Here is a 71808-nt window from a genome sequence, read left to right as displayed (position 1 = left end):
AATAGCCCATGTTGGGTGTTCGGCCGCGCAGCCCATGCTCGCTTCTTTCCTTGTCCCCTCTTGGCCACTTCTCCATCTTCTTGCCCAGATCGATCCAAGCGTAGGTGACGAGAGAGCGCTGCTAAGAACTAGTGAGCTCGAAGCCCACGACGAGCTCCTCTCCAGCGAGCTTGTCCGGGCGACCAGGTCAGATCTTCGCACCGCCTCGATCGCCGTTCGTCTGTATCCCCTGCCCACCCACGGTCCGTCGTCTCTCTGTTAGATGGATCTCCCTCTCATTGATCCCAACGACTCAAGGGGGCCTTGACCCGCGCCCTGATCGGGGGCGCCCAGCCCAATGGCTGGTGGGCCCCCATCACACTGCGCCATATAAAAGGGGGTGGAGGCCGGGGTGGCACACAATACGAGATTCATCGTCGCCGCCACTCCACCCCACAAACCCTAGCCGATCGAGAGGGGGTGCAGCTAGTGACGGGAAATGCCACCGCCGCGCCACGACCTCCCCGGAACCGTCTATGATCGCCACTACCGCAAGCACCGTCGTCGCCGTCCACGTCAACCCCGCAGCGACAACGACGATGTCCAGCGCCTCTTCCTCCACAAACACCTCAACCGGTCGGTCTCTCTAAACCCTCTCCCTCATCCATTGTTGTTCAAACATCAACCCAATAGAGCCTACTCGACTAGATCTAACCTAGGTGATCCTAGAGAGTTCTAACAATGGTATCAGAGCGTTCCTAGTGCTTAGATTGGTTCGGGGATAGAAATCCAAAGAAAGAAAAGCAAAAGATCTGCACGGATCAAAAGAACCAAAAAAAATCCTAACCCTAAATCTTACCTCGTCGCCAGCCGTCGTCAACGCCGGCAACGGAGGGGGGAGGGCCTAGGAGCCCCTCGATGGCCATGCGCGCACCCGCGGGTGCACGCGCGCGCTGCGGAGGGGGCCCACGGCGGCGCCGCCATCTCCGTCGACGCTGGTCTCTCTCTCACTTCACACGGTTGGAGGGCGAGAGACGGTGTAGGGGAGAATAGAAGAGAGAGAGGGCGCGGCGGCGTGAGGGCCACCGGCGTCGGCGACGCTGCTCGGCGCGGCCGCGCGCTCGCGAGAGAGAGAAAGAAGAGTAGCTAGGGTTTGGCGCGGCGGCTGGGGGGTCGGTGGTTTTGTTCGCCCGATCTCCCCGCGCGGCCGTCTGATCGAAATCCTAGCGATCGGACGGCCGGCGGCGGCCAGGCCGAAAGTGGCCCAAGTGGGGAGCGCGCGGCGGCGGCTTTCCCGGCCTAGGCCCAGCTTGCGGCCTGGGGAGGGGAGGGGGCGCCCGCCCGCGCGCAAGGTGGTCGTGGACCGATCGGCAAAGGCAGGAAAAGTTTATTTTAGGTCCATCAGGGGGCCGAAAATAAGGAAAGAGAACAGTAGCAATTTTCCTTTTAAATTTTGTCATTTTTTTCATGCAAATTTCAATAGAATTTGAATTTATCTCTGTTAAATTTTAAACCATAGGGGTAATTTTTACAGAGAATAAAGACAAAGTTTTCTACTGTTCATATGATTTTTATATAGATCTTCCGCTGCAAATATATAAAATTGATGAAAATTAGTGTTTCTAAAATTAAATTTCGAACCAACGGGAGAATTTAATTTTAGGAACATTAATTATGTGCTATGATGTTGTAATTTTCTGACCAATGTTGATAATTGCAATGTTATAGTTATGGTTCTATGTGTTATGTCTAATTCTGCCCAACGGTGATGTAGGCTTAATGCATAATATTTTAATGTTAATTTTTGTTCTCACCGTACATGATTATTTCAGGTGGCTACTCCTTGATGGGTTGCATTAAAGATATTCTAACCCTGAAAGGAGATAACTACGCAGAATGGAAAAGAAAACTCGACCTTGCTTTTATCTTGGGAGAGGTGGACTGGGTGTTGACTACCCCATGTCCTATAGAACCTGCTGCACTTGTCAGAGGTGAAAATGAGTCAGATGCTTACTGGCAAAAGAGACAGAGGGACAATGCTCCCACCATAATGTCGTATGACTTCGAGCATGCGAAATGGTCCTTAGCCAACAAGAAATGTTTGGCTGTGGTAAAGAACACGATTGAGCCATCGATATTGGGCTCAATCCCAGAGTGTGACGCTGTCTCAGAGTACCTCGAAATAATAAAGCGCCAGTTTACTGGTTCTTCAAAGACTTATGCTACACAGCTGATCAAGCAACTTGTGACAGAGAGGTACCATAGAGGTGGTGTTAGAAACCACATTCTTAGGATGAGCAACATGGCTTCCAAGTTGAAGCCAATGGATTTGGGCATAACAGATGACTTTCTGGTCCATCTAGTTATGGCCTCATTGCCAAAGCATTTTGGCAATTTTATTGTCAACTACAACATAAGTCCAGAGAAATGGAACTTTGAAAAGCTCATCGCTAATTGTGTGCAAGAGGAGAGAATCAAAGAGTCAAATGGTGGTTCAATTAACTATGTTAAAGATAACAAGAAAAAGAACAACAAGTCTCCTTCCTCAAAAGCAAAACAGTCTCAGCATCTGCCTCAGCAACAACAGTTCGCTGTTGAAAAGGATCAGTGTCTTCACTGCAAGAAGACAGGACATTACAAGAAAGATTGTCCTGACTTCCTGAAAATGATCATGGTAGGGAAAGGTGAGAACATTATTACATTTGTAAATGAATCTCATTATGTTGGTTATTCCAGATCCTCATGGTGGATTGATTCTGGAGCAACTATTCATACATGTAATTGTTTAAAGGCATTCCGTTCGACGAGGACTACGCAAAGAAGTGAAAGCTCCATTAGAGTTGCCAATGGAGTTGAAGAAAAAGTTGAAGCTGTTGGAGATCTTCCTCTAGAGCTCGCGAATGGCTTCACACTTTTACTTCGAGATGTCTTTTATGTTCCTTCTTTGCAAAGAAATTTAATAAGTGTATCAAAATTGGATTTTGATGGATATGATTGCCGCTTTGGAAGTGGCAAATGTGAACTATGGTATAATAATGCATGTATTAGTCTTGCTGTGTTGCGAGACGAGCTTTATTTGTTTTCTCTTTCTGAGAATGTGAATGTTGTGTCCTCGTTGACAAAAGAAAACAAGAAAAGAAAGCGAATTCCCGATGTCTCATCGAAATTATGGCACTGCCGTTTTGGCCATATTTCGAGGGGGAGAATTGAGAGACTCGTTAAGAATGAAATTCTTCCTTCATTGGAGTTCTCAGACTTAGAACAATGCATAGAATGCATTAAAGGAAAATTTGTAAAGAGCATCAAAAAGGGTGCAAAACAAAGCGCAGGAATTTTAGAGATCATTCACACACAGATATTTGTGGTCTATTTCCTGTGAAAAGTGTGGATGGCTATGACTCGTTCATAACATTCACAGACGATTACTCCCGCTATGGTTATATTTATCCAATTAAAGAGCGATCAGAAGCATTGGATAAATTTAAGATATTCAAAGCTGGAGTTGAAAATCAGCACGATATAAAGATTAAAGTAGTAAGATCTGACCGTGGGGGGGAGTACTATGGTCGACATACGCCTTATGGGCAAGTCCCTGGACCTTTTGCAACATTCTTGCTAGAGAATGGAATAGTAGCCCAGTATTCAACACCGGGCGAACCTCAACAGAATGGGGTAACTGAAAGGCGTAATTGTACCCTTATGGATATGGTGCACAGCATGATGAGCTACTCCACACTACCACTGGGTTTATGGATGGAGGCGTTAAAAACCGCCATTCATATTCTCAACAGAGTTCCAAGCAAATCGGTGCCCAAAACACCGTATGAGCTATGGACAGGAAGAGTACCCTCGCTAGCTCACCTCCGTGTGTGGGGGAGTCATGCAGAGGCTAAAGTATTTAACCCAAATATTGGGAAGTTGGATCTTAAAACAGTCAGCTGCCATTTTATTGGCTATCCTGAAAGATCAAAGGGTTATCATTTCTACTGTCCAAACAGTTATACAAAGTTTGTAGAAACGAGACACGCCGTCTTCTTGGAAGACGAAATGATTAGGGGGAGCTTGGTGGTTCGAGAAATTGGAAATTGATCTTGAGGAGAGGCGGGTGTCTGTACCCGCTCCGTCGACTCAAGAACCTTTCTTCTCTCTACCTGCTGATGTTGTGCCTGCAATGCCTGACGTTGCGATACCAGCACCTGTTGTTACCCCTCCTGTAGCAACAATAAATGAAAATGAGGAACCTGTTCTACAGAATTCAACAGAAATTGTTGCCACGCCAGAGGAGGAGCTGCAACAGCCTCAAATAGATAATGTGCCAGCATAGGAGACTCAACAAGAGCCACAGGTACAGAATGTGCCAAATGAGCAGGCCCCTAGAAGGTCTGAAAGAGTCAGAAGATCGGCTATCCATGATGGCTATCAAGTTTATAATATAGAAGAGTCGCATATGGAGGATGATCCCACCTTATATGAAGAGGCCATGAGAAGCGCTCGCTCATCTGAATGGTTGGAAGCCATGAAAGATGAAATGAAATCAATGAAACTAAACGATGTCCGGGATTTAGAAGAAATTCCTAAAGGAGCCAAAACAGTAGGCTATAAATGGGTCTATAAAACCAAATATGACTCCAGAGGGAATATAGAAAAGTTTAAAGCGCGACTTATGGCAAAAGGCTTCACGCAACGAGAAGGGATTGATTACAATGAGACATTTTCTCCAGTCTCTTGTAAAGATTCCTTCAGGATAATAATGGCACTGGTGGCACATTATGATTTGGAATTACATCAGATGAATGTAAAAACGGCATTTCTAAATGGAGATTTGGAGGAAAAAGTATACATTGCACAACCGAAAGGTTTTGTCGTGAAAGGAAATGAAAATATGGGATGTCGTCTAAAGAGATCCATTTATGGATTAAAGCAAGCTTCGAGACAGTGGTACTTGAAGTTTGATGGAACAATAAAGAAATTTGGGTTTCAAGAGAATGTCGAGGACAACTGTATTTATTCAAAGTTTAAGAATGGGAGATTTATTTTCCTAATTTTGTATGTGGATGACATTCTACTGGCTAGTAGTGATGTCAGTCTACTACAGGAAACAAAGAAATTCTTGTCCTCAAATTTTGACATGAAAGACCTCTGTGAGGCTTCATATGTTTTGGGCATAGAGATTCACCGAGATAGAACAAAGTATGCATTGGGACTTTCTCAAAAGGCATATATAGAAAAAGTGTTGAAGAAATTCAACATGTACAGATGCAGTGTTACACCTGCTCCTATAGTTAAAGGGGAAAAATATGGGGCATCGCAATGGCCCAGAAATCAGTATGAGCTCAATGAAATGAAAACAAAGCCATATGCGTTAGCTGTAGGAAGCCTACAGTACGTGCAAGTGTGCACATGACCTGACTTGGTATTTGTTACCGAGTTACTTGGCAGATTTCAGAGTAATCCAGGCCCAGAGCACTGGAAATTAGTAAAGAAAGTCTTGTGTTATTTGCAAGGAACAAAAGGCTTCATGCTGTCTTACAGAATATCAGAATCGCTCCAGATAGTGGGGTATTCAGATTCTGACTTTGCAAAAGATAAAACAAAGTCAACATCAGGATATGTGTTCACCCTAGCAGAAGGAGCTATTTCATGGAAAAGCTCAAAACAGATTATCACTGCTGGGTCTACTATGTATGCCGAGTTTATAGCATGCTATGAGGCAACGGGGCAGGTGAACTGGCTAAAGAAGTTCATAACCAGTTTAAAGGTGGTTGACAGTATTGAGAAACCACTAAAGTTATACTGCGACAATGAACCCGCAGTAATGTACGCTCACAACAATCAGTCAAGTGGTGCTGCCAAACACATTGACATAAAGTACTATGTTGTGAAGGACAAAGTCCGGGATCAAACAATTAGTCTCAAGCACATTAGAACAGAAAGGATGCTCGCAGATCCGCTCACGAAAGGCCTACCACCCAACATGTTCAAGGAACATATAGCCGGCATGGGTTTAAGGGAAGCCTTATGATTCCTGGACTACAGGGCCCAAAAGTTAAAGTATCTGTCACTAAATAGAGATGTGTATAGTGGCTGTCGAATCCATCGGTTATTAACCGTGACGATGAAACATGCTCTATGTGCAAATCTATGTTGGAATAGAAAAAGGCTAAAATAAATAGTGAGATCAAGGAGGAGAATGTTAGATGGATCTCCCTCCCCTTGAGCCGACTCAAGGGGGCCTTGACCCGCGCCCTGATCGGGGGCGCCCAGCCCAATGGCTAGTGGGCCCCGTCACACTGCGCCATGTAAAAGGGGGTGAGGCCGGGGCGGCACACGATACGAGATTCGTCGCCGCCGCCACTCCACCCCCACAAACCCTAGCCGATCGAGAGGGGGCGCAGCCAGTGACGGGAAACGCCACCGCCGCGCCACGACCTTGCCGGAACCGTCTACGACCGCCACTGCCGCAAGCACCATCGCCGTCACGACCACCGTCGCCGCCGTCCACGTCAACCCTGGAGCAACGACGACGATGTCCGGCGCCTCTTCCTCCACGAACACCTCAACCAGTCGGTCTCTCTAAACCCTCTCCCTCATCCATTGTTGTTCAAACATCAACTCAATAGAACCTAGCCGACTAGATCTAACCTAGGTGATTCTAGAGAGTTCTAACACTCTCTAGTCATCATCGATCTAAGTCTGAAAAAAAAAAACTAGAGCCCCCTGATCCATGCATGTACTTCCACTCCCAGCCGGCAGCGTCCCCCGATCGGCCAATCCCACCCCGGCCGGCAACCCAAATCGGTGCCGCCTCACGCGCGATACTTGCAAAACCCGTTCACGCAACCATTGTGGCAATTGATGTGTGTTCACGAATTATAAGGTTTCCTGAAGAGAGGGCTGGAGAAACGCGTGGCAAGGCGCGCGGAGCCAGGGCGCGCCAACAACTGCGTGTGTATATGTCGTGTTTGTTGTTTAGTACCGTATTGCCCGCGCAAGCCGGAGAATCGTCGCATAAAAGGCCGGTATACTGCTCTTGTCTCGCACCGTGCGGCACGTACGGTCAGCACGAAGATTATATTGTACAATCCCACTCAGGCGCCAGCTTGCAAGCGGGTACGTTCGACCTTACACCTGTAATCTGTGTATATCAGGATTTATCCAGAGCAACAAAAGCTAACTGTGATGTAACAGGTCTTTGCAGGTGGCAGCCCTTTTCATCTCTCTCTTTTATTTTTCAGCAAAATGACCTAGAGTTTTGTTTTGTTTTGCAACTAAATGAATTGTAAGGGAGACCTAGAGTTTTGTTTTGTTTTGCAACTAAATGAATTGTAAGGGAGGTGCATTTTTATCTCGAGAGGACGTCACTTCATTTTATATATATTACCCAAAAATTTATAAAAAAATATTAGAGAAAAATTAACAATATACATCAATATATACCGTCATAGCTCAGTGGAAAAAGTACGATTTACCCCCCAAACTATCGCGGTCGACCGAATTATACCCTTGAACACGAAAACCAAATATTCTACACCCTCAACTATTGAAACCGGACAAATAAGCCCCCTAAATACTCTTTTGAGTGGTTTTAACTTGATCTTGCACATGTGGCACCAACGTGACAATCCAATCAGAAAAATAATAAAAAAAATCCTAGGCCCACCTATCATACCTCTCCCTCAACCCAATCTCTCATCCCATTCCATCTCTCTCATGCACGTGCTCGGGCCAGGCAGCGTGCGACCGGCGGCGGAGGCGGAGCTCCCCTGGCAGCGGGCGGCTGAGGCGGAGGCAGAGCGGGCGGCCGGTGGCTGACGGCGGAGGTGGAGCTCCCCAGGCGGCGGGCAGCTGAGGTGGAGGTGGAGGCTTTAGGAGGAGCAGGCGGCTGAGGTGGAGGCGGAGGCGTAGGAGGAGCGGGCAGCCGGCGGTGGAGGGGGAGCTCCCTAGGCGGCAAACGGCTAAGGAGGAGGCGGAACAGGCGGCCGGCGGCGGAGGAGCAGCTTCCCGGGTGGCGGGCGGCTAAGGCTAACGCGGAGGTGGAGCGGGCGACCGACGACGCCGTGGAGCAGGGCAGCGGCGGCGGTGACGCGGGAGCAGGCGTGTATGGCCGGTGGCGGCGAGGTGACGATGGTCCAGCTCCGGCCCTCTCCATGCTCCCAATCGCTCTCCTCTCATGCTCCCCTACCTCGGCTCTCCTGCAGTGCTGCAAGGAGAGGAAGAAGGCTGGGCCGGCGAGCTTGTTCGCGCGGGACCGGTGTCCATCGCGCGTCTCCTTTCCATCCTCCCGGAGACCCGGTTGTCATCGCGCGTCTCGTCCCTAACTTCCGCCGCTTTTCCCCATCCTCCTTGACCTCGATGACCTTCGGTGGCCAGTGTCAGCGAGAGATAGAAAGAGAGGATAGGGAGAGGTAGAGAGAGAGAATGGGAGAGATCTGATAGTGGATCCCACTGATTTTTTTTAGAAAATTGCTGACTGGACTGCTATGCGTATGCTACGTAGGATCAAAACCACTCCGGATTGAGTCGGGGGGGTTATTCGTCTGGTTTCAATAGTTAGGGTGTAGAATGTCTGGTTTTCGAGTTCAGGGGTTTAATTCAGTCGACCTCGATAGTTCAGGGAACGGTGTAATTCGTACTTTTTCCTATCTCAATACACAAGCATACAAACATATAAGATCAAATTTGAAATATACAGGTCAAAACAAAATTAATAAATTTAAATGTAAACAGTGTGTCATATTCATAGACAAATTTCATGATTTCCCTTCTATCTATATAGGTTGAATTTATACACTCAATTGATATAGAGGTCGGATTTCTATCATTATGGAAAAGTTCGAACTTATACATGCATGTCTACCGAGTAAACACTACAACAAAACCCCTCATAGGCATTAGCTCATAGACACCAGTTCATTTTAAACTGATACCTATGGACCTTTTCTCACTTCCGTATGATGAAAAAAATATAGAATCAACACCTTACTATAGGTGTCGGTCTAGAGAAAAACCAGCACCAATACTATAGATATCGTTTCTTTAAAGAACCGACACCTATAACATATTATAAGTGCCGCTTAATTAAAAACTTGACATAGTTAACCAGTACCTAGGTACTGGTTTAAAAAAAAGTCATCCATAAAACCCGACTGAGTAGAGCCGTCTTCCCACATCCTTATCCACCGCACTGCTCGCACAACCGCGTCCGCTCGCACATATTATCCTCTCCCCACCACCCCCCCCCCCCCGGCCCTCCCTCTCTCTCTCTCTCTCTCCCCCTCTTTGTGCGAGGACGTGAGGGCGAGGGCTCGAGAGGTGTGTACAGCGAGCCGCCACTAGCCGGCGGCTAAGGCCGCGATGGCCTCGGCGCAGAGTTGCTAGGGTAGGGGAAGCAGATGAGTTCCAAACGGCCGCGAGCGGCGTGCTCACACACCGAGAGCTCGTGGTTGCAGTGTTGTGTTGATAGTCGTTAAGTGCAAATTTTAACCGTCAACTCCTACATAAAAAATACAAAATATAATATCAAACTTAGTGGTAAGTGTCTATTACTGACTATGTCCACTAGAAATGATAAATATTGGTATGTAGGTGATTTCTAGATGAAAACACACACGTCATGTGACAAAATGTGCCTCCGACCAATCATATGCGAGTACAAAGATTGAAGGGATGCGATTAGAAGGATTGAAGGGTCCACATGGTAGTCAAAACCGACATAAAATGGGCCTAACCATGGTGCACCGGCATAAGGGCCCATCAATCGGCCTACCAGCCACAGGAGCAGCTGGGAGGGGGGCCATAGGTCGACTGAACCAACGGTTGACCGAACCCACCTTGCTTCTATTCATCGCCACCGTCCACGTGTACGCTCTGGATCACCTCCCAATGACGGTTGTGAGTGCTCCGACCTCCACATCCGCCATTCCAACCGTCATATGAAACTATAAAAGGAGGAGAAGCTCTCACTTCCATCTTGCACAACAAAGTGGAGTACAACTCACTTTTATATTGTAAGCATCACTTTAGTATGTGGAATTTGAGTGAGGGGAAGCTCCGGAAGGAGTGCCCCAAATATCGAGTTCCTCTCCGGAATGTTCCGAACTAGTGTAGTGTTGGGTTTATCCACATTCTTCCATTGGAGTTCCAAAGAAGCACCGGAGTTGTTGGCTTCCTTCTCTCGCTTGTACCTCGGTGTCTAGTCCTTCCTCTCGAAAGCTTTGCTCCAATGCCCCCTGCTGCCCCTCCGTGACCACCGGACAGCGAGACCAACGACTACGAGCGCCATCAAGCGGCACGACTGCACGAGCCCCTGCCCTCCCTCCCCCGGCGCAGCCCCTGCCTAGTGCAAAGGTGATTTACATTTACTCATTTCTTGCTCACTGTGAGTAGTCTTTAACATTACTTTGAATAGATCGATCATCAATGAATGAAAAATGTGGATGAAAAAATGTGAATGAAAACTAAAACTTAGTTTTTTTTAGCAACATCTTAATGAGTAATCAATACAGTAGTACTAGTGGAAAAATTTTGTTTGTCTCAGTAGTCTGTAATGCAAGTTGCAGTGAGACATGAAATGGAATGGAGACATTGCATCACTTTTTCGGAAACATGAAGCAAAGGCGAAGAAGAGGGCATATCTTGTTGATGAGGAAGTTCAAATTGAAGAAGAGGAGCCACCACTAGTTGAGCCACAGCCTGAGCCAACTCCAGTTGTTGGGGCAACAAATGAAGAACAAGGTTCACCTCCAGAGTACGTATGATGCTGATCATCTTCAATATGATCCAGGATTGAGGTCCCCTATTGCAAGCTATGATGTCAATGAACAAGACGCAGTTCAGCGTGCATACATTCCAAAAGGTCCAAACCAATGCAATCCACATGATTTCCCAGTCAGGGAAATTTATGGTAAGAAGCGTCACTTCAATTTTGTTTGGTTTCATAAGTACCATTGGCTTGAATATAGTGTTGCAAAGGATGCTGGGTTTTGCATGGTATGTTACTTGTTTGGTAGTGGAACTAGTAATTTTGTTAAAGATGGTTGGAGAAATTGGAACAAAGCCGAAGCACTTGACGAACATGTGGGGGGTATAACAAGTGCTCACAATAAAACTCAAGAGAAATACAACCTATTTGTGAGTGGTGGTCCTTCAATAGATAATGTCATTGTGAAGGTGTCAAATGAGAGTGAAATTTGGTATAAGGCTAGGTTGACTTATTCACTTAGATGTCAAAGATATCTTTTAAATAAAGGATTGACATTTCATGGACATGATGAAAGCAAAGAATCTAGTAATAGAGGGAATTTCATTGAACTTTTGAAGTGGCTTGCTGAAAATAATAAAGAAGTTGATCGGTTGGTATTGAAAAATGCTCCTGGAAATTGCATCTTGATTTGTTCTAGTATACAAAGGGAAATTATTCATTGTTGTGCTGATGAGACTACTAAGCGCATCATTGAAGAACTTGGTGATGATTATTATGCAATTCTTGCTGATGAGTGTAGTGACCTTTCACATAAGGAACAACTTGCTCTTTGTGTGCGATATATTGACAAACCTGGAAGGGTATGTGAATGGTTCCTTGGAGTAGTCCATGTAGCTAGTACCACTTCTGCTGCACTTAAGAAGGCAATTCTAACTTTGCTTAGTGATCGTCACTTGACACTCCTTCTCAAATTCATGGTCAAGGATATGATGGGGCTAGTAACATGAAAGTGAAGATTAATGGGCTGAAAACATTGATCATGAAAGAGTCTCCTTCTGCTTATTACATCCACTGTTTTGCACATCAACTCTAACTAGTTCTTGTTTCCGTTGCCAAGGGAAATGATGATAGTGTATGGGTTTTTACTCAAGTTTCTCACTTGCTGAATATTGTTGGTACTTCTTGTAAGCGTCATGACATGCTTAGAAATGTTATAGCTCAAAAGATTATGGAAGCACTTGAAATGGGTGAAATAGAAAGTGGTGTTGGATTAAATCAAGAGATGGGATTGGCTAGGCCGGGTGATACTAGATGGGGTTCTCATTGCCTAACAATATTGTATATTATTGGTACGTACAACACAATTCATGAGCTACTCATAACTCTTGGAAAAGATCCCACACAAAGAGATGATTGGCCAAGAATACATGCTGTGGTTGGAGCTTTCGAATCATTTAATTTTGTTTTCAGTGCATATTTGATGCTTGTCATTCTTGGATATACAAATAAGTTGTGTTTGTGTTTGCAAAAGAGAGACCAAGATATTGTTAATGCAATATCAATTGTAACTTTGGCCAAGGAAAGAATGCAAAAAATTAAGATCTGAAGATTGGGAAGATTTTTTTTCAAGGAACTATTGTTTCATTTTGCAATAAACATAGTATCCAAGTTCCAACCTTTGATGGTAAATATGTGCCTCATGAAATATCTCCAAGGTTTTATCCGGACCAAACAAATAATGATCATTTTAGAAGAGAAGTGTACATTAGTATGATTGACAAAATTAGCCAAGAGCTGAACAATAGGTTTGATGAGGTTAATATGGAATTGCTCATTTGCATGTCAGCATTAAATCCATTTAATTCATTTGCCTCTTATGATGCACAGCAAGTACTTAAGCTTGCCAAGTTTTATCCAAAAGACTTTTCAGACATGGATTTGATCATACTTAAATTGCAACTTGGGACTTTTATTGATGATATGAGAAAAGATGAAAGGTTCAAAGGCCTAGAAACTCTTGCTGAGCTCTCTATCAAACTTGTTGAAACAAACAAGCATGTTCTTTATGATTGTGTCTATTTACTTCTCAAGTTGGTATTGATATTACCTGTAGCAACAACAAGTGTTGAGAGGGTGTTTTCTACATTGAGTGTAGTGAAGACCAAGCTGAGAAATATTATATGTGACAAATTATTGAATGACTGTTTAATCACATTTATTGAGCGGGATATCTTCTCTCAAGTTAGCGAAGAAGATATTATAAATAATTTCATGTCTATGAAGACCCGGAGAGTAGAAAAGAAGTAGTGTATCTAATCTTCTATCTATCTATTGTAATATATTTGAATTATTTATGTTGTAACTTTCGTAACTTCGAACATAAAATGTTGGTTTTAATCATTTTGTGATGTTCTGATATATATTGCTATATTTGAGTTATATTTCCACTGTATTTGACATATTTAACTTGATTTTGTAACATCGTGAAAATTGTGAACGCAAAGTACGACCACCCGTTGAATCGTTCCTGGAGCCGCCACTGCAGGCCTAAGGCCTGGCCCAGCACGGAAGGCCGAAGGTGAACAGATACGCCATGCGCAGAAGCCGGAAGCTGAAGGCGAATAGAACGAGACTCACGGCGTCGAAATCGCGCGCAAGGCCACGCATCGGCGTGCAGGTTGACGGCTTTACGTTTTCCGCTGCTCCACATGACGGTCGACGGCAGTAGGGCACGAGGTGCAGCCGTGAGCGCCTGGCACCGCAGCCGCTGTCGCCTGCCGGCTGCTGCCTGCTTGCTTGCTAGACGGTAGTGCTTGGTTGATTACTTATTTACTTGCTTGCCACCGGCTGCCCCACTGCTTGGTTGATTACTTGCTTGCCGTCATCAGCCCCCTCGAGTATTGGACAAGCATGATTCTATTCAGGTGAGTGCAACACCAATACATTAATATATCATTGCTAATTTGCCATCGTCAAATGAAAAATAGAAATTTTGTACCATTGTGATTTTATCTTTTAATATGTAAATAGCCATGTGCCCGTGTACTGATGTACAGTTCTATGTTAGGTTAATTCGGTTGTTCCGATAGTTGGAAAAACCGATGAAGGCAGTAGTGTCTGTTTTCGACTCACTTGCCGTGCGTATCTAGAAACTTGTGATCTACTGATTGGTAGGATTTTAAATTTAGATTTGTAATTTAGTAGTGTAATTTATGAGTTAAACTATTATAATAATGTTTTTTTCAATCATCAGGCCATGCCATCAAGAAAGTATGCAACGGGTAGCGAGAAAAAGGGAAAAAAAGAAAAGGGTGGATGATTTGATAGAATCCCAGAAGGGAGCAATGGACAAATTTTTAAGGGGTAACACAGGCACGTCAAGGAACTGGCCCGGATGAGTTAGCTATAGTTGTTGTGGAGGAAGCAAGTGACATGAACATTGAAGACGAGGGCCCCATACCTACAGAAGAAAACGACATAATGAGGATGGTACCAATGTAAGTGTTTATGAGAACATATTTAATTCACCCACTACAAAATCTCCTAGTGTTGATGAACAACCAGTTTTTACTACCGATATTTATGATCCAAGAAATTGGGACAAACTTGATAATAAAGCTAGGGACATATTAGTGGAGAAAGGGCCTATAAGAGAAGAAAATATTGAATTCCCTCTAGATGACAACTTAAGGCATTTCTCGTACGCTGAGCAATTCATTTCTCAAAGCATGCTGATAGAGTATTTTGTTTTTGTTGTAAGATTTCCAACTCTAGAAATTGCAAGAGTCCACTTGCGCATGATGAGTTTAGACATTGGAGACATATTAGTGAAATGCTAAAAGAACAATGTTAGTGTCGAGCATATCACCAACATGACCTCTTGGAATGAATTGAGAGCTAGATTGAGAAAAAATGAAATAATTGACAAAGATTTGCAACAGCAACTTGCTAAGAGAAAGAGCATATACAACAAGTTTACTAAGAATAATTACTATTGTCAAATTTCTTGGTAAATGTAATTTGGCTTTTAGAGGAGCCAATGAGCAACTTTACAATGATCGGGATGGCAATTTCCTAGCTTGTAATGAGATGGTTGTAGAGTTTGACTTGGTGATGCAAGATCGCCTTAGACGTATCCAGAACAATGAGATATGTTATCATTATCTTTGTCACAAAAAACAGAATGAGTTGGTTTCTTTCTTGGATTCTAATATCACAAAATCTATCATAAAGATGGTTAAAGAGGCAAAATAATTCTCTATTATCCTTGATTTCACCCGGATGTGAGTATGTCCTGTGGCAAAATAAAATTAGAGTTTTTTATGGGTTTTTTGAAGGTGTATGATACATCTGGTTCATGGCTTTTTGATGTATTGTTTGATTCCATCAAGTCCATTGGTCTTCCTATTGATGATATTAGAGGTCAAGACTAAGATAATGGCTCTAACATGAAAGGAAAACACAAGGGGTGCAAAGACGGTTGCTTGATATTAATCCAAGAGCTTTGTATTACCTCCATCCCAGAAAGACCGCAGTTTTGCACTATTTATGTCCAACGTTTAACGGTCCGTCTTATTTGAAAAAATTTTATGATTAGTATTTTTATTGTTATTAGATGATAAAATATGAATAGTACTTTATCTGTGACTTTTTTTAATTTTTTTATAAAACTTTCAAATAAGACGAATGGTCAAACATTGGACACGGAAACCCACAACTGCACTTAAATTGGAATGAATGTAGTATGTGCCATGTGCTTGCAATAGTCTTATACTCTCTCTGATCTGGCTAAATCTTGTGCTAAAGCTATTTCATTTTTTGGAATTGTGCAATGGATATGTGTGTTATTTTCTGGTTCAACCAAAAGATGGAAAGTTTTGCTTGCACATGTTCCAAGTTTAACAATGAGATCATTATGCAATACTCAATGGGAGAGTCAAATCAAAAGTGTTAAAGCAATTAGATATCAAGCTCTTCAGATAAGATCAGCTTTGTTACACTTAATGGAATCTAATGATATCGAACCCAATCATAGGAGTGATGCGAAAAATTTATTTGAGGTAGTTGGTACCTTTGAGTTTATACTTGGTATGATTATTTGGCATGCCATTTTATTTGATGTAAACACTGTGAGCCAAAAGTTGTAGTCACCATCCATGTGCATTGAGTCCACCTTATAGCAAATAGAAGGCAGAAGGACTTACTTTCACAAGTATAGAGATGAGGGGTTTGCTTCTAGTTTGATCATAGCCGAAGATATTGCATCTGAATTGGGTGTAAATGCATCATTTCCAGTAAAGCGTCATGCAACTAGAAAGAGACAGTTTGATGAAACCGTGAGTGATAAAGTAAATTTGCAAGCTGTGAGGGCTTTTGACGTTGATTACTTTTTTTTTGTTATGGTTGACATGGCAATCACTTCATTGAAATCTAGATTTGAAGAACTCCAATAATTCAAAAGTATATTTGGGTTTTTTAATGAGCTCCACTGTCTTGAAGTCATTGGTTGGCGTTGAACTAAAAGACATATGCACAATTTTTTTTCTCTAGGGGGTTCATCTGATGTTGAGTTAAATGATCTGATTTCTGAGTTAACTATTATGCATTTGACTTTGCCAACCAGACAGATGTTTGCCAAGGAGATTTTTGAGTCTGTCAGAGATGCAGATTGTTACCCTCATATTTGTGTTTCTTATTGGCTCTTATTTACAGTGTCTGTGATTGTGGCATATGCTTAAAGAAACTTTTGAAGTTGAATTATTGAAGAACTATTTGAGATATTCAATGTCCTAAGAAAGCTTAAATGGTTTGGCAAATCTATGAATTGAGAAGAAATTATTGGATGAAATTGATATTGGTACCATTATCAATAAATTCGCATCTAGAAATGTTAGAAGAAACTTTTAAGGTAACATGTACAATGTTTTTAATATAAATATTATTTCTGAATGCAATTTAAATGTTTACGGCAATAATTCAGTATATGAAGTTTTTGGCGCAGCCAATTTTTGGATGAAGTTTTCGGCGCGGTCTAGTTTTGAAATAAGTTTTTGAAAAGGGCCAATTTGTCATAAAAAAATGGAGGAAGGTTGGTAAATAAGATTTTGAAAAGGGCCAATTTGTCAAAAAAAGATGAAGGTTGGTCCAAGCACAGAGTGCGCCAAAGGAACCACTTAAGCAGACTTTGTCCCAAAACCTAATGCCGACAACTGAGAGAACTCCAAAGACCACACAAATGAAGGCAACAAAGGTGTGAGAACGGGGCCTCTGAGACAATTCCTCCACGAAGGTCCCAGTGCCAAAAATATCGACATTACCTATCCAAAGAAATCGATAGTGTTTTCACCAAGAGAGTCCCGCCAAGAACAACACCCTAGGAGGGGAGGAGTATAAAGGCGTCGCAGCTACTAGCTCGGAGAAGATGGTAGGCTTTTGCCGGCAGCTCCCTCTTCAATTCAAACCAGTCTCCGCTAGCATATGGACCTATCACGCCTGCTAGCTCTTTGCTGGGCAGCCCACCTCCTGGGTATATCTCCAATGCCACGCCATCTCATCAAGCAGCTCACTTCACCTCCTTGCGGTACACCAGTTCGTGGCACCCCACCTTCTCATGATACCCTACCTCCCTTCACTAGAACTCCCACCGGCCACCCAATATGAAAGTGGCCACTGTTCTTCGACTGGCACCATAGCCACATCTCCGCTCCATCCCAACCCCAACAGGGCCAACTGTGAGGCTTTCCCACCATTAGATATGGCTGGTCCGCACCACCGTTGCCTATCGTTGGTGACCGAGCACAAAGGAAAGGAGAGTTGTTGCCATCAACGCTATCGGCCTGCACCGCAGCCACATCTCCTCTCCAACCCATCCTCGATGCCGCAAGCCACCATATATCCTCCCCACCACTAATCTGGTTGGCCAACAAATGTTGTAGTTGTCGACACCACCAGATCTACCACCTTCAAGATCTAGCCATTAGAACCTTGAGGAGTCAAAATGAGGCCATGCCCCACCGTCCTCGCAGTCGTACAGCCTCCAACGGCGATGAGGTGTAAGGAGGGAGGATATCTGTATTTGTTGCTAGTAGTAACGTCATAAGTCATAACCTCCAAGAGAATATTCCCTTTAGCCAGTGCCTAGGTGCTTACAAGTAAAAACACTTCTATCAATAAAAGGAGAACCGGCGAAGTGAGCATAGCTCAACTAGTTAGGTTCCTTGTGGTGGAACCAGCCCACCCGGGTTCAAATCCTAGATTTGACACGGGTGCTCGCATTTACGGCTAATTATTCTTTCAGTGGTAGGCGACATACTCGTCGACAGCGAGGCGTCTGTGGTAACTTCGTCAATCTCACGACATGCCAGCTCAGTCTTTCGGAGGTGCTCATAGGGGTAGGGTGAGTGTGCGCACGTTGTGAGCGTCACTTCGTCAATCTCACGACATGCCGGCTCAGTCTTTCGGAGGTGCTCATAGGAGTAGGGTGAGTGTGCGCACGTTGTGAGCGTCTGCGTTTGTACTGTGTTTCTAAAAAAAATAAAAGGAGAACCGGCAATTTATAACACTTGAACGGCACACAGATACTACATTCGCATGAGCTTAGCTGGGACGTACGCTCAAACCACACAGCTATAATGATATTATTAAGCTGCGGAAGCGCGTGCAAGAGAGTGATGCGAGTACACGACTAAGGGTGCATCCAATAAAAAATCATCCTCAGCCATAATCAATTTCAACGTCCCTTTCTTTAATTTCTTTCCTTCTCCAGAATCGACGCCCCGATTCCAAATTCCAAAGTCGCCACGGGATTCCGAGGTCGCACTCTACCCAATCGATACACGCGTATATATACCCACCCCGGCCGGCCACTAACTACATTCCTTCCTCCTCTCGCGATCGCCGGCGCGCCATGCATTCCCAGACGCCGGCGAAGCCCAAGGCCAGCCCTGTCCGTAGCCGCCCGCAGCTGCCTGCTTCTGCTGCTGCTGCGGCGGCGGCGGCGGTGGAGCCTCCGTTGCAGCTGCAGCAGCTCCACACAACCCCTCCTCCACCGCCGCCGCCGCTGATGCCGGCGGGTGGAGAAGTGACCGGCGGTAGCAAGGCGGCCAAGAAGCGGGGCATGCAGAAGCTGCTCAAGTCGGCGTTCAAGCGCGGCGACCACCACGCGCCGGCGGGCGCTTCCTCTGGGGGTGGTGAGCAATCCGGCGACGACGAGGCGGCGGCGGCCGCAGCGCAGGACCTCAGCCGGTCGTCGTCGTCGTCCACCGGCGGGAGCAGCGGGAGGAAGGGGCGCAAGGGCGACAGCTCCGTCGAAGGCGACCTTTCTAGTCGTGACAGCCTAGAGCTACATGGTCTGAACTCTCTCTCTCTCTCTCTCTCTCTCTCTCTCTCTCTCTCTCTCTCGCTAATTGCTGCATACATCAATAAACAATCTTAGTCAAAGTGTGTAGTTTGTGGCTAGGATGGAACAGCATTACAGCAAGCAAATTGCATTTCGCAACCAAACGACTTAAGTTAATTTTCAAGACAGTAATGAAATGCTCTCTTTTATATATATATAACTAATGAAATGTTCTCTAGCTATTGCCTGATTGCATGCTTGACGTGCATCTTTTGTAAATTAAAAAAAATCTAATATGGTCACCAAGACAACAATTATAGAATTTTATCCCACTAACTAAAATTCAATTGTGAAAGGGCATATAGCTTAGTGGTTACAGTGACCTGAGTAACATCCTATGGTTTTGGATTCAAATCTCCGAATTTCAGATTGGGTTGTTTGCGTTTTTGAGAAACTAAGTTCCCAATTTTAAAGTTTGCATATATCCGGTTGGATATAGAGGCCAGATAAAGATTACCCTTCTCTTAAAAACACTAAAATTATATTTTTTGGGGATGAACTTCCAATTTTCAGAAGATATATATAAATGGACATAATATAGACACTGGAAAGGACAATGGGTTGAACATTAGATGATTTTACGGTACGTGCAGTCTCAAAAGATGAGGTCAGATGGGTTCTTGCCATGTAACCTGCACCGGTAGCGGCACCACTGCCAAAGAGCATGGAACTTGAGAAATATATAAAGATTTACAAATAATATAAGTAGATCAATTTAGCTACAGAATATTTTTTTAGCGGCAGGACGACTGGAGAGTGGACGAGCAGATGACTATAGAAAAATTAATAACAGACAGCTGAGTCTTACATAAAAAATCGTTTTAGTTTTCAATTTATAACTGAAAGACTATATTTGGAAATAACTAATGTTGTTAGCCATGCAAGTTTATGGTCGGTCATATGTATGTTGACGTTATTTTTTGTCCATTTTTAATTTTATATTTTTTTTAGTGGCTTGGAACGAACGGTAAGGAGCCTATGCACCCATAATACTAGACAAGAAAACCATAGGGCAATTGTTTTCTCCAAGAGGGATGTTCTTTAATCATCATCGTTATTAGTGTTTATGTTGTTTCTACAGATCCATATGAATATCGGTTCATTCAATGCCACTTCTTTTATAAGTTCAAGTTGCATGGTTAGTTGGTGTTGGCCTTCATGTCAGTTCAACAATAAATAAATAAATAAAAGAGGAGAAAGAGGGAGCAAAATGTCAATTTTGTTATTATAAATCTTAATTACATGGTAGCTAGCAAACATTAAAACGTTGATTTTGATGTTTTCTCATCAAAGTTTATAAGCCGTTGCCAAAATTTAAGTTTTAAAAACCTGATATTTTTGTTTATGTTTATTAATTGAAACTTATTTTCTAGCATTGGATTTTAAATCGCTAAGAACACATACGTACATACATATATATATATATATATATATATATATATATATATATATATATATATATATATATATATATATAAAGTTATACCCGTAAACTATTTTTTTTCTAATAAGCCATTCTGCTTATAATCGGCATTGGATTAACAAATGACAGTCTAAGGCCTTGAAGGATTCCTAAATGAAATATCAATTCCTTTGGAATAAACACTATTCATGTATTCGATTCATAGGATTCAAAGGAAAGTTTTCCATAGGAACACTATGCCAATCCTCCAAAATCATCCAAAATGTAATAATTTCATAGGAATGAAAACATCCACTCCATCCTCTTTTGTTCAGCTCAGTATAGGAAAAATTCTTGTGTTCCAATCCTTTGTGTTCGCACGTGCATTCCTACATTATTTTTGTGTTTTCTATTCCTGTGATTTGAAAATCATGTGAACCGAAGAGGCCCCAAGTGTCAACACCTGAAAAATAACTTATAAATGGAAATACTCTTTTAATCCGAGAGGGGACATTCCCTCAATTTTCTAAGTAACATGAAAATGACTTAAAAATTTTAAAATATATATTTCACAACCCTATATATAGGTGAATCTACAGTTCCGACTTGCTCTGAAGATACCGAGATCGTCTCTCTTTTAGCCGTTTACACCCTTGGTTGTGTAAAGGCTGGGTTTTAATTAATCCTCTATTAAAAAATAGAATCGGTCTCTTCAAGCATCCTCAGCCAAATGGCAGTTGCAAATTAAAACTAAGGCTAACATTATGCTTTCATATATATTATATTGGTAAACTAATAGTGAATAATTTACGCTATTGACCTGACCCACAAACAGTATGTCGCAGGCTAAAACATAATGTTTTTTATAGGTCATTAGTATGTCACAGGCTAGATAGATAAATCATCTTCTTCTCTCGATCTCTTTATATTTTTGTGCGAAGAGATAGATAAATCATCAGATATGATACATGGCACATATAGAACCACGCAATTCAGTCGTGCAATATGGTATCATCCCACTACTTAGACATGAATGCGCATGTATATATCATGCATTCATAATTGCATATTTCAAGCCATTCACCACCAACCTGATTAAATTTGGATCATCAACAACTATGACTTATTTGTAGTGAAGGAATTATTTTCTGTTTCTCATAGGAAAATGTTTAATTCTTTCTGATAAAATTACTACATGAAACTTTGCTGTATAAATCTTTAACGGGAAGCACTTTCGCTTAAATGGAACCAAGAAGATACTAGAGACTATATAGGTAGACCCATGTCTTGAAGGCCTTTTGTCAAAAAAAAAAAACATTGATTTTTCGCTTTTTTAAAAAAAAACAATGATTTTCGGCAACAAAAACGAAGGAATGAAAAGAGGACCACTCGCATGTGCATCTTGAGCTTTGTGACCTTCGGAAGCTCAAAGAATCAAAATCCAAGACTACATCATTTCCTGTTAAACAATGCTCACTAGTTGTAGTGATTTGATGCATGTTCCTCGATCCAAAGCTTGCATAATTCCTATTCTTTTCTTCAAATGTCACTTCTTTACATCGCCCATGAATTAAGTTGCAACTTAATACCCCCCCTTAAAAAAATTGTCATCAAGCATAGGGCAACAGAGAGTACTCCGATCCACTGGATCCCCAAGTTCTTAAACTTCTCCACACTTGGAATATACTACTAGGGTGAAAACGTATGCACATATTGTTCGCGGTATATTCAGTTTCCATATACTTCCATGACATCTCATCATATGCAATCCAATCCCAACCATGCTTGCAAAGAGTCCAAGAATGTCAAGGGGGCAGCCGCAGCGCTGCGAAACGCCAAGCTCAGCCACTCCTACGAGGCATTCCCATGGGAGAGGAAGATGAGGGATCTTCTGCAGGTGGCCGGCGCCAGCGGCTTCCTGTCCCTGCTGCTTCTGCCTCGGGCGACCGACGAGACCCAGACCAAGTTCCACTCCCTGGAGGACACACTGGCCAGGGCTGAGTCCTGGCTCATGTCCTCCCAGATGTCAGGTGTCCCAATTGTCCCCATGAATGTGCAGACAGAAGCACTTCTCACCAAGGTAATAAGACATCCTCATCAACCATGCTAGTCAGGTCCTTTTTTTTCATTTTTTGTGAATTTAGCCTAAATTATTCAAATCTACCAAAATTCGTTTAGATTTTGTTTTTTTATATTGCCTTTCTGCACTATAGTACCATGATGCTAGTTGTAGTTGTTAAGCAGACAGAGGAGTGACTAAACGATTTCCAAAAATGATGTTAAAAATTGGAGGATGGCAAACAATTATAACTTGAGTCTTAACAACTTTATGGAACTGAAATGAAGGGTTGGGATGGTTGTTTGGTTGTCTGATTCAGATATGTGGGGACGTGGCATCGTCGACGGTGAACATGAACTCCCTAGGTGACCTTGCAAACATGGCGACGGTGAGCCTCTACGGGTTTGAGGACTACCATGGCGTCGACATTGGCGTCGTCAGGGCGATCCGGCTATGGTATGCTCCTTTTGCAGGGGAGATGGCACTGGAGATCAAACTGCAACCGGGCGACACCAGGCTGGGTTTTGCCATCAGCCGCACTGAAGAGGTAGCAAATCCTTCAGAAAATACCCAGTTTTCATACCTACTCTACCATGTGAATGTTGAACTGTTGAATTAATCATGACCTGAACGGCTGAACCAGTACTGCTTCCATTTTGTTGTCATTGTTGCACCATTTCTTGGGCATACTCTCTCTGTCCAAAAAAAAAAACTCAATCTAGAATAGGGATGTGACCTCTCCTAGAACAACAAATCTGGACAAGAATAGTCATAAGGCACGCATTTCAAATACAAATCCATTGGTATACTACCTGCATATAGTGTGATTAAATGTTACTACCTCATTTTCAAAATATATGATTGATTATCAACAACTATCATATCAAATCATGTCATTAGGCACGTATTCAAATACAAATCCGTATTACCTGTATATAGTGTCATTAAATGTTACTACCTCATTTTCAAAATATTATTGCGTCGTTGACTTTTGGTGACATTTCATCGTTCATCTTATTCAAAAATTTAATATAAACATATAAAAGTATAAGTTAAGATTATATTTTATTTGATAATAAAAAAGTCACAACAAAATAAATTATATTTATATAATCTTTTTGAATAAGACAAATGGTGAAACGTTATGCGAAAGGGGAATGCTACATGATGGTATCCCATTCGTACGGAATGATACCTCTGAAGTTGGTGATACTTCATAGGTATTATCCCATCCGAACGGGATACCGTCTTGTAGTATAAAGATTTTTTAAGTGCTGGAATGGCTTATATTTCAAAATGAAGGGTGTACCAAATATTATGGAGGAGTTTGAATCTCTAAAAGTGTGTGGACAGCGAAATGGAAGTAAATTAAGCGAGTAGAGAGTAGCTGGCTGACCACAATTTCTTTTGTTGCCGGTGAATTAAGCAGGGGTTCATCTACGTGTCGTCGGTGGCGGAGGAGAGCACGCCGGGGGTGGCGTCGACGCGGTCGGGGCTTCTGGAGCTGTACCGGCGCGCGCGGCGGGCGTCGAAGCTCCTCGTCGTCTCCCGCGTCGGCGACGACAAGGTGCTCCCCTGGGCCACCTCCACCGCCGGCGACATCCGCTGCTTCGACACCGTCTCGCTCAGCCAGCGGCTGTCGCTGCACCGCCACGCGCTCCGCCCCGTCACCCTCCACTTCCTCATGTGGGAGCGCCTCCCGCCCGCCGCCGTCATCAGGGGCGCCGCCGCCGCCAGGCCGACCGTGCAGATGATCGTGCAGGGCGACGAGGAGGGAGGAGGGGACGCGGCCGACGAGTCCACCGACGAGGTCGCCTTCGACGGCGACGGGCCGGAGATCGTGCTCAGCGGCAAGGACGACTCCGACGACCGCTCATTCAGGTTCCAGAACATCGGCCTCCCGGATAGCTGGCTGTGACCCGAGTTTTTACTTTTTACGTTGCTAGTTCGTTCGCTTGATCGCCTCATGATGAACACTGATCGATTAGCCCCCTTGCAGTAATAATGGAACATAAACTCGTCGATTAACCATTCAAAATCCTTCGTTTCCCTTCTCTATGATTTTCCGTCTTGAGTATATCTGGGCAACTTTTGAAGGTATTTCTTATGCTAGCTTTGCGCTGGCCATTAGTCAGGTTAATGCGACAGCAATGTTAATCCATGTGTTAGGGAGTAGACAAATAACACACGAGTAAATTTCTCGGACGGCATGTCACTTGTTGTGATGCTAGTAATAATTACCAAACGCAAGAGTTCTTTCGGAGAGATAGGGATGATTGTAATTGATTGATATAAAAGAAAAGATGACTTTTTTTTAACACAAATTTTGCTGCCCGAGCCAAAAGGGTAAAAGGAAAAGAGAAAAGAAGGCTTGTGGCATAACCCTTCCTACACCATCAAAGCAATTTAGTTGTACCCACAGCGCATTGGAAAACAAACTTCTGCAACCATTACTACTACCCTTTCATATTAAAAAGTCATTTTTGACTTTCTTTTTTTCAAACTTCTTTAAGTTAATCAAGTTTACAGAAAAATTTGCAATGTGTACAACACCAAATTTCTACTAAAATTAATAGTATTTAATATATTTTAATAATATATTTATTTTGTGTTAAAAATATTATCAATTTTTTCTATAAATTTGATCAAACTTAAGTAAAAAAAATCAAAACAAGTATTTCACTAACTGCAAGGGATAAAAGTCGTAATTTCAACACTAATTAATAGCCAAGGTTATTCTAAGTAACTACGGTTTCTTAATTTTACAGACAGAACGCAATTTTCTTTCCGACATCTTTGATTCTAATACTACAGTGCTAAATGTCAATGTGCAATATGCCCCCTCATAAATCAATAGCACAAACCATATCCCAACTAGTACACGAGCATCATTTTGAACCATTCAGCAGCACAAGCATTGCCCGACTATTTTGTTTGTCATCTCTTTACAAATCCACAAGCACCAAATTTCAGATTACAATGCTTTTATCTTTCTCTACAATTTCTCAAAATCAACCATAGATCAATGGGTATCATCATTTGATAAGCTCCCATGATGCATGCTGCATGCGATGCTCAAAATTGTTGCGCCCTTTTACAGGTTGCGTTTAGAAATACCACTATTATGAGTTGGAGGGAGCTCAAGTATAAATACAAATATTGTATTGAGTTCCTTCCTGCCTGCAAGACAAAATGTAGAGTTGTAGTTGTAGACCAGGTTAAGTTCCGAGATCACCAACCAAACGACTCCCAGTTCAGATGCTTTGTCAATGAAATACCATCAAAGAGCTGCTCCAGTTAGTCACGAGCTGCTACGTTATACTGCCTAGCCTGTCATGACTAGTTCCTGAGATGCTATGGCATGCTTTAACATGGTTCTCTAAGATGCAGGGTGAACTGAGGTCAGCACCACACTAGTTACCAATATTACTGTACAAAATTATGAGATGTTCGCCTGGCAATAAAATTATGGCACTAGAATTATGAATATTGGCTGAAAAAATTCACTATCAGACATTGCCTTGAAATATAGACATCTTTGCATCCGTTCAGTACTGAACACCACGTTCGGCATGGCCATGTTATCCAAAGTATAAACGCCGTTGATATCTAAATATTCATTTCATGATGCGGCAGAGCCAGTAGAGACTGGGCTATCTCTAAGCTGCAATAGGCTGAGTTGCAGTTGCTTTTGAACCATCTCAGCAACCATCCTCAGTCTTCCCTGGCTCATATCTCCAACTGCTGCGGACCCATTCATAGTCTCCACTGCTCTGGAAACCCTCTGTTTACACCTCTCCCAATCCTCATGTTGTAACCAACAAGCCCTGCCGCTATGGCTCCCATCCATTGCAAGGAATGCAATGTGACTATCTTCTCCAAAGGTGTACCTTACTCTCACAGAAACACAATATGGCAACCAAGCAGCTCCACCAGATATGCTCATGTGGGGTACAAGGGCCTGATCAAGTACAAAAGTTAGGGCAAAATCTACTGAATTGTTGGCTCTATCATGATGAATATTGCTCTTTGATGATGAAGAGCTTGCAGTGTAATCATCTGAAACCAATCTAGGGTGCTTTTCCAAACAGATCTCAATCCGTGCCCTGTGTGTAGTAGCATTGTCCGCATGAGCTTGGGGCAAACTTTTCTTCCATGCAATTAGTTTTATAAATTCTCGAAGAACTGAAATAGGCAAAGTAAGCAAAGTGATAAAAGATGCAACCCTAGAAGCATCATAGGGTTCAGAGGCAACACGTCTGCTGAAATAGTCACAGATCTCGCTTATCTCAGGAACTGTTAGCTCTTCCTGGCCATTGTTCTGAGGAGTTTGCTGTTGCTGTTGTTGCTGATGGTGAAACCGTTTCACATTGAGAACTTGAAGCAGCAGTTGAACTCTATGAACACTAACAGCAAATACATAACCACTGCAGAATGGAAAATGAAGATAATCAGACAGTTTTTTTTTTTTTTGAGAAATCAACAGATATTGAGAAAACAGAAAAACATTAGTTGAATATAAAGGGAAATTTAGTAGTATAGGCGGTCTGCAGTGGCATATATCTACATTTCTCAGTAAACAATGGTTTAGCACAAATCAGAGCTAAAGGCATATGGCATCCCCTGGCATTCAATCCTACCACTATACACAGAACATAGCTCTTGCTGGTTTGTTTGATAGTAAAAACAGTATGTTCTATCAAAAATAAGTCAGGCAATAAAAAAATAATTTGTGCAGTATATTCAGAGTAAAATGCAGTGATTTCTTGAAAATTTTCATCCACAAGTTTTGAACTGAATTGGATTTTTTTATTGAATGATACAATGTTGTTGTTGACTTCAGAACCTCTAGTGATCCCACCAGACCACGCATGACTTTCTAGACATTACATATACAACATAAGTTCAAACTTTTCAACAGTTCTGTTCCCTACAAGGGAGCCCAGTAACTATCAATTCTCACCAAAATAAATGTTTGTGTGCCTAAGAATATATTTCCTGCCTGATTTATCAATTCAAAAACGCAAAAGGATAATCAAACAAGCTCATTTCAAAGATGTGATCAACACAAAGACCAAAAAAAGGAATTGGTATGAATGGATAATGTAGCGTGTACTACCTTATCTATAGTAGTGCAGGTAATGTAGCACATACATGAAATACACCACAGCAAATGCAAGGGATTCAATCTAACTGGCATTAAACGCATGTGCAAATCGCATGGTCGAAAACACAAATTGGCCCCCAAACTCACTCAAGAAATGGAGGCATTCCAAAAAAACAAAAGGGTTTTATGGAGGTTTCACCTCAGAAACTTTCAGGATACACCCTAGCCTTTGAAATGTACTCCGTTTCAGGTTATAAGACTTTCTAGCATTGCCTACATTCATACAGATGTTAATGAATCTAGGCACACATATATGTCTAGATTCATTAGCATATATATGAATGTGGGCAATGCTAAAAAGTCTTATAAGATGAAACGGAGAAGTACTATTTTGTTGGTTCAGATAGAGAGACTAGCTTCTAAAGGAAGAAGGCTTTCGTGGCTGGCAGATGTTTTTTATGGTAGGATTTGTCAGGGAAGAGCAAGAGGATTTGGTGTTTCACAGTTTCTATTAAGCAATAATATATATCAAGTCTTTACCTTTCAAAACTCCATCACGCTAATTTATGGCCTCATCGTTTTAACTAAAGTTAATTAAACTCTCTCCCTATTTGTAACCGCCTAAAAAAAACTACACGGCATTAAAAAAAATATTAGTGTGCAAAATTATTAAGCAGATTCTGAATCGCATTGCGAGAACATTCCATCTGTAGAGTGTTACTCCATTGTGGAAGGCATGGCTTACAGTAGTTTCAAAGATTAAGATATTTTAGATTTCTGTGAATATGATGACAATATCAATACAATAAATCTTACCCCACGAAGAAGCGCAATGCCGGTTGCTCATGATCTAAATTTAGAAGTGCGCCTTCATTATCTTTCAAAACTGAACCCAGTATTTCCTTCAGGAGATCAGGCAACTGCGCAAACAACCATAGAACTCCAAGGTACTTAAGGATGCCTCGCAAAACCTTCTTAAGAGCAGCAAGAGGAACCCAGCCACCACCATAGCCACCATCATCACCAAGCCCAATAAAAGCTGTGTTCAACTCTCCTTTCATATGAGCAGGAACGTTTCCAGGAGAAAGGTGCGCAGGAGCTCCAGCAATTCCTGAAGCAAATCCCGAAGGCATCATGGCATTGCCTGCACGACTCAAACTACTTGCTACCTGGTTAGCAACAGTTGAAGTTGACCTAGCTACCCCAGGAGCACCACCAAAACGGTTAGGAGCAGAAGCTAATTGTTGGTTTCCAGAAACAGTGTTGGCACTGGCATTCAACGGTGGACCAGTATGTCTAGCATTCAGCAGATTTGGCTCCAGAGCATTTAGACCCTGTGCAACATGTTCCATTATGAAAGGTCGAAATTGTGGGCAAGGTAATGATCCACCAACTGAAGGTCCACCTTTAGGAGGTGTTGCTGGCTGAAGCCAGACCTGATCCCCAGCAAAGCAGCGCATGTCAACAGAGAACTTGTTGCGGTATATAATACGTATCCAGTAAGGCCCACGGAGCACAACAGAAACATCAAAAGGTAGCAAGGAGCTAGGAACTAGTCCAGGAGCAGTCCGTCCTGCAACAGACAGCATGGAAGAAGTCTGAAGCTGGCTGTTTGAATGTGCTACTGCAGCACCCTGCGGGACAGACATATTGTGCACAGTACTTGATGATAGACTGTTTGCTGATCCCGCTGTTGTAAGAATATTGTTTTGCTTTGGTAGAGCACTGTAACCGGCAGGAACAGTTACAGGCATCTTTGCAGGACGAATAGCGCCGCCAAGGGCAAGTAAAGGTCCTGCTGTGAGCCTGATGCAATCCAAGAATGATGCTATCTCATCCCCATTCACAAAATCTTCCAAAAACTGCATTATGTTAACATGGTTACAACAAAGAGCAAAATTTCATGTAAATATCAATTCTTTAGTAGAAAAAAAATGAATACTGTATTTGAAATTTAAAATTTCAAATGCCTCAGTAGCAAAGTACAAGTGTTTTGGTGCAACATGCTGATTGGGGTTTCACTCTTTTGCTAGCTAAATTTTGACATTTCAAAACTGATTTGACTGAGAGATCACTTGAAATTGATCACAACTTTGTTTATTAACCAAACACCGGCACAATACAGATGAGGAAAATTTGGAGTCAGTTTAGTTCTCTACCTTACCAAAATTTGGTAGTCTCAAAATTTTGATATTGCCAAATTTTGGTGAGGTAGATATAGATTGATGTCTGGTTTGGTGACAAATTATGCCAATGTGGTACTGCCAAAATTTTAGTTTGGTGTAGTTTTGATACAATGTTTTCTTTCCTACCATACCACCAGAACTTTGATAGGTTAGCAAAAGAAACTGCCCCTTTAATAAACTGCATTTGGCAACTCAGGTTACAAAAGGAGCATGCTTTGGTTGAGTATCAACACTAGTTTGTTCCAAATAAAGTCAAACTTCAAACATATTTATCAGTAAAAGTACAGTAATGTATTTAGCAGAAAGTAGCTGTATGATTCAGTTGGATGAAAACATCTATATACATCACAAAGCAAATGCAGTACAACAATACACGGTTAGCACATCAAACAGTGTAACAAGGACATCAATACTCACTATCTTTTATCAATGTCAAATAAAAAAAAGTCGGGCAGCAAATTTTCAAAAAAGTTGTCCTAAATACTAGCACATGCAAAGTAGGCAGTAAATATAGATGTCAAAACCCAACCTTCGTGTGTGGCCATAGTTGATCTGGAGAAACTCGCATTGTGCAACCACTCTTACCGGTCTCCCATTCAACGACAAAGTAAACCATAGGCACAGCACCATAACTGAACCACAAGCTCATCAAACCAACAGCCTCAATTCTAAAAGTTTTCCTCATCTGTTCAGATAACCTGTCCCTGCTAGCTTTTCTTCTAGAGTGTAATTTTGTCTCTGCAGCTGTCTGATGCTCAGCTAGCTTGCCATCTAATTTTACACCGATCAATCTCCGCATTCCACAAGAAAATGCACGAGCATGTGAGAGCCGTTGTAAATCTGAGACAAGCCTCTGTATACTATCAGCCTCAACAGTGTTGTAAGTCAAGAGGACCCCATCATCATCAAAAGAGATATGTGAATCCACCTCAGATGTGTTTGCAACACGAACACCAGAACCCCATTCTGTAGTAGTGCTACCTCCATGGAGTTTCCACAGTGCACCATAGTGTGGATCATTGATCCGAACATCCCAAGACATACTTCCAGCTTTACCAAGGTGTAAGCAAATATGTTTCCAGGAAGCATCGTGAGCAAAAGGTAAGCGCAACCAAAGATTAGAGGATGATGTCGGCATGCCCACTTCTTCTACATGTGGAATATTAAGAGAATCCATCTGAGCAGTCAACTGAGCATATTTAATGCAAATTGAACAGTGCTTTATGACATGAAGAAGCACAGAGGAATAAATATTCGCTGTAATGCAATTATTTACTTCTTCAAGTAATTTTCCATAGGTGAGGGACGTCCCAGGTTGCATGTTGGGTGAATTAGCCTTCAAAGGAAGGCCATCCAGCATAAATTCTGACAGCTTTCTTCTCTTACCTGGCCCATCACCAATTATAGATTGCTTTGACGATGGGATATTTTGCAAGAACTCAGAAAGAGAACGCTTTTTATATGCACCTTCAGAGCGTGAACTGGAGACATTACCCAAACCTGCCAATTTCCATGGAAAAACATACAATAAGAATGCTACCTCATTATTAAATAATTGCATAAATAGCTACTTCAATATTTAGGAAAAACAAACTCTATCTTTATTTATTAGGGGCACGGGATGATAGTTTCTGGTCTATTTGGTACCATGTTCATGACCAAATTTACAAGGTGGCAACTTGTATAAATTACCTGCAGGAACTGAACCAGAGAAGGCACTTGTACTTTGTGCATTCTTTGAATTACTGAGCAGATAATTGTTCAAACCAGTACCAGAAGTAACTTTTGCAGCATTAATGTTAGATTGTAGAGACCCATAATCTTGATCAGGTGAGCCAGCTCCACCACTAAACCCATGAAGACCAACTTGATAACTCGAATGACTAGAGGGTAAACTATTGGGTGGGAGTCGTTGACTTTCTGTTATTGGAGAACCTCTGTCACATCGAAATACTTCATCAACAACGGAAAAAAATGAAGGTCGTGCAGGAAGAGGCTCATCAGCTCCACTTTGTCTTTGAGGTCTATCTTCCACATTTTGTAGCGCCAGTAATTTATCTTTATCAAAAAAATTGCCAATTTGCACATCTTCATCTATTTTTAATTTGTTAATGTCAATCCTGATAAACCTTATAGCTTCTTTAGCATCAGTAGTTGCATCAGCATTATTATTGTCACCTTCATTACTTTGTATCTCAAGCAAACAAAAAACAGGCTTAAAGCTCTTATCAAGTTGCATCAACAGATAATAGGCATTTGCGCATTGAGGAAATCCCATGACCATGAATTCTGAGCCACATAGTATTGACTTCGGAATCTTCAGAGTAACTTGCGACTGAGAGTAAACCTGGAATAACCATCAGAAAAGTATAATTTAGTTCTCCCTCCAGTCACAAAGAATGATGTTTTGGACAAATCCACATCACCTTCATGCACACATACAGATATTAATCTACGATAGACAAAGATTCCAGAGCACAAATCTACTGTGTATCCTGAAACAGAACTCCTTAGTGACCAGAGATGTATCTTCGACTGGCATAGCAAGAAAAATTTAAGAAAATTCTAACAATTGCTCAACAAGGATGCCAGATTATAAGATTTACAATATGTAGTGGAAGTGTGGGACATAAAAGGAAAAAGTTCTAAAATATTGAAGACGCTTAACTGCCAATCTGCCACATCCACGTTCACTTGTACATCAAACTTCGCTAAGAATGGTGCGTATGAAGCATTGACTTTAGACCATACTATAAGTTGAAGAGAATGCACTTAACAATAGGTATACTTGCCTCGCAGAACTACAGAATGTAGTAATATTTTCTACATAATCCCACATATTTTAACACCAACTAGAGACTACCGCAATCTTTCTCTGGTTTAAGATGAACAGGAACCACTATGACACGGTGCAGAAGGCCAGACTGAAACTGAACAGTGACACCTAATTTCATCTAATCAAAAACCTCTGTCCAGAGATTTGCGGCCCAGTATATTCAAGTTACTGCTATAATTGTTCTCATTGCAAAATTGTTCTCAAGGCAAGACTGTCAACATGTGTTGCCCTAGATCATGCTCCCAGTACATATAGCAAAATGGTTCTAATTGCAAGGTGTAAATAACATGAGACGAACTAGGCAGCTGCCTGGGTGGGAAATATCAGATCAGTGGCCTGAGCAAGGGGCTGGCACCTAGCCTCAGGTGACCTCCAAAAAGAATTATGACATCGAGATCGTTGTGCTGACACAATGAGTAGCATCTCACGAAGACATCCTATAAGCTATGCCCTCAGTATAAAACTGTTAACGAGAAAACTATTCAATAATTAATAAAATAAGACAAAAGAAGCTCTACAATATTTTTCACACAGGAAAAATCTACTTTATGCCCCCTCATCTCTTCCCATAGTTTACTATTCACTGCTCAATCCTTAAACTGGATAAAGGAACCACCTATTTTAATACCAGAAAATCACACCCAGAGCCAAAAAGACGGTTTGCACAAAATTCACTGCCACAGTGGCCCTAACACCATGCCAGCACAGGGGTAGGCACTCATAACTGTGTTTCTCTCCCTCTCCCATTTTCTCTTCCCACTGTTGGATAAGTCTTTGTGGTCCTTGGTCGTGATTCTTCTTTTTGCTTTTGGGTAGTTTCACCTTTTCAGGACAGCATCTACCCCTTTAGCATATTTTTCAGTTGCTAGGACAGCTGCGGTTAGTAGGACAGCAGCAGTTAGCATCTCCTTTATGCCTTCTTTATGCTTTATTCAGTTTGGATGCCCTCTAGGACAGCATCCCATTCAAATTTCGAATTTTAGACTAGGAGGGTGCAGCAATAGGCTAGCAGCCAGCTATGGCTATATATATATATGTATCCAACCTCCCTTAGGTAGGTATGGCTTTTGAGTTTGTGAATGAAGAGAACCAGAAAATTGCCCCACTCTGAGTGCCATCCTCTTCTCAATGAGAGTAACCATTGAAGTTCTAACATCTGGTATCAGAGCCACACTTTCCGGTGGGCTAAACATCTCTTGTTCCACCCCTTCCGAAGCTCGGTTGAGCTCTCAGCCAGCAGCAGCAGCAGCACTGACTGCTCCTCCTTCCCCTTTCCCTTCCCCCTCTCCACGCAGCAGCCCCCCGGAGGTGCGCCATGTCCGACATTCGGTCTCGGCGTTCAGTCGCCTCGAGCACTCGGCGTCAGCAGGACGCCAAGCTCGCTGCAGCAGAAGAGCGCAGAAGAGCGCAGGCGAGCAATGGCTCAGACCGCTGCAGCAGCAGCGAGGGAGGCCAAACTGGCGGCAGCAGAGTTGGCAGCAGCCAGGGCGGAGGCGGAAGCAGAGGCGGCGGAAGATGCGGCGGAGGTAGAGGTTGAGACTTGCGCAGTAGCATCAACGGCTCCATCGCCAGCGACATCACCGCCGACAGGGAGCTTGAGGAGCTGGCAAGAGGTAGGGCACGGGAGCGGGCAGAGCGGTGGGCAGCAGCCCACCTCCACGGCAGCGGCGGCGGCCCAAGGGACCGCGCCCGCCGACGGGAACCCTCGTAGGCAGCGCGGCTCTCCCTCCCCTGACCGGCGCCATGGCCACCACGGCGTCCAGACGGTGGTCAGGGACTTTGGTCCTAGCGGTGGGTGGCCTACCCTCACCAAAACCAACTACATCGAGTGGGCCGCGGTGATGAGGGTGAGGCTCCAGGTGTAGCACATGTGGGAGGCAGTCCGGTACGGCAACGTCGACTACGACAAGGATCGGCGAGCACTAGATGTCCTCATCGCTGCAGTCCCGCCCGAGATGCAGTTCTCGCTTTCCCAGAAGCGGACTGCCAAGGAGGCCTGGGACGCCATCGCTGCGGCACGCATCGGCAGCGACCGCGCCCGCAAGTCCACGCTGCAGGCACTCCGCAAGGAGTGGGAGAACCTGGCCTTCAAGCCAGGTGAGGATGTTGATGACTTTGCCCTCCGTCTCAACACTCTTTTGCAGAAGATGGTGCAGTACGGCGACGACACCTACGACGAGGAGAGAGCTGTCGAGAAGCTCTTTCGCTGCGTCCCAGAGAAGTACAGGCAGATCACTCGCTCGATCGAGTCTCTGCTGGACCTCTCCACGATGTCGATCGAGGAGGCGTTAGGTCGCCTCAAGGTCGTCGACGGCGATGAGCCACAGCCTCTCTCAGGACCTATCACCATTGGCGGGAAGCTCCATCTCACTCGGGAGCAGTGGGAGGCCAGCCAGGGTGACGGGAGGAAGGGGGAGTCCTCTCCCTTGACAGGCGGCCGCAAGCCGCGCAAGGCGCGCGGAGGCGTCCAGCTGCGGAGGGCGCGAAGACGCGTCGAGGGTGGCGCTCGCAGAGGCGCCCAGGACGGCGTCGCTGGCAACCACAAGCCGGCACGAGACGACGCCTGCCGCAACTGTGGCAAGCTTGGCCATTGGGCCAAAGACTGTCGACAGCCACGACGCGGCCAGGCCCACGTCGCACAGGTGGAGGAGGAAGAGCCGGCTCTACTCCTGGCACACACCAGCATCGAGCTATCTTCAGCGGCACCGGCCGCAACGGCTTTCCTCCACCTCGAGGAGCCGAAGGTACACGCCTTCCTCAGCAACAGCTCCAGCAACGACAAGGCTGATGGGTGGTACCTCGACACCGGCGCCACCCATCACATGACTGGCCGGCGGGAGTTGTTCACCGAGCTTGACTCCAGCGTCCGAGGCTCCGTCAAGTTTGGGGATGCCTACGGCGTGGAGATCAAGGGCGTCGGCTCCGTCGCCTTCACCGCCAAGTCCGGTGAGCACAGGCTGCTCACCGGAGTCTACTACATCCCCGCGTTGAGAAACATCATCAGCGTGGGACAGCTGGATGAGAACGGCTCACGCGTGTTGGTCGAGCACGGAGTCATGAGGATTTGGGATCGCCGCCGTCGCCTTCTTGCCAAGGTAACCAGAGGCACTAATCAACTCTACATCCTCAGCGCGCAGGTCGCACAACCAGTTTGCCTCGCCGCTCGTCGGGACGACGAGGCGTGGCAGTGGCACGAGCGTTTCGGGCACCTCCACTTTGAGGCCCTGAAGCGGCTCAACGCCAAGGAGATGGTGCGAGGCCTGCCATGCCTTGACCACGTGGAGCAGCCCTGCGACGTCTGCGTCCTAACGAAGCAGAGGAGGCTCCCCTTTCCCCAGCAGACGAGTTTCCGAGCCAAGGAGCGGCTCGAGCTCGTGCACGGGGACTTGTGTGGCCCAGTGACACCGGCCACACCAGGAGGACGACGTTACTTCCTGCTGCTCGTCGACGACCTCTCCCGCTACATGTGGGTGATGGTCCTCGGCAGCAAGGGAGAGGCTGCGGACGCCATCCGGCGAACGCAGGCTGCTGCAGAGGCAGAGTGCGGCCGCAAGCTGCGCATGCTGCGCACTGACAACGGCGGCAAATTCACGGCGGCTGAATTCGCGTCGTACTGCGCTGATGAGGCCATTCAGCGCCACTACACCGCGCCGTACAGCCCGCAGCAGAATGGCGTCGTCGAGCGGCGCAACCAGACGGTTGTGGGGATGGCTCGGGCTCTCCTCAAGCAGAGAGGGATGCCGGCCATCTTCTGGGGAGAGGCGGTGGTGACGGCTGTCTACAACCTCAACCGCTCGCCTACCAAGTCCCTCGATGGCAGGACACCGTACGAGGCTTGGCATGGGCGCAAGCCGGGGGTCTCCCACCTGCGGGTCTTCGACTGCCTCGTGTTCGTCAAGGAGCTTGGCCCCATCGGCAAGCTCGACGACAGGAGCACCCCAGGGGTGTTCATCAGCTACGCGGAGGGCTCGAAGGCCTATCACATCCTCGACCCAGAGACACATCGTGCGCGCGACGTAGTGTTCGACGAAGGGCGAGGGTGGGTATGGGACAAGGCGGTGGACGATGGTTCGACTCCGACGTACGACGACTTCACCGTCGAGTACGTCCACTTCCGAGGGAGCTAGGGAAGTAGGCAGCTCTTCTTCACCAAGCGTGTCTACCCCAGTCCCCAAGCCTCCACCGACTCCGACACCAACACACCCTCGGGCCACGGCTTCGACTGCGACAAGCTCTTCGCCGACACCACCACAGCCGGCAACCCCACGCGCCCCAGCACCATCAGCCACTCCTCCGAGCACGTCTACTCCGACGCCAGCTCGTGTTGAGCGCAGCCCGGTAGAGTTTGCTACTCCGCTCTCCCACGACGGGGAGCGCATCGACGCATACCACGACAGCGAGCAGCTACGGTACCGTACGATGGAGGATCTTCTCGGCGACCAGCCGGTGCCGGGACTGGTGCCTCGCGACCTGGAGGTGCAGTTGCACCTTGCGTGCGACGACGGTAAGCCTCAGTCTTTCGCAGAGGCCGAGAAACACGCGGCATGGCGTGCCACGATGCAGTCGGAGATGGACGCGGTTCAGGAGAACCGCACCTGGGAGCTTGTTGATCTCCCTCGTGGTCACCGCGCAATCACCCTTAAGTGGGTGTTCAAGCTGAAGAGGGATGAAGCCGGAGCCATCGTCAAGCACAAGGCTCGCTTGGTGGCACGCGGTTTCGTGCAGCAGGAGGGGATTGACTACGACGATGCCTTCGCTCCCGTGGCACGGATGGAGTCCATGCGACTCCTTGCGCTGGCTACTCAGGAAGGCTGGGGCGTCCATCACATGGACGTCAAGTCGGCGTTTCTGAACGGCGATTTGAAGGAGGAGGTCTACGTGCACCAGCCGCCGGGATTTGTGATCCCCGGCAAGGAGGGCAAGGTGCTACGCCTGCACAAGGCCCTCTACGGCTTGCAGCAGGCACCAAGGGCGTGGAATGCCATGTTGGATTCCACGCTCAAGGGGATGGGCTTCGAGCAAAGCCCGCACGAGGCGGCCATCTACCGGCGGGGCAATGGAGGAAATGCCTTGCTGGTGGGTGTCTACGTCGACGACTTGGTGATCACCGGCACCAAGGATGCGGAGGTCGCGGCGTTCAAGGAGGAGATGAAGGCCACCTTCCAGATGAGTGATCTGGGGCCTCTCTCCTTCTACCTGGGGATCGAAGTGCACCAGGACGACTCTGGGATCACACTTCGACAGACCGCCTACGCCAAGCGCGTCGTTGAGCTGGCTGGGCTCACCGATTGCAACCCAGCTCTCACTCCGATGGAGGAGAGACTGAAGCTGAGCCGCGACAGCACGGCGGAGGAGGTGGATGCTACACAGTACCAGCGTCTTGTGGGGAGCCTTCGCTACCTCACCCACACACGGCCGGACTTGGCCTTCTCCGTCGGCTACGTCAGTTGGTTCATGCAGCGACCGACGACGGAGCACCAGCAGGCTGTGAAGAGGATCATCCGCTACGTTGCGGGGACTCTCGACCACGGTCTCTACTACCCGAGGTGTCCTAGCAAGGCACACTTCGTCGGGTACAACGACAGCGACCACGCCGGCGACATCGACACCAGCAAGAGCACGAGCGGGATTCTCTTCTTCCTCGGCGAGTGCCTCGTTAGCTGGCAGTCGGTCAAGCAGCAGGTGGTGGCCCTGTCCAGCTGCGAGGCCGAGTACATGGCGGTCTCCGCCGCTTCGACCCAGGCGCTTTGGCTTGCTCGACTGCTTAGTGATCTCCTCGGCAGAGACACTGGAGCGGTGGAGCTCAGGGTGGATAGCAAGTCCGCTCTGGCCCTGGCAAAGAACCCCGTTTTTCACGAACGGAGCAAGCACATCCGGGTGAGGTACCACTTCATCCGAAGCTACTTGGAGGAAGGGAGCATCAAGGCGAGCTACATCAACACCAAGGACCAGCTTGCGGACTTGCTCACCAAGCCTCTTGGGAGGATCAAGTTCCTCGAGCTCTGCTCCAGGATCGGGATGGCCCAACTTCCCCACAAGACGACGCACAAGACTTAGGGGGAGAATGTTGGATAAGTCTTTGTGGTCCTTGGTCGTGATTCTTCTTTTTGCTTTTGGGTAGTTTCACCTTTTTAGGACAGCATCTACCCCTTTAGCATATTTTTCAGTTGCTAGGACAGCTGCGGTTAGTAGGACAGCAGCAATTAGCATCTCCTTTATGCCTCCTTTATGCTTTATTCAGTTTGGATGCCCTCTAGGACAGCATCCCATTCAAATTTCGAATTTTAGACTAGGAGGGTGCAGCAATAGGCTAGCAGCCAGCTATGGCTATATATATGTATACAACCTCCCTCGGGTAGGTATGGCTTTTGAGTTTGTGAATGAAGAAAACCAGAAAATTGCCCCACTCTGAGTGCCATCCTCTTCTCAATGAGAGTAACCATTGAAGTTCTAACACCCACTCTTCTGCCCCAAATACCTAAACGCATAGCCGTGACAAGGATGGTGACTTGGTGAGTGGCTTATCCACTATGTTGACATGGAACAAAATCATCTTGCGTATTGGACTCAGGGGTATAAATAATAATCTATTGGTATTGAAATTTGAGGGATCAATTTTTATCCAGATTCAGAGTTGAGGGGTGAAAACTGAATTTCCGAAAGAGTTGAGGGGAGTAGTAGACTTTGACCTAGTAATTGGGCCAAGATTTTTGGTACATTTTACTACCAAATGTAAAATTTCAATGAATTTGGATAGACTGATTCAGATGTGGATATGAAGACTAGATTCAATCCAGAAAGTATTTTAAGAAAATAGTTTAGCCAAATCAACAAATTGCTGGGCTTGAGAAAATGATTAATGCGAGACTAAGTATGACAGCATATATCTCATAGGAACTCTGTTCAATAATTTATTCATAACAGAAATGATTGTTTGTATTTAGAAAGTGTTTAAATTTAATCGTGTGCAAGATTATCTGAATCGCCCATGCTCTAAATTTTCAGTATTAAAGAAGAACGTAGAAATAAACTCTAAGAGCTGAAAAGTGAAAATACAAGGGGAAGGAATAACAAGGCAAGTTAATGAGACAACCTTTAGGCCCAAAGAACTTCCAGTGGCAGCAAATAAGTGGAGGATGCTTCTGGTCCTTAAACTCACAAAAACATCAGTTGCTGTTGTACTCCCCTTGTTCAGAGCTTCCTCTGAGTCTAACACTGCTGAAGGTGGCAATATATTCCCCAGTGACTGGAGGAGAAAGCGACCATTCCTATGTAGAAACAAAAAAGCTACATGATTTGGAAAGGAAACTGACCATGGAATAAATATAGGGATTAGATACAGTTCACGAAATATCTTATTATTCCCACCTTCATAATATCGTGCCCAAAATGGCTTATGCCTACAGATTAATGTGCTCTCTATTTTTGTGAAAAAATGAACACATTGATGCATGCTACACCTATTGAAGGGAACTCTTAACCGCATATGACTCCCTCCTAATATCGGTAGAAATTGGAATAAAAAGAAGTCATCACTGCACCTAGCAGGACAGCAGGAAAATAGACCTTTCACTACAAATCAAGTCATATATGCTCCTTAAAAGTCATACTGATATCCACATTGACATCGTTACCACTTACCATGACACATTGTTAAGGTATTTAACCGTAACTGTAATGGCGTTACCTACACACCTAATTGGCAGGCAGCAATCACCAGAAGGCTCCATCTCATGTGTGTGTGCTTGATGGGGATGGAGGTTTGGAAGAAAGGCAGATCGAGATGAGATGCACCCTAACCACTGTTGATGGTCCTCCATTTCTATCACTGTCAAAAGTTTGCCGTTGTATCCTTCCACAGCCCTCATGGGCAGATTGTGGCTTGACAAACGAAGGAGATCTTGAGGGAGGAGATGACCAGTGGCTGGAGACAATAAGAGCACCCACATATACAGCATATCAAGAAGAGGTACTAGGGCTTTATAAGGATGAGGGCGAGAGAGAAGGGAAAGGGGACAGGAGGAGAGGAGAGAGGAACTGAGGAAGGAAAAGGAGGTTGCCAGCAATGAAATTCAGCTTCTTGCAAGGGGAGCCTATGGTTTGGCAAAGGGAGAGAAGATACGAGGTAGGAAATTAAGGGAAGAGAAAAGAAGATCGTTTCATCCATAGAACAATGATTTGCCAATTTCAAAGAATTCCACAAAATTCTGAGGGACCAATTCACACCACAGATTGGACCAAAACTTCCCATCTATAATACTACGCCACATTTTTCCCTGTTTCTTTCTCCTCTTCCATTCCCCTTGTACTGCCATTTAAGCCCGACTGATGCATCTTGCCATCAAACACCTTTGCTCCCTTCCCCTTCTTATACGGTTATACCCATCTCCCACCCAATGGTGTCGACCTCCTATTCATGCCAGCCACAGTGGCGGAGCAAGCATTGCTGTGAAGCCCAGGCGACTAGTAGCATTTTCCGATGACCAACTGATTTTTCTACGCGTCGATGGCTAACAGCAATGGAGACAGAAGCCAGCCACCGCCCACTCCCAGCGTCAACCTCCCACACTCACTCACTGCCTCTTACTCGCCGTCACCTTCTGCACTCATCGGTGGCCTCCTCGCCAGCACTGACAACCGTGCTCAACCTTCAGCACTCCTCCTGCCTGCTGGTCGTCTCCTGTACCAGCATCAACCTCCCACACAGCCACACTTGTCGGCTGCCTCCTGCCGTCAATTAGCCACATCCATGGCAAGGAGAGAAGATTAAGGATTTAAGGTTAAGCACGGTTTTTTAACACAGCCAACTACTGGCTCCAATAGACATGTCATATATAGTTAACACTATAGCTAATATATACAATAGAGAAATGTTATATTTACTGCAACATAACTTTATTATTTTTGTGGGGCCCACCATGTTCTCTCTTTCTTCCTCCCACTTCCTTTCCTTCCAGTGTTCTTTCTCTTTCCTTTTCAATGGCTCCAGGAACAAGGTCTTCTACAGATATCTTCCTCCCATTCCTTCTGGTCTTCTTCCCCTTTCACTTTTCTTCTTGATTAATCGGTGAAGTCAGCGACCAACAGAGCGCAAGGGCAGTGGCTAGCTGGCTGCAGGGGTGGATGGTGGCGGAGGAAAGATTGGACCTCGCTTGTTGGGGCGCTGGCCGCGATGGACGCCGTCATAGGCTGGGATGTATGAGCGGCACACAAGCGGAGGTCAGGGAGGATGACGGCCATGGTCCGGTAGACGCAGGAGACGATGAAGGCTATGGTGGTCGAGGACCACAATACGACAGACGCGAGAGACGGCGTCAGCCACGATGGACGGCGAGCAGCGATTTGGCGGACACAAGGCAACGGCGACGGTCGGGGTGGCGAGGGCGTTGGCCCAGCGAACGCAGGCGAGAGGAGCAGCCATGGCGGATACAGGAGGCGTTGGGTTGCTCCTCCATTTACGGGGCCCACGACCTCGGCAACGCGTGGAGCCAGGCGACAAATTAGTCGCCCGCTGGTTTCCTCTCTCTTTCCCTCTCTTCCATGTCATCCAAAATTTCTACATGGAACTATTGTCGCCAATTATTGTACCCGCTCTAATCTGTAAGAGTTCACGATGTATCAAGATGTGCAAATAGAACCTCATGATGCCATGGTATTTATCTTATGTTGTTGTCAATTATTTTGAACTATGGCCGTTAATATATTTATGACAATACAGGTATCTTGATTTACCATATGGAGACTGTGTCAACACACTTACCAAGATTACAATACTTTCATAATGTAGAATGTTTGGAACTTTTACTAATGTATTGCTAGAGAAACAATAAAGTCACGGTTAAGCTACATTAACAGAGTACACGAAATAAAACAAAATTATATAACATCATGCGGATGTAAGGTCAAGAAAAATTAAGATATAAAGTATAAACATGGAGAAGAAATAAATAAACAATTAACAAACCTGATATTTATTCCAAGGTCAATATATGATTGTCCATATGCCCTAACTTGAAGCATTTCATTTGTACAACAATCATTGGAGTCTCTTCTATGTACTCTCTACACAATTTATGAATATAGTCAGTGCATCAAATATCAAAAACACAAGGTGGCTGCAGTAATACCCTTAATTAGAACAGCCCACAAGGTACCTTCTGAAAGCCCTCTCCATGAACTTCTCGCTTCAGGATAACCTCAGTGGGTGATTGTGACATCTGAACATTTTTCATCAATTCCCTTTGAATTTCCAGAAGACGTGTGTGCCTATTGCAAGCAATTGCTTTCAAAATTAGAGCTTCAACATCAATGCAACTCAGATCAATAGAAAGATCAGCTTCTTTATCTGTAAATGGATCCAATACGAAAGAGCTGTGCTGACACTTTATCTGCATATCTTGCCCTGCCTCAATTTTAATATATGGAGATGAATCTGATTCAGCTGAAGCATTGTTTTTTTCCTCTAGCCAGTAATTAATTTTCAGACCAGGTATCCTAGACCCACTTGAATCAAGCTCCCCATCTTGACCAAGCTGCATTACAGCATTACTTCCACCTTGTCCTGTGCCGATATCTGAGATAAGTTCAGATTTTATCGCATCTTTCCACCTGCCCTGTCGTAGAACATTTGTCTGTCTAATAACAGTATCCATAACAAGTGAAATACATAGTTCATGGAGTATTGTATACAAAATCATGAAAGGATTGTCAGCCACAGCCATTCTCCGTTCAATATCATCACCAAGAGCATATCTCCTTATCTCTTCAAGCTTAATTGGCCCAGCCTTCTCACCAACAAGTAACTCCATGTGCAATATCCTCCATAGTGAGAAATGCCCACGGTAACCTAATGTAATAAGAACTTTAAATTCTCCATCTACCTGAACATTGGCTATTCCATCAGTCACCGAAACCTCAGATATTTCCTTAGGAAGTGAGATTTCAAGTAACTTAGCCCGTACAAGGGTGCTTAATTTCTTCAAAGTAGGCTTTTGTTCATCTTGAAAAAGTGTGTTCTGAGTACCAATTTCCTCAACACATTTTGGCACTCTCCTATAACTCCCTGTGTGTAGGACTTCTATAGCAGATGGAACATCAAAAATGGGAGCACGGGCCTGTTGCAACCCTTCATGCATAAAGAACAGCGAATCGGCTGTTTGGGTGAAGCATGTCTCATGGCTAGAGAGGGTTGATGCAAGTTGCTGGCAATAATGAACCAAAGGAACCTGCAAGAAACAGCAATGATCGCAATCATGAAATTCAGGAAATATGACATTCGGATGGCATGCGCATGAAGCTATAGTTTTCTATTGTATTACTTGTTTAACAGATAATACCTATTCTTATGATACTTGGCTGAAATTATTACACGCTATGTAATGCAGAAGTGGCAGACGCAGGATTTTTGCGATGGATGTTCAAGACATGCATACATGGTGGTATTTAAAGAAAAAAATTAATGTCGCTAGTACAAAAGATGCAAGTTTTTTAAGAGTAAATTGCATTTTGCACCGTATAGAATGTACCGTGTTTCACTTTGCACCAGGTTTAGTATATCTCACTACTATGGTATTTTGAAATAAGTTTCAGCGTGAACTGGGTTGCATGGTATAATCGGAGGAAAATCCTGTAAAATGTGAATGAAGGAAACTTACGGGGCTTCTTGAGTTTAGGACATATGCTTCACAAAGTTTCATTCAGATCTTATGAAATTTCTAGGGGTTCGATGATGTGTCCCAGTGTGTGAAATTTATTTCAATACACCCTGGTGTAAAGAGAAAATATATGCTAAATCTGGTGTAACGCGAAATAAAGTACATTTTACCTGGCACAAAGTGCAATTTACTCTTTCTTTAGTTCAAGAATGGCCTTTTTTGGAATGTACTGATGCAAGTCTTACAAAATATGACAAGTTTCTCAAACCCTACCAGGTGAGAAAGAGAGAGAGAGAGAGAGAGAGAGAGAATACAAAGATAAAGCTTGGGAATCGAACCCACAACCTAATGATTAAAGCATATGCATGGCCTAACCAATACAGCAAAAATCACCTTCTTCACTACATAAAATAGACGCACAAAATATATGGGTAGCTGAATACCTATGAACGTTGGTGCGTGAGCCCCTGTAATGCACTCTGGACGCATGCGCACACACACCAGTCTATCCTATTGCAAAGACAGCTGTTATGTGTGGGAGCTGAAGCATCTAGGGTGAACAATTTTTTTCCTACTGATTGAGGATATCAGGTGCAATGTGCAAGTGTCATAAGAGTTAGTAAAATCACTGCACCAGATTAACTGCAGTGTCCAATCTCCGGAATACTTTTTTTTGTCAGTTTGTTCTGATTTTGAATTTAAGCTTAAAGCTCGCACACTGTAAAACAACATGATTCTAAGCATTTCACAGAACACGGGAAATTAATATTAATCAGGACCTGCAGCAAAGTGTGCACACACAACTAGTTACTTGAATGCACAGAACATAACAACTCAAAAGGTAAAACTGTAATTTGTAAAAGCCTCTGCTGGTTACTAAACTCTCTTGAGAGTTAAATACTTCCTAGCCAACTTTTAATGGAATAGACTAGGAACACAAAGAAGGCTATTAAACAATAAAAGATAATGAAAGGCACACAAGGATTCTTAAATTTTTAATAGTCCGGAATAAGTTATGGACAATTATTTCCTACTACAGTAGGATTTTCTTCCCGGATACAACAACACTCTAAAAGGTGCCCCTTCACTTTTAGCTCCGATAAGGTAGACAACACCTCAGTATGCTGGAATAATCAGGGCTAAATCTTTAAAACAATGCTTCAGGACACAGTACTACAGTTAAATTAAAGTTCTTATTGAACAAATAAGGTCCGTTACAATTAATACATATAATTGGTTTGAACTAAATTAGCAGCCGGTTTAGACGCCGCAAATCTAAACTTTGGCGGACCTATCCTATAGCCACACCTCTCAGTCTCTAATTAAATGATAGCTTTTTCGCGAAATCGGACAGAAAAAGGAAGCTATAAAAGGGGATCAATGGACAGTTGCAAACCTGCTGGCACCACTTGGCGAGGACATGGAGCCGGAGCATGCGCTGGCGGGTGCGGTCGATGAACTTGAGCAGGTCGATCTTCTTCTCGGTGTCCGACCTCTGCTGCCCGTTCTTCCCCTCGGCCTCCACCCGCGACTTCTCCACGAGCTCCCGCAGCGCCAGGTACGAATCCTCCGCCGCCCGCCGCACCACCGCGCCTAGCTCCACCGTCTGCTGCCCTAGCTCCCCCGCCATCGCCCCCCACCCAAGTCCCCCTAGGGTTTGGCGGAAGGTATCTCCCCCTCTCTCTCACTCTCCAACGCCCCCCAAGGTCGCGCTCTAATTAGGGTTCCCCGAGAATTCTAAACCCCCGGGGACATGCGAAGCAGCCGGGCGGCTGGGGGGCGGCCGCCCCCTAGGGTTCCCGCTGCTCCTCCTCCCGGAGCCCACCAGTGGAACGGGGCGGCGAGGCTACCGCAGGAGGTTGAGAGGGGAGAGGGAGGGGGAGAGCGACGTGGGTAGGGTCGCCGCCTTGGGGTTCTTCGGGGGCGGGAGGGTCGAGAAGGTTCTGGAAGGTGGAGGAGGGGGAGGAGGAGGATCACGAGGCGGCGGGAGAAGGAGATATGGGGGCTACTCGGTTCCGCGCCGCGCTGCCGCTTTCCCCCTCGCGAAGTCGCGAGCTGCTGGGGCCTGCGGGTGAGGGGACGGCGGTGGTCTGGTCAGACGGGGAAAGCCGCGTGCCGTCTTCGTCCAGTAGACTGGTAGTAAAAGGCTAAGGGCACCCACAATGATTATCTATAGGCTCTCTACAAGAGATCCATGTCAGCATATTTTTCTACTTAGAAGAGATTAAATAAATATTTTTCTACTTGGAAGAGATTAAATAAAGAGAGAGAGCAAAGCTATCTACTAACCTGGAGATAGTCTATAGAGAAAAACGAGGCAATGCATTAGAGAGCTATAGATACCCATGTAGACATACTATTGAGGTGGTTTACTATTAATCTAGTCTATTGCTGAGATGTACATGTTTTATAGAGAGCACCTTACTTTACCATTGCGGGTGCTCTAAGGCTGTGTTCTTACCTCGTTTTTCGCACGCACGCTTTTCAAACTGCTAAACGGTGATTTTTTTTAAAAAAATTATATACGAAAGTTGCTTAAAAAATCAAATTAATCCAATTTCAAAAAAAATAGCTAATACTTAATTAATAATACAATAATGCGTGCTCCGTTTTGCGTACCGGGGAGGAGCTCCTCCCGAACGCAGCCTAAATGTTGAAGGTGATACTGCGGACTCATCAAAGGCAACAATGACGATACTCCTTATTTTACTGTGGATATATGTATAAATATATGTTATGTATTATAAAAATAGTAGATATATATAATACTTTTATATTGAGTTCTAAAAATACAACAAAATTGTAAATGATATGTCATATTTGCATGATATTACTTGCATATTTCGATATTTTTTTTCTTGTTAAACTTCTTTATTGATATTTTGATATTGTGCAAAGAATGGCCTTCTATATCAAAATCAAATTAATCCAATTTCGAAAAAAAATAGCTAATACTTAATTAATCATGCAATAATGTGTGCTTCGTTTTGCGTGCCGGGGAGGAGCTCCTCCCGAACGCAGCCCAAATGTTGGATCAACACCTCAACGGGTGATACTGCGGACTCATCAAAGGCAACAATGATGATACTCCTTATTTTACTGCGGATATATGTATAAATATATGTTATGTATTATAAAATTAGTAGATATATATAATACTTTTTACATACTTTTATATGGAGTTCTAAAAATACAACAAAAAATAATATATCATGTTTGCATGATATTACTTGCATATTCCGATATTTTTTTCTTGTTAAACTTCTTTATTGATATTTTGATATTGTGCAAAGAATGGCCTTCTATATTTTACCATTCGATTGACTAGCATTGTGCACACACAAAATGTATAATTGAGTTTGAATTTGACGAGATCTCATATAATTGAGCTAACCCAAGGGAAGTATATTCTATGGTGGGAGTTATTTTACCGGGTGTGTCAAGTTAATTATACCACATCAGTTGTGCAGGTAAGTTTAGAGCAGTTTAAAAGCTTATCATCAAACACGTCAATTACTGTGAGGTAAGTGTGGTGAGCAATATTACATGTATATGGACTTCTATACATGACTAATATAAAGGAATGTAGGAGATGGAAGTCCAATTTGTTATTGAACCAGAGCCACTAGTGCCTACGTCACACCCTAAAAATCTCAAATATATAAATTGTTGTTTAATTGGAATTATTAGAATTGATTTTAAAAGCCTAGAAGAAAAGATCTAATTTTAAATAATAAATTCCAATATAAAAGTGGGCCAGATAAAATTTTATTAAATACTTTACTTGATTCTATAGTTCCTAGATTTTTCTGGGATTTATTTGAGCCAAGGAAGTATTTTTAATAAATGGAATTGTATTTCATGAATAAATTAAATTGGAAAAACTTTTAAAAAGTTCCCTTTTGGCTTTGGGCCGAAAGTCGGCCCGAAACCTTCTCTCTCCTCCCCGGCCCAAGTCGGCCCGCAGCCGAGCCGCCGCTCGCGCGCGTCCGCCCGCTAATAGGTGGGGCCCACCTGTCAGTCTTCGTCAACCTTCAACCGTCACCCGGTCGAACCCTAGCCGAGTTGCGCTGCCGCCGCCCTTCCAAATTCGTTCATCTCTTTCCCGATCCGGTGAAATTGATAGAGGGGAAATGATTCCCGGAATCTCCTCTACCTTTTTCCTTTTGGAATCGATCGCCAATTCAGTTTGGAAATCCGTGCATTCGAGTTCGATTCGGATCAATCTCTCTCCTCTGAACCCTAAACCTTCCATCGCGTCGCTGGTCGCCGTGGGCCTTCGTCGCCACCTCCTAGCCCCTATAAAAGGACCCCGGTGTCTCCGCTATCCGTCGCCACCCTCGCCTTTGCCTCTCGTCGTCGGTAGAGTTCTAGTGCCGTGTAGCCTAGCGCCGCCGTTGCCACTATTCGTCCAGCCGTGCGCCGCCGCCGCTCCGGTCGTCGTCGTCGCTCGGGAAAGCCGCCGTCGTGATCGTCAAGTCATCACCGACCTCATCCGCCCCTCTATCGTTGCTGTAGACCGCCGGAGTACCGCCGTCGTCGTCAAGCTGAAGGTCGCCGCTGCTTCTTCCTCGTCGTCGTCACCGTTCGTTGATCTTCCGTCGCCGTTTTGGTCACCGGTGAGTTCGCCGCGTCGCTCTCTACGCGCTGGTGCCCTCCGTTCGTGCCGTCACGCCTTCGTTCGCCGGCGAGCTTGCACGCCCGAGCCGCCGCCGGTGACGACGTCATCGCCGACGTCATCGTCGCCATGTCCCGTGGACCGGTCGTGGGCCGATAGATCCCAGCCGTTCGTTTTGGATGAATTGATCTCGGCCGTTCGTTTCCGTGAGCCGCCGCCGTGCACCCGGTTCACCGCGAACCCTAGCCGCTGACTCAATAATTCCCTTTTCCTTTTCAAAAATAATTCATTATTGCGTCATAATTCAATTAAAATCCATATAAGTGTTTTAATCCGATTTAATCTTTAAAAATTCATAACTAATTCATCTTAGCTCGGATTTAGTTGATTCAAGTCTCTAAATTTTTCTAAAATTGAGATCTACATGTTTAAAAGCATGGATTTGGCTCAGGTACTTGGAGTGAAAAGAGGGAAGAAGCCGGAAGAAGAAGCACCCGAAGAGATAGATGGAAAGCTGCGTGTTAGCGGTAAGGAAGGAGGCATTGGAAAGAGTAGACCATGCACATTAATTAGTGCAAGAAAGAGGCATAGGTATTTGGGGGGGGGGGGGGGGGGAGAGAGGGTCAGAGGGCTTTTTTCGCATCTGAAGATGTGAGAAAAAGTCTAGATTTCATGTTTGTATTTTTTTTTATAAATACGCTCTCTATCTAGGAGTGCATGCTAACTTATGCTATATAGATGAGGAACATTTTTTTTATATTTTGAGGATATATTTTTCCATTTTTAGTTTGGACTTCATCCTCTCCATATGCATGCATTACGTAAATTTCATATAGGTAAAAGTTTTACACCAATAAAAAATCAAAGAAGGATCATCAAGATTTTTTTTTATGGAAAAGACACACACATTTCTCGTTTAAAGAGTTTATTTTTTCTAAGGCATTGTATCTCTATGTCACCTACCGACTAAGGATCCTCCGCCATAATGGTGGTGCTGCCATTACAACCATCAATTTTAGGGGTCCTACCCTTTTACAAGCCTACACGTCACTACTACATGTAATGACAGTGTCACTATGCTATGGCAGGATGTGCGCCCCTGCCTTCCCCCACTCCCTTAAAGTTTTTCTGCCTTGATATATGTAGGCATACACATGCTTTTTACATGATCTTTAGTAAAAGTTTACGGTCATTCTACATGGGTACATATAAATGATCCATTGATCTCGTATAGTATAAATATCAATATTATATATCCAAGAATAAACTACTTTTGTACTAAACTTTTGATTTTAGCATTTTTTTTAAATACCTTGAAAACTCTTAGCACATGGCCACAATATTGGAAAACTTTATGTAAAAAATCCATACCTACATTCGCAATTTACATTCGAAGGCATAACTTTATGTTTCTCTTATATTAAGGTAGAGGCTGAATAATAATTTGAAGTGGAGTCGTATTAAAAAATTATAGACTTATAATACCTGTATAATATTATTATAGAGCCAAGTCATGTAATACAAACTAAAACAATTTAATAGCGCTTTAATGATATAGTAATTTTCCCGTGATAACTCAATGGGTCTCGCTATTATATAACTCAAGTGCAGAACGCCATCTATCATATAATAATAACCTAAAAAATCTAAAGTAAATTACATCGTGTAAAAAGATTTTGATATATAGATATGGTTAGCAACTTAGTTAAATGAGACTTTTTTTAATTAAATGAGGCACTGTGAAAAATTTTCAGCCACATCGGTGGCGTAGTTGGAGAGGTATGCATTGCATGAAGCTATACAATTACTTGCAACGTCTAATCGTGTTGTTAGACAACTTTGTTCCTTAGGACATTCAATGGGGTCTTACTACCTAGTAAGAAACATTGTAGAAGTAGTAAATAGCAATAAACGGTAGTAAATAACAATAATTGGGTCATATGCTTAATATCAGTAAACAAGGAATAATTTGTTACAATATTATAGGGCTATCCAATCACGGGAAGCTGGGAATCAATGCCTTTTCTTAAGTGGACCCCACCCTAATTCCTAGGGCCACATAGAAACATTGTGGTGTCTATCCAGAACTACTACTGCTTGCTAATTAGCCCCACATTACTACCGAGTTCATGCATATACATTGCGGCTGCTCTTATTAGAAATGTGTAAAGTTTCTTAATTTATATGTGTTGCATTGCTGTGGTATGCATTACTACTTACGGGATACAACAACTCACTCTCACACGGTGCATCTCCTGTTCTTGCTCAGTTAGAGCATGCATATAGAAAACTTCTTTTCCCCTAAAAACACATTCTAATCAAGTTGTGGTACTCATTACTTCTACTTAATTTTTATTTTTCCTAGATATTTGTCGCTGTAACAAATTGATGGTTGCCAAATTATTGTTACACAATTTACTCAATAATCAATAATACCAATAATGTAACTATGTAAGTATAGCGAAAATGCTTCCCATCCTACGTCCAAGCGCATGCGAAATATCGGACGGCTTCATCCTTATCCAAAACTCCAACTACCTTCTCTCTCGCTCCTCCGCCCTCTCCCACGCGAAATATCAGACGGATGTCGCGGCGCTCATCGCCTCCCTCCACCCAGACCCGGCCTGCCCGCCGCCGCCCTTCCTCCTCCGCCTCCTCCAAGCCCTGCTCGCGCTCTTCCTCCCCTCTACACGCTCCTCTCCTCCATCCGCGCTTGCCCAGACGCCTCCCACTCGGAGTGGCCCTGCTCACAGCCCCGTTGAACCGATGGGCCGGCGACCGCCTCGATCTCCCGAATTGAAGGTACGTGCGGAGGTCGCCGGCGACGGCCTCCCCACGACGACAACACGAGGCGGCGCGCGCGCATGAACGCATCCAGGTCGGCGTCCCTCTCCACGCTTCGAGCTGTCCTGTGCGAAGTGATTCGGCCTCTTGCCTGTGAACAACAGCATCGGCATCGGCATCGACACCGGCACCGGCGCCGCCGCGCTCAACGCTCATCGGAACGGCTACTTCAAGGCGAGTTCAGCTACTAGCACATGCTTTGTTGCAGTCTATTATCTATCTTTGTTTCAAATTATTATATTGAAGTGTTTCACTCTTTTTTAGTCGGATGTTGCATACAATGCATGCTGTATTTTCTTTGTTGTCGCACACAACAGCATTTCAGTGTTGCAATAAGTTGTTTTTTATATTGCATCTTTGGTGAAACAAAATTTGTAAAGTGATGAAACATTTTTCATCGAGTAATGGAACATTTGAAATATTTTCTTTGAAACATTGTTTACTGATTGGTGAAACATCTTAAACATTTTTTTTCATGTGGTAAAACACTGCCCGCAGGGCCGGCCCTGGAGGGGGGCGAGCGGTGCGGTCGCTCTAGGCCCCCAAATCGCAGGGGCCCCGCACCAACAAACCCAACCCCCCTCCCCCCCCCTCCGGCGCGGCGCGGCGCGTCCGAGGAATCAGGCCTGGCCCAACAGACGATGCGATGTTAGGGCGAAGGCGAACAGACGCCGAATACGCGACTCGCGAGATTGGCGCTGCCTGCCGCCCACGTCGTCTCCTCTCTTCTCCTCACGCCCACCGCGCACCGCTCGTTCCGCAATCCGCACGAGGACTCGAGGACCAGCCGACTGCCAACGATCGACGAGGACACGAGGTGCTCAGGAGTCAGGCTTTGCGTCAGGTGTAGGTGCTACCGGCCAGGCGCTGCACGGGCACGGCGGCAGCCGCTGCTTGCTTGCTTGATGGCTTGATGCTTGCCACCGGCTGCCCTAGCCCCTAGAGTACTGGATGTCTTGACGAGGACTACTCGAGAAGGATGGGCCGACCGCCGACGGGGGTCACTGAATCTGAATACTGTATTTGTCTGATCAGTGATCAAGCAACAAGCATTCTATTAAGGTGAGTGTAACACCAATACATCATTGCTAATTTTCCATCGCCAAATGAAAAATTGAAATTTTTGTAACATTGTGATTTTATTTGTTAACATGTAATCTCGTGTGTTGGTTTTTGCTGTGTATTGATGTATGGTCCTATGTTAGGTTAATTTAGTTGTTCCGATAATTGGACAAACCGACGGAGGCACAAATTTATTGAGGTAACATGTACTATAATGTTTTCTATATAAATATTTTTTAATACAATTTTAATATTTACGCAATAATTTATATATAAATTATATGTATATACTAATTATTATTACATAGTATGATAAGGGCCTCTATATTTAGTTTCACACCGGGACCCTGAAAAGTCAAGACCGGCCCTGACTGCCCGGTGTTTGGACTGGGACCGGACGTCCGATCCTGCTCCTCTCCTAAGTATAGCAATTAGTTAAGGCTGTGTTTAGTTCAGCGCCTAGTTTGGATTTTGGTTGAAATTGGAGATGATGTGACTGAAAAGTTGTGTGTGTATGACAGGTTGATATGATGGAAAAGGACGGAAGGTTGGATCAGTAGTCACATCATCTCCAATTTCAACCAAAATCCAAACTAGACTTTCAGTTTAGATCCAAACTTCAGTCCTTTTCCATCACATCAATCTGTCATATACACACAACTTTTCAGTCACATTATCTTTAATTTCAACCAAAATTCAAACTAGACGCTGAACTAAACACAGCCTAAAGTTGCTCACTTGCTCTCAGACGCAGACGGCAGACCACAGTCCACAGGTGGCCGCCAGGTCGGCTAAACGTCCGCCTCCCACGCTCTCCGCCACCCGCGCCTAATCCACACCAGGTGCCCGACATGTGCTCGACGGTTTGCCCGTGAGACGACGCGCGTCGGCCATGGCGCTCGCCCTCCTCTCCCCCTCATCAGCGAGTGCCCACCGTCTGCCGCGCCCCATCAGCTCCCCGCCGCTCGGGCGCGCCGCCTCGGCCACCAGCATCGGTTCCTCCTTCTTCCCCCTCTGCTCCTCCCCTCCGTCCTCCGGCTCTTGCTCCTTGCGGAGGGCCAGCTCCGCGGGCGGCGCAAGCGAGCCAGAAGCGTCGGGGGCCACCTCCCTCGACGCCGACTTGCTCAGGCGTGTCGCCGGCGCCGCGGACGCCGGCGAGGCGCTGGACATTGTCGCGGAGTCCGCGGGAGGCACGGGCGGTCTGGACGCGTCCGACTGTAACGCGATCGTCGCGGCGGCGCTTGACCGGGGCAACGTGGAGCTAGCGCTCTCGGTGTTCGAGGCGATGCGATCCGGCTTCGCACGAGGTGAGGGCATCGTATCACTCCTTACACTTTTTTTTTATCACGTAATGTAGTGAATTATGTTTTGGATTGAGCGTACTGAGTCGCTGTGGTGTGGAGTGCCGGCTTGCAGCTGGGGCCTGGAGGTGGGCGAGGCCAGACGTGCGGACATACGCATTGCTTGTCCAGCGATTGGCAGCTGCTCTGCGTGTTTCTGATGCTCTTAGGATAATCGATTATGTATCTCGCGCAGGCATTTCTTCGGCAGAGGAGGTGAGCTTTGGCGTCGCAGACTAGCATGTCTGACGATGTGTATGGTGCTTTGCTGTTTGGTTTGCATGCATGATGTTTGGATGTTTTAGTGGCATTTGACAAATGATGGTTTAGTTTCAGAAGCTTTTTATTCTTGCTTTAAAACCCTGATCTGCAAACATGATTTGTCACCTACCTGTACCTCATCATTTGTCCAATTACTGGTTTCATTTGTCCAAGGGAATTCAAGCTTAATTCTAACTAGAACCGAATTTGCAGAGGAATAGTACTAAACGTAGATTTCTGGAGATAGGTAAGTACAATCAGTTCATCTACGGAAATCCTATTTATTATCAAAACAATTAGTGCAAAAGGTCCCAACAAGGATAGTCTTGCCATAACAATATCAGTGCCCCTCCAACGAAACTCCCTTTTTGGTTTGATGTAACATATAACTTTGAATAATCTGGTCCCATTAATATCCACAAGCCTGGCAACAATCCTTATGGTTCTGATCCTGTCTCAAAGTATTGATAATTCTGGTGCATCATACTTCAATTTAAAAAATTTACATAAGAGTGTCTTGTTGAATGGAAGTATATTTGATGTAGAGAAAACTTGAGACACTTCTAAAGGAAAACACAGTGAGTGAATGCAGGGCCGGTCCTATGATTTTGAGGGCCCTAGGTGAACTCATCACGATGGGCCCTCTAAGCTATATATAAAATTTTATGATATATATAGACACTAATTTTACTTGCAAAACAAAAACAAATACATCCATATATTAAATTTAGCATGTTTGGTAATTATCAAGAAATAAAGTCGACCAAAATAACAATATATTTGTAACTTGGAACTAATATCATTATTCATTAACTTAATGAAGAATAGAACCCCATCATATCCATTGCTTCCCATGAAAAGATACTTCTTCGGGCATTTCTTGATGCAAAATCATCAAGAACGGTATTAAGATCAGTAGTGTCCAAGATATCCTTCTCGAGTGAGCATATAGCCAAGCCATTTAACCTTTCTTGCGACATAGTTGATCTCAAATAGTTTCACAGGTAGAGTTAAGAGAATTCGATAGGCAACAAAAACATTTGGATAGCAATCTGCATCCATAACAAACTTCAGAATCTCAGACGCGGACATCAAAGAATCTGGCAAACTCACTTGCAACACCTTTAATTCTGAATAAAAATCATTGATCTCAACATCGGATGAGGTACTAGACTACTAGTATTAGGTGTTGGCCCCCTATCATCATGGGCCCCCCACCATCATGTGCCCCCGGCGGTCGCCTCGGCTGCATAGGGCCAGGGCCGGCCCTGAATGAATGTCACTACACTTCTAAATGATAGATTTTACTTGTTACAGGTCCCATTTGGGATGATTATTCGCTGTCCAAGCTGCATGGTAGCAGTCGCAGTTGCACAGCCCCAGCATGGAACTCAGGTTTGATGCTGTACAAGTATCTTGTACCTCTAATCTAATTGTTTAAGCTACTCACTTAGCTCGCATGATGCGATTTATGAAATAAAATTTTACAGTTTGAGCAAATTTTTAGAGATGACATCTTAGGAAAATATAGATTATTTTTAATGCTGTAATGGAAATCTTAGCATTATTTTATTACTTTACAGACTGTTTCTTGTTCAAAGTGCCGATATCAGTACGAACTATTTTCTGGAGATATCACGAGCATCGAGTCTGAAGAAGTTAGGTTAGTTCTTGGAGCAGTTGCTTGGAGTTGTAAACTGTCAATGCTATGCCATGATCTTATTCTTTTTTTTTTTGCTTATATTTGTAGCTATGGATTATAGTGTTGTTTCTAGTAACTTTTGGAGCAATGTTCTTGTAAAACAGGTCTCCTGCCATTAACTGTGGAGGGACTCCAGTACTAACTTATTTTGCTAGAACTTAGAAGATACTCCCTCCGTTCCATAAGTGCAGTTGTGAGTTTCCGTGTCTAACGTTTGACATCCTATCTTATTTAAAAAAATTATGAAAAAAATAAAAATAAGTCACGCATAAAGTACTATTCATATTTTATCATCTAATAACAACAAAAATACTAATCGTAAAAAAATTTCAAATAAGACGGACAATCAAACGTTGGACATGGAAATCCATAACTGCACTTAATATGGGATGGAGGGAGTAAAATCTAAAAAGTAAACATTAGAACAATTAAAATAATTGATATATCAGTTAGCTTTGACAACATAATTAGCCATGTCTGTGATCTCATCGTTGGACTTATACTTTCTAATGTTTCCTTTAGATCCATTGGTACGATTGGCTATTGTATAGGTCTATAAACTGCTTATCCACAGTGCTTAGGTATTACTCTGCAGATATTGGGTTTCTGTGATTTCAAAAAGATTTATACATAATTTATTTTAGTGTTTGATAGGCACACATTGTCCTTTAGTATAACTCTCCCACAGAAATGGTTTATTACATTCCAATGATTATGCAACTTTGTACTATTTTGTAGTTTATCTGAAGTAACTTGATTGATTTTGTTTTCATTTGTTATATCAGAAGATATTTTTGCACACCTCTATTATTTTCTCAATGGTTCCATATATGACACTGCTTCTAATATTACTTCTCTAAGGATCTCCTCCTGCCGAACGCAGCATGGACATTTCAACTTTGGACAAGGCATTGCGATTTATAAATGTGATAAAAGACGGTCTTCCAGCTGCTGTGCACTCTATTGTGGTAGTTTCCCTTTCAAAAACTGCATAATAGATCTTAACCTGTGCCATCATTTATTTCAAAGATCTTTACTTTTCAAATTTTTGAATAAATCATCGTTGCTCTTGATGGATATCAAGATATGAAGATGCCTCACATTAAATTAGATGTATATAATAGAACTAAAAGGTAAAACTCTCCCTGTTTTCTGTTCAAAAATTGAGGTAAAAAAATGTTCCTCTTTATGACAAGTAGGATAACTGCTTGTTCATCAATGGTAGAAGGGAATTACACACATGGACATGTTTATCATCTTAGAGGTTATTCCTGCACTACCAGATGCCATCACGCCAAGCAGTGTATCCATATGTGATTAGGGTCAGAACTCCTTGTGATTGCAGTTGCTTTCCTTAAAAAAATATTTTGTTTTACTTTTTCCAAATTTCCCAGAGTTTAAAAGTACGATGCTTCAGGTTTTGGCAACCAAGAAGATGCTTCCTCATGCACCATGTGAGGCAGAAGTGTTTTTTCATAGAAGTTTTTTGAAAGTAAACATGATATATTTTCACAAAATCTGTGGAAAACTCCAAAAATGACCAAGCGTTATCACGTGTTTGGTTTGAACCTTGGCCCCACATTAGCAGCATGTATAGTATTTTGCCAAAATTCTGGGAACAAGTCGAACACTTGCTAACTGAGGTCAACACATTCACATTTTAGTTTGAATATTTGGCAACTGTTGACTTAGGACCAAACAGTCATTGAGAATTCTTCATGTGTTTCTTTCCAAATATCGTTCAATCCATTAATGCTAAATTTGATCACCAACATTTCTCTGTCATTTCTCACTCCCCCCTTAAGATAGTTAGGCCAGGGATTGGCTATCCAAATTTTCCTCTAGAGTGCTCCAACAAAACATTCCACCACGAAATTCAGCTGAATCTATTTTTTGTGGTATCACACAGTTCTTATAATCTGTTGACAATGTTGTTCAGAACATGAGCCATATTCATGTAAATTGTAAGTTATTTATTTTGCAGATTCGCACACCTTCAGGAACAGCCCGTACCCATAGATTTGCTACACAGACTGTAGAACTGCCTGCTCAAGAAGGAGAAAGAGTGACCATTTCCTTGGCTGCCCCATCAAATGTTTATCGTGAAATGGGTCCCCTTAAGATTTCTGCACGCTCACAAGGGTTTAGACCAGGAGAACCCATGTCTCTCACCAATCACATCAACAGACAAGTCTCAAGATTGCTAAGAGCTCCATCAAAGAACGAGGGACCATTCGTCTTTAATCCATATTTGTTGGTCGGTGCTCTTGCTCTTCTTGCCTCTGGAGATGCTGCTTCTGCATTCATCGACCCAAGCCTCCCTAGATTTATTACAGCAACTGCTTTAGCATCAGCTGCTGTTGGAACAACACTAAATCAAGTGATCCTGCCAGAGATTCGAAAGGTATGTAAACTCAAGGATTAGCATTCTTCACTAGGAGGAAACTTGAAAACTATGGGCAGGTAGTCGGAATGCTAATAGGGTCATGTAATACCAACGTATGGTGCTGGAGTCTTGTACCAACAATAGATCATGCAAGCAACTGTCTATAGCCTGCTCTGTTTTGCTTCCTTGTTCGATCAAGCTTACCCTATGGCATGCCATTACATAGCTAGAGTATCTAATTTACTTTGTTTCCCTTCAATCATACTCCCAATGGAAAGACTTGGCTGTGTATATCCAATTGTGGATATAGAGGCTGGATTTCTATCCATTATCTACAAAAAATATTGATGAGAGTACTAGCATTTATATAGCAATGGCAAATCAGGAAGAAAAGAGACAAAAGTTCCTAAAAAATATTTTTGGTAAGAGTTGAGAAATCTAAAATGTCTTATATATTGGATAAGAGGGACTATAATTTCAAAAATATTTTTTTATCAGTACTTTTTTAGAGAAACCTAGCGCCTTATACTTCCATAGTTAAAATGACATGCTATTTTCAAATTTGCAAAGCCAACAAGATGCACTTTGACCACAAAATTTTATCTGTTAGAATTTCAATGGTTACTTTCATTGAGAAGAGGATGGCACTCGGGATGGGGCAATTTTCTGGTTTTCTTCATTCACAAAACACAAAAGCCATACCTACCCGAGGGAGGTTGGATACATATATATAGCCATAGCTGGCTGCTAGCCTATTGCTGCACCCTCCTAGTCTAAAAATTCGAAATTTGAATGGGATGCTGTCCTAGAGGGCATCCAAACTGAATAAAGCATAAAGGAGGCATAAAGGAGATGCTAACTGCTGCTGTCCTACTAACCGCAGCTGTCCTAGCAACTGAAAAATATGCTAAAGGGTAGATGCTGTCCTGAAAAGGTGAAACTACCCAAAAGCAAAAAGAGGAATCAAACTACCCAAAAGCAAAAAGAGGAATCACGACCAAGGACCACAAAGACTTATCCAACATTCTCCCCCTAAGTCTTGTGCGCCGTCTTGTGGGGAAGTTGGGCCATCCTGATCCTGGAGCAGAGCTCGAGGAACTTGATCCTCCCAAGAGGCTTGGTGAGCAAGTCCGCAAGCTGGTCCTTGGTGTTGATGTAGATCGCCTTGATGCTCCCTTCCTCCAAGTAGCTTCGGATGAAGTGGTACCTCACCCGGATGTGCTTGCTCCGTTCGTGAAAAACGGGGTTCTTTGCCAGGGCCAGAGCGGACTTGCTATCCACCCTGAGCTCCACCGTTCCTGTGTCTCTGCCGAGGAGATCACTAAGCAGTCGAGCAAGCCAGAGCGCCTGGGTCGAAGCGGCGGAGGCCGCCATGTACTCGGCCTCGCAGCTGGACAGGGCCACCACCTGCTGCTTGACCGACTGCTAGCTAACGAGGCACTTGCCGAGGAAGAAGAGAATCCGCTCGTGCTCTTGCTGGTGTCGATGTTGCCGGCGTGTTCGCTGTCGCTGTACCCGACGAAGTGTGCCTTGCCAGGACACCTCGGGTAGTAGAGACCGTGGTCGAGAGTCCCCGCAACGTAGCGGATGATCCTCTTCACAGCCTGCTGGTGCTCCGTCGTCGGTCGCTGCATGAACCAACTGACGTAGCCGACGGAGAAGGCCAAGTCCGGCCGTGTGTGGGTGAGGTAGCGAAGGCTCCCCACAAGACGCTGGTACTGTGTAGCATCCACCTCCTCCGCCGTGCTGTCGCGGCTCAGCTTCAGTCTCTCCTCCATCGGAGTGAGAGCTGGGTTGCAATCGGTGAGCCCAGCCAGCTCAACGACGCGCTTGGCGTAGGCGGTCTGTCGAAGTGTGATCCCAGAGTCGTCCTGGTGCACTTCGATCCCCAGGTAGAAGGAGAGAGGCCCCAGATCACTCATCTGGAAGGTGGCCTTCATCTCCTCCTTGAACGCCGCGACCTCCGCATCCTTGGTGCCGGTGATCACCAAGTCGTCGACGTAGACACCCACCAGCAAGGCATTTCCTCCATTGCCCCGCCGGTAGATGGCCGCCTCGTGCGGGCTTTGCTCGAAGCCCATCCCCTTGAGCGTGGAATCCAACATGGCATTCCACGCCCTTGGTGCCTGCTGCAAGCCGTAGAGGGCCTTGTGCAGGCGTAGCACCTTGCCCTCCTTGCCGGGGATCACAAATCCCGGCGGCTGGTGCACGTAGACCTCCTTCAAGTCGCCGTTCAGAAACGCCGACTTGACGTCCATGTGATGGACGCCCCAGCCTTCCTGAGCAGCCAGCGCAAGGAGTCGCACGGACTCCATCCGTGCCACGGGAGCGAAGGCATCGTCGTAGTCGATCCCCTCCTGCTGCACGAAACCGCGTGCCACCAAGTGAGCCTTGTGCTTGACGATGGCTCCGGCTTCATCCCTCTTTAGCTTGAACACCCACTTAAGGGTGATTGCGCGGTGACCACGAGGGAGGTCAGCAAGCTCCCAGGTGCGGTTCTCCTGAACCGCGTCCATCTCCGACTGCATCGCGGCACGCCATGCCGCGTGTTTCTCGGCCTCTGCAAAAGACTGAGGCTCACCGTCGTCGCACGCAAGGTGCAACTGCGCCTCTAGGTCGCGAGGCACCAGTCCCGGCACCGGCTGGTCGCCGAGAAGATCCTCCATCGTACGGTACCGTAGCTGCTCGCTGTCGTGGTACGCGTCGATGCGCTCCCTGTCGTGGGAGAGCGGAGTAGCGAACTCCACCGGGCTACGCTCAACACGAGCTGGCGTCGGAGTAGACGTGCTTGGAGGAGTGGCTGTTGGTGCTGGAGCATGTGGAGTCACTGGTTGGGGTGGTGTCGACGAAGAGATCGTCGTAGTCGAAGTCGTGGCCCGAGGGTGTGTTGGTGTCGAAGTCGGTGGAGATTCGGGGACTGGGGTAGACATGCTCGGTGAAGAAGAGTTGCCTACTCCCCCAGCTCTCCCTGATGGCGCATGCCTGATGGCGTCCACAGCCTCTCCCTTGCTGCCGAGGACCATCACCCACATGTAGCGGGAGAGGTCGTCAACGAGCAGCAGGAAGTAACGTCGTCCTCCTGGTGTGGCCGGTGTCACTGGGCCACACAAGTCCCCGTGCACGAGCTCGAGCCGCTCCTTGGCTCGGAAGCTCGTCTGCTGGGGAAAGGGGAGCCGCCGCTGCTTCGTCACCATGCAGACGTCGCAGAGCTGCTCCACGTGGTCAAGGCATGGCATGCCTCGCACCATCTCCTTGGCACTGAGTTGCTTCAGGGCCTCGAAGTGGAGGTGCCCGAAGCGCTCGTGCCACTGCCACGCCTCGTCGTCCCGACGAGCGGCGAGGCAAACTGGTTGTGCGACCTGCGCGATGAGGATGTAGAGTCGATTAGTGCCTCTGGTTACCTTGGCAAGAAGGCGACGACGGCGATCCCAAATCCTCATGAGTCCGTCCTCGACCAACACGCGTGAGCCGTTCTCATCTAGCTGTCCCACGCTGATGATAGAATTCCTCAACGCGGGGATGTAGTAGACTCCGGTGAGCAGCCTGTGCTCACCGGACTTGGCGGTGAAGGTGACGAAGCCAACACCCTTGATCTCCACGCCGGAGGCGTCCCCGAACTTGACGGAGCCTCGGACGCTGGAGTCGAACTCGGTGAAGAACTCCCGTCAGCCGGTCATGTGATGGGTGGCGCCGGTGTCGAGGTACCACCCATCAGCCTTGTCGTTGCTGGAGCCGTTGCAGAGGGAGACGAGTACCTTCGGCTCATCAAGGTGGAGGAAAGCCGCTGCAGCCGGTGCCGCTGGAGGTAGCTCGATGCTTGCGTGAGCCAGGAGCAGAGCCGGCTCTTCCTCCTCCACCCGTGCGACGTGGGCTTGGCCGCGTCGTGGCTGTCGACAGTCTTTGGCCCAATGGCCAAGCTTGCCACAGTTGCGGCAGGCGTCGTCTCGTGCCGGCTTGTGGTTGCCGGTGGCAACGCCCTGGGCGCCTCTGCGGGCGCCACCCTCGGCACGTCTTCGCGCCCACCGTAGCTGGACACCTCCCCGCGCCTTGCGCGGCTTACGGCCACCTGTCGGGGAAGATGACTCCCCCTTCCTCCCGTCACCCTGAGAGGCCTCCCACTGCTCCCGAGTGAGATGGAGCTTCCCGCCAATGGTGATGGGCCCCGAGAGATGTTGTGGCTCATCACCATCGACGACCTTGAGGCGACCTAACGCCTCCTCGATCAACATCGTGGAGAGGTCCAGCAGAGATTCGATCGAGCGAGCAATCTGCCTGTACTTCTCAAGGACGCAGCGGAAGAGCTTCTCGACAGCTCTCTCCTCGTCGTAGGTGTCGTCGCCGTACTGCACCATTTTCTGCAAGAGAGTGTTGAGACGGAGAGCAAAGTCATCAACATCCTCACCTGGCTTGAAGGCCAGGTTCTCCCACTCCTTGCGGAGTGCCTGCAGTGTGGACTTGCGGGCGCGGTCGCTGCCGATGCGTGCCGCAGCGATGGCGTCCCAGGCCTCCTTGGCAGTCCGCTTCTGGGAAAGCGAGAACTGCATCTCGGGCGGGACTGCAGCGATGAGGGCATCCAGTGCCCGCCGATCCTCGTCGTAGTCGACGTCGCCGTACCGGACTGCCTCCCACATGTGCCGCACCTGGAGCCTCACCCTCATCACCGCGGCCCACTCGATGTAGTTGGTTTTGGTAAGGGTAGGCCACCCACCGCCGGGACCAAAGTCCCTGACCACCGTCTGGACGCCGTGGTGACCATGGCACCGGTCAGGGGAGAGAGAGCCGCGCTGCCTGCGAGGGCCGCGTGCGGGCTCCGGGCTGCCGCCGGCACGCTCGCGCCCGTCTGGGTTCCCGTCGGCGGGCGCGCGGTCCCTTGGGCCGCCGCCGCCGCCATGGAGGTGGGCTGCTGCCCACCGCTTTGCCCGCTCCCGTGCCCTTCCTCTTGCCAGCTCCTCAAGCTCCCTGTCGGCGGTGATGTCGCCGGCGATGAAGCCGTTGATGCTGCTGCGCAAGGTCTCAACCTCTACCTCCGCCGCACGTGCCGCATCTTCCGCCGCCTCCGCCTCCGCCTCCGCCTCCGCCCTGGCTGCTGCTAACTCCGCTGCCGCCAGTCTGGCCGCCCTCGCTGCTGCTGCAGCGGTCTGAGCCGTTGCTCGCCTACGCTCTTCTGCTGCGGCGAGCTCGGTGTCTTGCTGACGCCGAGTGCTCGAGGCGACCGAACGCCGAGACCGAGCGTCGGACATGGCGCACCTCCGGGGGACTGCTGCGTGGAGAGGGGGAAGGGAAAGGGGAAAGAGGAGCAACCGGTGCTGCTGCTGCTGCTGGCTGAGAGCTCAACTGAGCTTGGAAAGGGGTGGAACAAGAGATGTTTAGCCTACAGGAAAGTGTGGCTCTGATACCAGATGTTAGAATTTCAATGGTTACTCTCATTGAGAAGAGGATGGCACTCGAGATGGGGCAATTTTTTGGTTTTCTTCATTCACAAAACACAAAAGCCATATCTACCCGAGGGAGGTTGGATACATATATATAGCCATAGCTGGCTGCTAGCCTATTGCTGCACCCTCCTAGTCTAAAAATTCGAAATTTGAATGGGATGCCGTCCTAGAGGGCATCCAAACTGAATAAAGCATAAAGGAGGCATAAAGGAGATGCTAACCGCAGCTGTCCTACTAACCGCAGCTGTCCTAGCAACTGAAAAATATGCTAAAGGGTAGATGCTGTCCTGAAAAGGTGAAACTACCCAAAAGCAAAAAGAGGAATCAAACTACCCAAAAGCAAAAAGAGGAATCACGACCAAGGACCACAAAGACTTATCCAACATTATCATTGTGCATTTTATAAAAGTATTTTTTTCACATGTTTACTCATATTTTTTATATATCCAAATATTCATATTTTAGACAATATCTTATTATCTTTCGACAAAATTATACCACATACATTTGCTGACATGTTTTGTGAGTTTTTGGTTAGAAGCTACGTTGTCCATTATATTCTCTCTGACCTAAATCCGATGTTATTTTCAGCTTCCACAAAAGACAGTAGATATAATTGCTGTTCGGCAGCAACTTTTATCTCAGTACGACATGCTTCAGACTCGTCTAAAGGATCTGAAACAACTTTCCGAAAAGGAGGTTAAAATCTGTAATCTCTAATTAGTTTATTTTCTGCTAAAAGTAAAGTCCTGAAAATCATGAACTCCTAAACTCCTAAATTTATTTTCAAAGGTGTGGATGCTGGCAAGAATGTCTCAACTAGAGAACAAGATATTAGCAGTAGGCGAACCATCATATCGGTAATTTCATACAGTTCCACCAGTTTATTTTATTGTTCTAGTTTAACTTTATCTATTCACAAATATAAGTATATAACATGGTTGTTTGTTAGAACTTGTTCTACTACAGATTTTTTTTCTTTTTGAAAATAATGAAGTTTTGATCAAACTTATTTCCAGTGCTCGTCGAGGTAGAGTGAAGAGGGTACTTGAAAGCTTGGAAAGTACACTCCTGGCAAAGATTGAGCTGATGGAAAGTTATGCAAAAGTAATAGAGCAATTTTGTATATGGTATGTATAACTCACGTTTATTATAGCTAAATAGTGAAATGTTGGATATACCACTGCAGTTGTGTTCTATGATTGAAATTGAAGTTGAGATGGACTCAGATGTTATTGTTGCTGAAGCAGCAAGCAGTGCAGTAAGTTCAAGTTATTTAGCTATCCTATTTATGCATCATGTGGATGAAGTATGATTACTAATAATCAGTCTCCTGATTCCAGGAAAGGATATCAGAACAAATACAGCAACTAATGGAGATTGATAGTCTTGAAGAGGCAAGTATATCCTATGTTCATCAGCTTACATTCAACAGAAATGTTTCATAAGGACTAACAATTGCTTCTAATACTTATTTAGCAATGGCGTATACAAGCTGAGGCTAATGACGAAGCAGAAAGGCTGCTTAATTCAGATTCTTCAGAAACATTTTCCGCTGAGCATGTATAATGAGTTTTTTTTGGGTAATATGCAAGTACCTCTGTTTTCTTATGCCATGTTTCTTTGTATAATATCCTTTTCTTCCCTTATAAATTAGAACAAAATCGTAATAGCATGTGAAGGGAGATAGTTTTGGTTCAGCCATGTAGATGATGAAAAGATCACTGTGTTACAATACAATATGACAGAAGTAAACAAACCCTTTTTAAATTCCTGCAACGGATGCACATCCATTGCATGTTGAGTGCAGATTAGAACAGGCTTACAGTTGGACATGAAAGCCACACAGTATTGTACATAAAGGACATAGGAATGTGGAATTCCTGAGGTACTTGTGGTATATCAGATATTCTGATGCCGTGTTTGCTAATTGCATTGCAAGTTGCAACATATGTTCTTGGAGCCACCAAAAGTACTGATTCAGGCATCTAAACCAGTCCATATAACTACTTCCTACATTAAAGGCCATTGCATTGAATGGTGGGACAGTTTCATGTAATGTATTTTGCAAATTGAATTGCAGCACATTTTCTTGTGAGCTGAAAGAGTTTAGGAGGATGTTTGTGAAGCAACAATGGAACCATGACCTATAACAATTCATTGTTACCTTGCTTTGCTGGTTTATACATATTTTAGAGAAGTCTTCCTATACCCGTATATCCACATTCTAATTACAGTTTGTTTTAATCCAAATATTGAGAAGGTATTCATCAGCATGCCAATCTTGTTTTTCCTTACTTTGTTCTTGATTCTTTTGAGATGTTTTATGGCACTGAAACGATAGTGTTGGTTCTTTTCATGTATTGTGGACTTGTGGCACTAAAATGATAGTGTTTGTTCTTTTCAGATATTTTGTGGCACTAAAATGATCGATGTCTCCATCAACTTGCTCTTGTCAACAGTGTACTAGAAGGAAAACTGGATGGATAGTAAAGCAATTGCACAGAGATACCATCAGAGTGCAGGCCACCAATGTAAACTCGTTTCGGGAACACCACCGTGGCAAATCCAAACGCTCAGGTTATTGGGCCAACCTCCCTTAGCCAAATTGCCTACCTTATTAAGAATAAGGTACCCGATTGCTCGAATACTATGGTATCCTTGCGCCCAATACTGGTTTGTTTGCTTATGCATTCATTGCCAAGTATATATTGTCTAGATATTGTAGAAAGTTTTGCACATTTTGGTTCTGAATGTCTTATATTTCAAAGTCCTGATCAAATTTTTGTGAACCAAGAAAATCTTCCTTTGCAGCAATATTTCTCAGCCATAGTGAAATTGGCTACTATACTAGTCTTCGGTGACTATCGGATGATCCTAGGATGTCTTCTCCTCATACAAAACCAGGGCATAGGGGGATGAGTTCAGATGAACCGATTTTCCCCCAGATTCGTCTAGAAAATTTAGTAGCCGACCAAACTAAGCTGATTACCGCTATTACTGACGCATGTCAATCCTAAAACTTTGAGCAAACTTCTTGCTTGAAATTTGACAAATGAAGTAACCTGGCGTGCTTGCTAAAGATGCATGAATGGCAACTTATCTCTGTCTCTATCTGTGCAACCTCATACAGAGATAGACATGTTCACAAGTCATATATCCACATACCCCTGATTTCAGAACCATGACCTATCTGAAATATTCAATCTTTACATCTTCAACTTATCGGCTGTAAATAATACAATCACCCAGGACAGTTTCACACCAACTTTGGATCACGAGTGAGCAGGAATGCCTGAGGTCCCTGTGCTTGAATGAATGGGGCATGTGTTATTGACTTATTGTGCTGTATAAGTGCTTCTACTAAAATATATCATAAATCCATGTACTTTATTGCGAGATGTGCATTTTATCTCATTGGCGCAGCACACTTCGCATGTTGCAACATGTACATTGAAATCCTGCCAGTATTATCTAAGCCATGATTTTTTTTTTCATGAAAGTAACTATGTTTTACCATACGGATAACCATGGAAAATTCATGCACAAATTTTGTTGTTTTAACTCAGCGTCGACTTTTTTTTTTTTTGCCGGAATGATCGAAGGAGGTCATTCAATTATATAATTAAGATAGGAAGAAAATGTTACAAGAAGAGTTTTACATCGACAGCTGGCTGTTGAGGAAGGATGTGCCAACCGTCCAAACACACACTATAGAGAGGGAAGCCAAGCACCGGACCGGCCATCGCTATGCGAGACCGATCGCCACCGGGCCAACAACACCACTACGACTCGAAGACTCTAAAACGACGCCCTCACGAGGGTCACGACGCCGAAAGACGCTGTCGTCATCCGTCCAAAGAACTGGACAAGGTTTTCACCCAGAGCTCCTTGCCGAGGGAGGAGAGTTACCTCAACAGTGCCCTGTTGTTATTTCTTAATGATATTACTAGAAATATAATTTCCAACAATGCGCAGAAATACTCCTAGTATATTTTGGTCATAGAGTTCATCCGCAAGCACATGGATATACCATTGTAGCATTTCATCCGAGAATATTCCAAGGGTATCGTATTTATTTAATCCTGTGGGAAGATCATGCTAGAGAGAACTTGACTAATAATTTATATATTACTTGTGATAATCATAGCCTAAGCAGGGGTTAAGATAATTCAAGTGTAGAGTGACACACAAGCAGTAAGCTACTCATTCTCTAATAAAATATCTAAGCTGAGTGGAAAGAAAAGAGAAAGATAATCTATTCCTATACTTCTAATATACATAGTATACATACATTCTAGTCATCTGATATACTAGCTACTACCCTCTATCCGATGCCCTCCTGTTACTTCGAGAAGCCACCCCTGACTGCCGAGTTCCTTACGACAGCCCGTCATGACCATACAACCGTGGCTAAATACGGAGTACCCTCCCCAGGAAATTAACTTAGGACTATATACACGCGCGGAGGAATACCCGTACTGAGCTATCACCAGCTGTCACCATCAGCGGACCACCTCTCATCCGCAGCATATAACCCCAAATAATGATATCCCGTAATTTAGACACCACGTCTAAACTACCAGATACTACTCTAATATCATCGTCATGACATAGAGTAATTGCACAAGCAAACATTACTCACACCAAAGTATCTCCCAGATAAGCTAGCAGTATTTTCAGTATAACATGAATATAATATAAAGTAGGTACTCATATACTCAGAAAGTATTTCAATACCATAAATGTATAAAAAAGAATATTCTAAATAAAGTACAAAGCTTACAAAAGAGAAAAGGAAAGCTACTAGAGCCATACCCGAACTCTTCCGAAGACTTCCAGACTCCTGATTTCTACTCTATTCCTATTCCACTAGCTTAAAAATACTAAACTAACTTGAGAGAATATGAGAGAGCTCTTGCTTGAGGTGTGTGAGTGAAGTGAAGTGAGGAGCTCCTTTTATAGGTAGGTAATGACGGTTGGAATGGTCGGTAATACCCTTCAACCGTCATTGGGGATCAATCCCAACCGTCCAGAAGAAGCCTTGCATCCAGCGGCGGCGAGGGAGGTGGCCCAACCAGCCCAAGTTTTGGCTAGCGGCCTCCTTCGTAGACTTGTGAATTTTGGCCCAATTCATCGTGTCAATTCTGAGTTCTTGGCCCAGTCATGCATAAGTCTGATTTTCGACATCTTCCGATTGATTTATCGTCTGAGTCGATGTCGATTCTCCTCTACTTTATGGTTATTCTCTGCAAAAGGTTAGTGATCCTAATACTAGTGAAATATTATTATTATAACATATATATGCATTGCAAGCATAACTAGTTCTCCTCTATTTTGGTAATATTGACGGTTGAAACTGATCGATAATGACCGTCAACATGCCCTCAGGAGGGTTACCACGCCCGAAGACGAAGTCACTGTTGGCCCAAAGAAATGGGGCTAAGCTTTCGCTCGGAACGCCCTGCCGCCGTGGTCTGTCACCCAATTCGAAACCACCATCTGAACATCGGCGGCACATGGCTTCCGCCATACCCGACCGATGCCCCTCCGTCGGCCGACTTCATCGAACCACCATCCCTAAGAGCTGGCTCAGGACCCATTTGTTCCACCACTCGCCGGCCTCCTCTCCAGAGCTGGCTGGAGGAGAATCTGGGATTGGGTGGCATTGCTTCAGCAGCCTGAGCTTCCCCCGCTAACAAGCTGCCGCCTCAATCCAGCCTAGAAACTCCCCACAGAGAAAGGGGGAGCTCCAGGAAGGGTGAGGGTGCTGACTGGCAACGAGGAAGATGACCTACCGCCGCCAGCTCCCTTAGCAGTACCATATGGGCCTGCGTCGATGCCGGAAACATTGCCGCTCCGGCTCCGACGCCACCCGCCGGCGCCCCCATTGCCCGACCGCCGCTCCCCACCTGGCCACCACGGCGACATCCCGGTTGCCCAGCTGCCGAGGCCTGGCCGCTTGCGCCCGCACCGGTGAGCCACGGTCGCTGCGCCTTGCGCTGTCGCCGGGCGAGGCTAGGCCTGGCCGCTCGCGCCCACACCGGTGAGCCACGGTCGCTGCGCCTTGCGCTGTCGCCGGGCGAGGCCACGCCGCCGCTGTGCCCAGGTGGCTGCACCGGTGTCGCACCCTGAAGTTCTTCTCCCAAGCCTAAATTTAATTTATAAATGGCCTTAAGAATTTATCAGTGTAAAAGCAAGAGAGAAACCCTAAATGAATTAATGCAAACAATAATCGGAATTGGCATGTGAAATTTTTCTTGAGTTCTACATGTCGAAATATGCTAACAAGATTTTTAGTGGAATTTTCAGAGCTCTAGAAATAGTTTTAACCAATTAAAAATGAGCATAGGCATTATTTAAATCCATGGAATTCCTTTTTCCCTCTTTTTCCTTTTTCTTTTCCCTCCCTCCTCCTAATGGGCCACTGGCCCATTTCCTCTGCCTCTCCCGTGCCTTGCTGGGCCGGCCGGAGGCCACGGCCCAGCTGAGCCCGTCCCCTCCTCTCTCTCCCGGGGTCGCTGACAGGTGGGGCCCATCTGTCGGGCCCGTCCCCAACCTCCAACCGGAGGAGGAGGCCGGCCTCCCCAACCGCCGCTCCCGACTCTCCCTCGCCTCCCGGGCCACGTCGCCCACATCGCCGCCTTCCCCGCGTTCCCCGCGCCCACTCCCTCTCTCTCCCGCCCGCGCTCACGCTCGAGACGGCCAGGATTCGAATTTTGAATCCCGCCTCTCTCCTCCCCACCTCTCCCAACTCCGCCAGCGAAATCGCGGCCATCCCGGCCACGATCGACCCCGCGGGCCTATATAAAGCACCCCCGTTCCCTCCTCTCTCTTTTTCGCTTTGCAATCACCCACTCCCGTGCCCTCCTTCGCTCTCGTACAGTGCGCCCGCCACTGCCGCCGCCTTTCCGCTCTCCGGCCGCCGCTAGCCGCCGCGCCGAGCCGTGCCGTCAACGCCGTCGCGTTCGCCGTCGTGCGGGCCGCCTCGTCCACCCCTCCTGTCACGCCCGGAATTTCTATCCAAAATTCCAAACGCTTACATGTGTGTGAACCCTCGTCCAGGAATCAGCCGAGGCACACAATAACAAATTGATAATAGAGTACAATTATTACTCTAATTAATAAGCGAATAAAATGTCATTACAGAGGTAGATAGTTCCTCTCAATCAATAAAGATCTAAGCAGCGGAAAAATAAGATAAACGGCGCAGACGACTCCACTCCACAGGCAGCTTGACCAGGGCTGCACCTAATCCTCCACACCATCAGCATCACTGTAGAACTCCTCCTCTGATGAATGATTGCAAGGTGAGTATATGACATACTCAGCAAGCTACGCAGCAAATATGCAAGTGCACAGGATAACAAAGGATGGCATAGTAGGGTTTCATTTGCATAAACAGCATTTAATAAACGTTTCAGAATTTAATAAAACAGTTAAATAATAATTAAACAATATTAAACCAACGCTATACAACATACCATGTTGCATAGGCCCAACCATTCTGAACAACCAATCCCGGCTGCACAGTTCTATCTCCAAACCAGGAATATACCATTCCAAACCAGGAGCTAATCAAATTATTACCAGTTATAGCATCTTTTATTATGGTGAGAAGTGTGAGACTAATCACGAAAGACATTGTTAGACCCGCCCATAACCGCGGGCACGGCTATTCGAATAGTTTTACTCTGGCCAGAGGTGTACCATTGTACCCACAAGACATAGCCCCACAACATGTCACCATGTGCCTCAATACCACCACGGTACCTTGGAAAGGAGCTGTGACAGTACCTCTCGCACAACACAATCCACCACAGCGCACCGTTCCTGG

General features: G+C 45.1%; 3 protein-coding genes across 4 annotated transcripts; 2 read left to right on the top strand and 1 right to left on the bottom strand.

The window, feature by feature from the left end:
- Positions 1-18587: 18587 nt before the first annotated feature.
- On the top strand, positions 18588-24633 carry LOC127782290 (uncharacterized). The gene is made up of 4 exons (XM_052309431.1): positions 18588-19029; positions 22275-22561; positions 22860-23087; positions 23970-24633. The coding sequence occupies exons 1-4, from the start codon at positions 18588-18590 to the stop codon at positions 24456-24458; spliced, it is 1446 nt and encodes a 481-aa protein (XP_052165391.1). The 3' UTR covers positions 24459-24633.
- Positions 24634-25367: 734 nt separating this feature from the next.
- LOC127782289 (mediator of RNA polymerase II transcription subunit 14-like) lies at positions 25368-46417 on the bottom strand. Its single transcript, XM_052309430.1, has 8 exons — positions 45720-46417; positions 42824-43894; positions 42634-42731; positions 39763-39937; positions 31526-32180; positions 30363-31333; positions 28464-29509; positions 25368-26967 (listed from the first exon to the last, which is right to left on the bottom strand). Exons 1-8 carry the CDS (start codon positions 45951-45953, stop codon positions 26163-26165), a joined length of 5055 nt encoding a protein of 1684 aa, XP_052165390.1. The 5' UTR covers positions 45954-46417; the 3' UTR covers positions 25368-26162.
- Positions 46418-53604: 7187 nt separating this feature from the next.
- Positions 53605-66660, top strand: LOC127782234 (uncharacterized). Of its 2 annotated transcripts, none has more exons than XM_052309336.1 (13): positions 53605-54154; positions 54264-54403; positions 55766-55843; positions 56032-56111; positions 57034-57118; positions 58120-58554; positions 64563-64670; positions 64764-64831; positions 64991-65078; positions 65161-65232; positions 65315-65368; positions 65451-65554; positions 66379-66660. In XM_052309336.1, exons 1-12 carry the CDS (start codon positions 53740-53742, stop codon positions 65538-65540), a joined length of 1713 nt encoding a protein of 570 aa, XP_052165296.1. In that variant the 5' UTR covers positions 53605-53739; the 3' UTR covers positions 65541-65554; positions 66379-66660. The 2 variants fall into 2 exon arrangements, with proteins under 2 accessions (XP_052165296.1, XP_052165298.1); XM_052309338.1 differs by having other exon boundaries at positions 53607-54154; positions 58135-58554.
- The last annotated feature ends 5148 nt before the right edge of the window (positions 66661-71808 follow it).

Source organism: Oryza glaberrima, chromosome 8 (assembly GCF_000147395.1).
Source record: "Oryza glaberrima chromosome 8, OglaRS2, whole genome shotgun sequence".
Taxonomy (NCBI): Eukaryota; Viridiplantae; Streptophyta; class Magnoliopsida; order Poales; family Poaceae; genus Oryza; species Oryza glaberrima.
The sequence above is the reverse complement of the archived record's forward strand: the minus strand, read 5'-3'. Positions and strand labels throughout refer to the sequence as shown.

Coding starts and splice junctions, on each gene's coding strand:
- LOC127782289 (XM_052309430.1), bottom strand. CDS start 45,953: ATGGCGGGGGAGCTAGGGCAGCAGACGGTGGAGCTAGGCGCGGTGGTG. Junction 42,732..42,823: donor ATGGAGAGGGCTTTCAGAAG/GTACCTTGTGGG, acceptor TAAATTGTGTAG/AGAGTACATAGAAGAGACTC. Junction 26,968..28,463: donor GCATTGCGCTTCTTCGTGGG/GTAAGATTTATT, acceptor TCCATTCTGCAG/TGGTTATGTATTTGCTGTTA.
- LOC127782290 (XM_052309431.1), top strand. CDS start 18,588: ATGCATTCCCAGACGCCGGCGAAGCCCAAGGCCAGCCCTGTCCGTAGC. Junction 22,562..22,859: donor CAGAAGCACTTCTCACCAAG/GTAATAAGACAT, acceptor TGTCTGATTCAG/ATATGTGGGGACGTGGCATC. Junction 23,088..23,969: donor CCATCAGCCGCACTGAAGAG/GTAGCAAATCCT, acceptor TGAATTAAGCAG/GGGTTCATCTACGTGTCGTC.
- LOC127782234 (XM_052309336.1), top strand. CDS start 53,740: ATGGCGCTCGCCCTCCTCTCCCCCTCATCAGCGAGTGCCCACCGTCTG. Junction 54,155..54,263: donor GCGATCCGGCTTCGCACGAG/GTGAGGGCATCG, acceptor GCCGGCTTGCAG/CTGGGGCCTGGAGGTGGGCG. Junction 58,555..64,562: donor TCCTGCCAGAGATTCGAAAG/GTATGTAAACTC, acceptor TGTTATTTTCAG/CTTCCACAAAAGACAGTAGA.